Below are 71599 nucleotides of genomic sequence, written 5' to 3' on the forward strand. Positions count from 1 at the left end.
AATAGAAGGCTGAGCTGTCAGTAGGGCTTCAGTTAATGACTGAAAAAAAATCATCCCAGAGTTAAAAAGCTCCGCTCTGGAATGTATCGATTGGTTGGTTGTGAAGGCTTTTTTAAGTGAGTTAATAATCTGTTAAATGCATAGAGAATGCAGCTTATGCAGGCCTAGTGTGATATGAAAATACTCATAATTATCATTTGTTTATAACCTTAAAGTTTGATTAGACACAGTTTATTGTTATGTTTCAGATTTACTTTTATACCGTTCAAAAGTAGTCAGGAAGATTTGGGATTTTTAAAAAAATGTTCTAAAAAAGTCTCTTGTGCCCATCAAGGCTGCATTTATTTGATCAAAAAATACAGTAAAACAGTAATATAGTAAAATATAATTGCAAATTAAAATGAACTTTTCATATTTTAAAACAATGTCATTTATTCCTGTGATGGAAAGCTGTTTTCAGTAGCCGTTTAATTTAGCCTTTAGTGTCACATGATCCTTTTAGAATCATTCTAATATGTTGATTTGGTGCTGCTCAAGCAACATTATTTGCTATGTTGAAAACAGTTTAATATAATATTAATATATTTTTTGTGGAAAAGTTGAAAGGAACAGCATTTATTTAAAACAGAAATAATTTGTAATGTTATAAATGTCTCTGTCACTTTTTGTCAATTTAATGCAACCTTGCTGAATAAAAATATTAATTTCTTTCCAAAAATTTATAAATAACTTGCTGGCTCCATTCTTTTGGCAGTAATTTACCGACATTATTGTCAGTAAATTAAATCATTATATTAAAAACAACAATATCAATTTATAAACAATTCAAGCAAAATGTTGAAACGTTGAAAAACTGAAAAAACAATTAAATATTGCAATATTTTAATTGACCACTAGGTGGAGATATATTGCTATTTTTAAAGGTATAGCTCTTCATCAGCTTCGCCTTGCAACAGGATGTTATTCCTCAAGATACAAATGCTTTACATAATGAAGTTATAGTCCTTACAGTTTCCAGCTCTTAATTTCTTTGTATGTTATGTATTTTTAATTTTTTTTTTTGCAAAGTGCTTTTAATTAATCACAGTAAGAAAAACACCACTATAAAGTGATCATTTGTTTTATTTTAAAAGTCTGTAATTTCTCTTATGCCTACAATAGTGAGTGAGGTCGTGAAAAAAAAAAAATTCATTACAAATAAAATAAGTAGTAAATTGATTAAAATCAGGTTACCGTTAAGTCAGCCAGCAGAAAGTTTAGTCATTATCTTTGAGGAAAGAATTAAATATATTTGGGACTACAGACAATGGGGAGGGGAGTGTGTATAATGCAGGAGTGTGTCTGGAGGGTTTATTATGAGGTCAGGGGAGATTGATATGGGACAGGGGGTTGTGATGCTGCCCCAGATTTCATTAGGTCCGACTGATGCATATGGTCTGTGGATAAAAGTTTGAGATGGCAACGCTGTTTACAATCTTGGATTTGTGAAATTAAAACCTGTATATACTACAAAAAAACACAAAATATGTTTCACATTTCTTTGGTATATTTTAAACAGGATATTGGCTACTAATTGTTTCTGAGATAAATACATGGCAATCACAAGAAAACCTCTAATCTAAACGTTCGCAGTAAAGCACACAATCACTTTTAGGTTTCCATCAGTGTTATTATGTTTTATTGTGGTTACACAAAAGCCCCATAATCCTTTGCCCCCTCCTATTCACACCATTGTGTAAAGTCCAGCTGATCCTCCCACTCCCCCTCAAATCCGGACTGTTTCCCATGTACCCAGTGTGGAGTCCGGCACAATACCATTGTTATCCATCGGATTGTCTGCGGTCATTACTCATTCGGCCATCCACTCTGCCTTTTGTCCACAGCTATCTTTCACTCTGGCCGTGGACATGAGACTCTGCTGCTTTCCCATCATGCTCGGCCTCGGCCCATCTGCCCCCAACTCACACACACACACACACACACACACACACACACACACACTGACACTCTGTCCACGCTCCGTACCAGCTGTCCCGGTGAAGTCCCTGGGGTGGAAACAGGTGCTGGGCTTGTGCGGGCCGAAGCAGACGGCACATGGTAGCACGCGCTGCCTCCTCACCCTTCCCAAAAACACATGAATTTGGTGTTACCAAGATCAGTTTTGTGCATCATGGTTTCCATAAAAATATGTTTTAAACTTTGATGATAATAAGAAATGTTTCTTGAGCACCAAGTCAGCATATTAGAATGATTTCTGAAGGATCATGTGACACATTTAAAATAAATAAAATTAGAAAAGAGTTATTTTAAATTGTAATAATATTTCATCTACCATTAAGATAATCTTAAACCATTAGTTTTGGGTGAACTGTTCAAACATGATTCTGTGTTTGATACTCATTTGACAGCATTTGTGGCGTAATGTTAAATACCACAAAAAATTATTTTGACTTGTCCTGTTTTCTTTAAAAAAGGCAAAAATTTAGGTTACAGTGAGGCACCTACAATGGAAGCAAATGAGGCCAATTTTTGAGAATTATAAGCAGAAATGTTAAGTATACAATTTTATAAAACTTACATTATTAATTAAAACTTGTGTGTTATTTGAGCTATAATGAAGTTCCTTTAATTTTCCATGGTCATTTTAGGATTTTAGGCATTATGTAAAATTGGATATAACATTACACAGTAAGGTCAATAATGATTTATTCACATTAATGTCTTATTAACAATCACAATGTTTATGTTTTGTGGCTACTTGTGAATAATTTGACTTCAGAGTTGCTCTTTAGGCCTGCTTGAAGAGGTATGAAACCGTGCCAGAGCCCAGCATGAAATTATTACATGGTGTTCATTGATGGTAAGATAAAAATAGATAAAAGGAAAAGGGGACTATCAGTATGGGCCTCTGGGTTAGAGTTATTTATATCATAAGCACAAATCTGTTCAGGGGGAGGGGGTGGTATTCAGAACATATGAATAACAGCCCACAAACAGATCAAAATACCCACACCCCAGTCACCTTAACAATTTCCACAGGATGCATTGAAGGTGAAATTAAATCGCTTTTATTGGGGGATCAAAGGGTTAGCCTGACAGGGGTCCTCTATTTTAGGACCTTACAATGTGGGTTGTAAAAAAAGGGAATGTGTAGACACTTCACATGCTAGGGCAGCCAACCAGCCAATTCTCTTTACTATGTCAGGTTGCACGTCACGTTCATAGGACGTGACTTTAGAAATGAGTCAGAACTATTTTTGTTTTACTGGGTGATAAGGCAGTGTTTTCAGGTCTTTGCTTAATATTTGGTTTAATGTTGAAATAATTATGGGACACTCTGTTACAGAGACTTGGTTTATTGGAACAGGTGTTATTTAAGTAGTTACTGTGATAAAAATGTGTAATATATTTGTTATCCGTTTTGGGCAACTGAGTCAACTAAATGTAGGAAGTCTCAATTAATGTATCATAGAGGAGAGTGTCTGACAGAGATGGATTTCTATGGACCCAGAGCCCTTGTACTCCCTGAATGAACATGAACTGATTCGGAACATTCCCAGTATGTGCTTGCAGAGGGCAAGCCTCAACAGGCCTGAATATTTATGCAAGTACACACAGGACTGGTGCTGTCTCAGCCCCTGCCCCTCCCACCCCCGTCTGGAGTCTAGAACCATTGTACACTATTTCAGCCAGGGCTTCAGGTCCAAATAATGCTGTGTATCTCAAAACACTCTGCTATCTTTTCAGCATCCCCTCAGTTTGATTTGTGCTACAACTTAAAAAAGCGGGTTTATGCATCAAATCTGAGGCATGCTTAAATAAAAGTAAATGCATGATTTTAACAAAACAAAATAAACAAACTGAAATTAAATAAAATCAACATGCAATGAAGAGTATCAAAATCCACGCTAGAAAATCATTATTTGGTGTTAGGCATGTTTAAAGAATAATTTTTCATAACACACTAAACTTTTTTTCTTTACAAGATAATTATATAATATGCAATAATTATATGTATTATTATGTTAAAACTGACAGTACTACTATGATAAAATATATATTAAAAATCAACTCACACTTAAATGTATCATATTTTCCAAATAAACAAACAAACAAATGAATAAAATAAATAAATAAGTTAAGCACATATAGCATATCGGTTTTCTGTACAAATGTTTTTATTGCCAAAATCTCTAAATCTTTAAAAGATTAAGTTATACAATGCGCAAATAATCATAATATTATGTTAAAACTGACAGTAGTAATATATAATAGTATAATACTATTATAACTGACACAAAAATGTATATTGTCTTATTTCTCTAAATAAATAAATGTGTTAAGCACATATAGGATGTGTTGTAATATATATTTTTTTAATTAGTTTTGAAACTTACACTAAACAGTAGGCTATCTTATTTTGCCGAAAGAATGAATGAATGAATGAATGAATGAATGAATGAATGAACTCATCGGATGTGAATGTTTTTATTTCCAAAATCTCTAAATCTTTAAAACATTAAATTATACAATGTGCAAATATAATATTATGTTAAAACTGACAGTAGTAATATAATATATAACAATATAAAACTATTTTAAAACAGACACAAAAATGTATCATCTAATTTTTCTAAATAAGTAAGCATGTTAAATACATATGTGTGTTGATAATTATTTTTTAAACTGACACTAAAACGTATTATGCCTATATCTTATTTTTGCCTAATGAATGAATGAATGAATGAATGGATATGAAGTCTAAACTAAAGAGTAGGAGTAGGGAGTATGAGGAGGAGAAGGAGGAGGAGGTGGGGCGGGTCCAGACAGCGCTGCGTCTCGCTGGAGTTCATCTGTTTGCGGTTCACTTTCCATAGACCTGAGGGGCCGAACAGCATCCGCCAGTCTGACTCTATGGGCATAAACTTTCTATTGGTTTTGATCTGGCCATTTCACAGGTCCATCGACGCTACGTCTTCAAAAGCATAGGACTTTGTAGTTCACTGATAAGGAATATATTTGGAGCTGTTGCTGATTTACTAAAGATGTCTATATTACCTTTCACGCCTCCGATTGTGAAGAGACTGTTGGGTTGGAAGAAGGGCGAGCAGAACGGACAGGAGGAGAAATGGTGTGAAAAGGCAGTGAAGAGTCTGGTGAAGAAGTTGAAGAAGACAGGACAGCTAGAGGAGTTGGAGAAGGCCATCACCACCCAGAATATCAACACAAAATGCATCACTATACCGAGGTACATATACTGTAGGCTGTGTCTCAAAACATAATGAGCTGCCTAACTTTATACCTAGATGGCATTTTGGGGATTATATGCGCGTTCTGAAAGCAAATTCGGTTCACAAACAAGGTGTCTGGGTAGACAGCTCATTAGTTTTTTGAAACGCATCCATATACAACCAAGAACTGTGAAGCTAACGCTGCTAACGTTAACTAGCGAAAGCCAGCAGATATTCTCATTTTAACCAGCTTTTCTAGCGCTGGTTAAATTGTTAATGTGTTGTCGAGTACTCTGTCAGCTGTTTAAGGTGTTTCATTAGTCAGTAAGCCATCTAAATGTTTTTGACAGTTACACTTAAGTGCGCGCGTAAGTTGACTAGCTTGCTAAAGTCATTATTGCTTTGCATTGTTGCTTTCAGTGTCAGGTCTAGATTAGTATCTAGAGAATAAAAAAAAAATGTTTTGTTATTGTTATAATGTCAAGTTTTCATGTTAAACAGTCTCGGTTTGCTAGCATTCATACAAGCAGTTGTCAGCTAAGTTAGCTGGACTACGTCTACTGCTGGTATGGTGTAAAATACTCGTTACTTTTAACTGTTGAGTTGGTTTTGAAAGCTTATATAGATGACCATAAATGTCACCCATCTATATTCATAACAGACAGACAGTTTAAACGGCTGCGATAAAGTGAAATGTTCAGGCTCGTATACGTGAATAAAATGCCAAACACCACTGTGTGCCAAGCTAAGCTGTTATATAACAGTCTGTGATATCTGGGGCAGACTGGGGCTGTTTTGACAAATATTAGTTTTGATAGCTGGATTGCGCATTCATTTACAGTTTACGGATCAGACCTTATTAGTATGTCATGAATTATCGGGAATGTTAGAGTAACACCATTTAGTGAATGGTCAGTAGTTAGGTTAAAGACTATAGCCTATCTAAACAAATCATTGCAATTAGTGAATGTGATAGCTTTGTAAAATGTAATTTTACAGATATTGGATAAATTACATGTTGTTTTGTGTATTTTAGTAGTGTTATTAAATTTGTCTGTGAATGGGAGCACTTGTGCCCTAGATGGTGGTGATGGAGGAGGGTAAAGCTTGTTATATCATAACCACTGTGGTAGTTATATCCAATTGTACTCAGGACATTTTGTCATGGGTAAAAGGATTTGGAGAATTAGTAGCCCTACAGATGAAAACGCAAAGCCTTTGTAGCTTTGTATACAGAGATATATGCATATTTTTACTTTATAACGTCAAGTATTATATGCAGAGTACATGTAATTTTTTAGTTAATTGTATAGATTTATTAATGGCAAAATAAAATCAAGGAATTATATTGAGTTTCCTAAACATGGAATGCAGCACAATAATAGTTGAAAGCCAAAATAATAATAGAAAATAATTTTTGATTACTTGCCCAGCATTACTAATGATGTCAAAAAGTCATGTTAAGAATGCTTCCTGTCCGTGCAGGTCTGTTCAAATAGATAAATGGGCGAGAATCAGGTCACTCTCAGTGGGAATCCCCTGGTGACTAACATAGTGTTAATAAATAGCTGTGATATCAGCAAGCGGCATTTGAGCATGGGGTTACATACTTGAGCACGTAAGTGCATACCTTACCATCTGTGTAGTTATGAGTGGAGAATTTAGTCTGCGAAAAATCTGTATCAGTTTGTATCTTATCTCGTCTTCCAGCTGTTTTCCATATTTATAGATCAGAGATTATGGCAGGTCAGCTGAAATTGCATAATCGTTTCACTGTGCTTGTTTTCCACTAGTATTCCATTGGGATCCCTTCTTGTTTGCTTGTTCTCCATTTGGCTTTTTTAGCCTAAAGTTAAAGGAATAGGTCACCCAAAAATGAAAATTTGCTAAAGATGTACTCACCCTCAGGCCATCAAAGATGTAGATGAGTTTGTTTCTTCATCAGATTTGGAGATGTTTCGAGATGGTCCTCACTGCAGAACACAAGATCCAGGGGGCATGATTGGATCCAGATCCAACTCCTCCCACCCTACATATAACTAAACCTACCCGTCTCCACACCCTGATCCTAAACCCAACCATCCCTACCCCTAAAGCTACCCATCTCCACCCTCTAGATGTGGATCCAACCCCGCCCGCTGGATCTTTGTTCTGCAGTGAGGAGCTACTGGACATTTCGGCATCACATCACTTGCTTATCAATGGATCCTCTGCAGTGAGAATGAGAGTTCAAACAGTTGATAAAAACATCACAATAATCCTCAAGTGATCCACATGATTCCAGTCCATCAGTTAACATCTTGTGAAGTGACCAGCTCTGTGTTTGTAAGAAAAAATTGCATCATTAAGGCTTTTAAACTTTAAACCATCGCCGCTACTGGCTAAAATGCTAGTCCATAATCCATAATGATGTTTCCTCGCTGTTTTGGACTGTTTCACTTGTAAACATTTCTCTCCTGATTCAGATGAGATGACTTCATCACTGGATAGAGCAATATTATGAATAGAGGACTCTAATTTAGCTGGAAGCAACAGTTTGAGGTCTTAATGATGGATTTATTTATTGCAAACATGCAGCTCAGTTGATTGACTTTCATGTTTTTATCAGCTGGTTAGGCTCCCATTCTGACGGCACCCATTCACTGCAATCACAAAGTGATTGTAGTGCTAAATTTCTCCAATTCTGTAACCCATCTACATCTTTGATGGCCTGAGGATGAGTACATTTTCAGGCAAATTTAAATTTTTTTTTGATGAATCATTTCTTTAAAAAATATTAGCCAAAATATTTGAAATTAGACAATGGCAAAATAAAGATGTTTTCGAATTGAGAGAGACCTCTTGAGAATGGTTGAGACGGCTAACAAGGTGAAAACCTGAAAATGAGTAGGTCTTGAATCTCTGCTAATTGTTATTTGTGCAGTATGTGCATTACACAACTGACAAGTCAGTATCCTGAGCTAGTTTAATAAAAAGTGTGACAGGATCATACTGTGCCAAACATATTGTGTTGTTGAATTGTGGCGTTCTACAGTTTGACCACATACATCCTGCCCCTTTTAAAGAAGCTTTCACACAGGAAATTAATGTTTATGCTGCTTTGCTGCATCTCTCGTCTTCACTGTTCTGTCAAGCAACCCTTTTTATGACTAAATCTGTATATAGTAAGCCAATCCCCACAAAACGTTGTTCACACACTTGCACTCAGAAAGACTTTCTCAGTACTTTAAACACAGCTGAGAGTGTGTTTATTCAACACACTATGTGGCATGGTTATTCAAAGATCAAGAATGCAGTGCAAGGTCTGGAGGAGGGTGTGGGTTGTTCCCTGGATTGTGGTTGAGAGTAAAAGGTTGGCGTTAGGCTGGTTTGAATATACTACTCAACTGTGTCATACACTCTGTGAGGTCCTGATGCAACCTACAGTACACTGATTTGTTCTCTGTTCTTCTGGATGAAATCATCTCTGCATTAGTGGCTATCTGGGTGGCCAGGGGACGACTGCACATGTGTGCAACAGAACAAGAGCAGGAAATCATCACCTGCTCACAGGCTCGGAGTTTCTGAGGTTATGCTACTTCCTGCTCCACTCACTTATTCAAACAGAGCACAGATATTCTGAAAGCCTCTAACCAAAGTGAGACATGCTTACTGCTGAAAATATCTTTTAATAAAGGGCTATCATCTGAGTGTGAAATTATTAGTGTAATTTCTGATCTTTCTTATAATAATAATTTAGCACAGTGACAATTATGGAACAATTTCCCTAAATGGATTAGTCAATGGCATAAAAGATTCAGTGGCAAAACTGATTAGAATTGAGGTCGGGGGCCTTTTAGGGGCCATGATGATGACTAATGGATTTAGTGTGACTCCACAGATGCGGATTGTGTGGGAGAGTAGACAACAAACACTGCTGCTTAAAGAGGAAAGTTGAGGTTATTGGTGAGCCACACGCACACGTCTTCCCTCCTCAGCTCTCTCCGGCACCCTTTTTATTTGATTTTTTTTTAGTCTATTTGTTTTGTTGATTTTAGAGAAGCAGTGTTTGTATAGGAGGGGTGGGATAGAAAGACGGCTCTTGGCTTTGACAGAAGGGAGAATGAGTTCTGCTGTGTGTGACTTTCAGGTCAGTCTGGGGGTCAGTTTGACTTGAACAGAAGGAATTGAAATCGTGTGCCTGTTTTCAGCTGAGCTCTGACTGTGGGAGACTCCAGGATTTTGCTTTGTCTCCGTGGACTGAGTCAGACAATGGGATAGTCTGTCTTGACTTTGTCAGGTTGCAAACTCACAGAAGGTCTGGTCAACAGCTTTTTGTGTCTTGTCTGATGGTGGATTGAACGCATGTGCAGTTTGCTAACTTAATTATTAAAATGTGATTATGGTGTAGATGTTGAAAGAGCGAATTTAAGAAATGGTTCACCCAAAACTTTATTTTATTTTATTTTGAGAATTTTTATAGAATCATCAAACAGCTTATAGACTTCATAGTGACTGCCAGGGTCCAAATGTCCTGAGATTTTACTTTTAATTATTTAAAATCTGTAGTACTCAAATCTAGTAATTTAATGATGTCATTGACATCCAGGTTGATTCAGTGCAATGAAAGAAGCTGTATTTTAGGCTGCAGTGGAGGGCAAGATTTGCAGTGATTTGAATTTCACATGAAACTAATGTATGGCTTTGGAAGGCTTGAAATGTAGCGCGTAAGTCATATGGAGCACTTTTGTGATGCTTTTTTTTGTTAGTGTTTGTTGTAATTCCTAAAGTTTGACAGATGTGTTCACTATGAACTATTATTGTATGGAAAAGTGCTGCATGAAGATTCTTCAAGTTCTTCTTTTGTGTTCCATGGGAAAAATACATCATTTATTTTTTGGAACGACATAAGAGTAAATAAAGACATAATTTTCAATTTTGAGCCAAATATCCCTTTAAAGGCTTCTTTTAGCATTAAAATTGGAAATATTTTGAGTGACAGACCAATTAGTCACACAATATTTCTGCAATTTTATAGATTTTCGGCTAAATAAATGTTCAGAATTAATTTTATGGTGTTTGAATATTATTGAGTCTTATGAGATATACAGAAGAAATAATATATGTCATTACATTTCATTATGATAAATTGACATCACCTAAATTCACTCAACTTGTTCTTTAGAAATAGGCATCCACTATTATAAAACCCATTTCAGCTGATTTTCCAAACATATTACATAAAAGATGATATAGGCAGCACATGATTTTTTATTTATTTTTTTGTTCTGTCTGGTGAATACAGATGTCATCTGTTCCTAGTGGATATTTCTAGTGCAGAATGCTGGCATTCATACTGCTGGTGCATAGCTGAATGAATAGGTAAACATTAGACTGGAAAAGTGTGCAGGCGCTCGTCTCAGTCTGCTGTCTGCTCTGCCTCGCCGTCTTTCCCCTCCTGAACTCAAGCCTGGTATTTCCTCTAAATTCACTCACTTACTTTCTCTGTTCATCTTGTGTCAGTCCCCTGAGTCTGAGCATTTTTAAAGAATTAGGATAATCCCAATGTAGGGTGAAAATGCATTAATGCGTTGAAATTCATTAGCAATGGCTGTCATGATGCATAGACGACAATACCATGAGGATGATTCATGTTTTTTTCCGTGGCTTTCTCTGCTCACTGCCAGTGACCTCTCCCCATATGAAAATAAGGCCTTATTCACTTTCCACTAAATGAGGATCTTGCACCATTTCAATATCCCAATTTCTGCGAAAAATGAATGGTTGACCCAGTGCAAGCCTATTAAAAGACTGGCAGGGCAAGATTTATTGGGCTTTCACTTTAATAACATTGTACATTAGTGCAATAGGGTACATAATTTTTTTAGAAACAGCAGTTAAACTTATTCTGCAGCAGTTTAATATACTATTATAACTTTTGTTGATAGAAAACCAATGAATTGTTTCAGATTTTGTTTTACTAAAAAATACTATTAATGATTCATTTACTACTTTAGTAACACTTAGGAAACACATATATTCAATATAAGTATCTCTAGAATATGTTCTTTTAAATACACTTTATAGTATGTAAAATCAATAATTACACTGATTTAGATCTCAGGAGCCCTAAGTAAAAAGTAATGCTTACTAGCTTTTGTTCTGAATTGGACGTTTCTAAATTATGACTTTGGGTTCACTGAAGAACTGCTTGCAAATGACTCATTAAACTGATTCAAACCAATAATATGAGTCTTTTTGACTAATAGTAATAATGAGAAGGTACTTATTATTAATAATTAGGACCAGCTCATAATAGTCATTAATTTTTTAATTGGACTTTAATAGTCATGACTTGTTCTTTCAGCATCAGCAGAAGTAGAACAGACTGAACTGATTATCATGAAAATCATTCATTTTCCGTTTTTTTTTTTTTTTTTTAATCAATAGCTTTATTATAAAGAAGGTAGAATAGTTCTTGCGTTAATTGGTAACTTTTATGGGACCGGTTGTTTCATTGTCTCCTTGAACGGTTTGTGCAGGTCTCTGGATGGCCGTCTGCAAGTATCTCACAGAAAAGGCCTTCCCCATGTGATCTACTGCCGGCTGTGGCGCTGGCCTGATCTGCAGTCCCACCACGAGCTGCGTGCTGTAGACTTGTGCGAGTTTGCCTTCCATATGAAGAAGGACGAGGTGTGTGTGAACCCTTACCACTACCAGCGTGTAGAGACACCAGGTAAGCCCGACAGGTGTTTTACCTCTAGTTATTCAAAGACTTGCTATTCAGTTATTCAGTGGATTTGCTTCCATAATCAGTTTTGTATATGAAACTAATTTGATAGATTTTTGGGGGGGATAAAATAAGTTTTTTTTTCCCTGTGTGTGTGTGTTCAGTTTTGCCTCCAGTCCTGGTTCCTCGGCATGCTGACATCCCCACAGACTTCCCTCCACTGGATGATTTCATCCCTGAGAACACCATATTCCCAGCGGGCATTGAGCCTCCGAGCAACTATATACCGGGTGAAAACATGTTTTCTGTTTTCTCTCTGAAAATCACACATTAACTTTCACCCAGACATGCCCTCAGGACTACACAACAGGCATTACTCATTCTAACACACACTCACACGCTAGTTCACAGACACACATCTGCTTGAGTTTATTTTGTCGTGTCTCAGTTCGTTTAAGCTGTTTTGTCAAAATCAGAGTGTTTAGTCTGGCATCTTAACAAAGTTGATAAAGCGTATAAGACAAGAAGAGATCAAAGTGCTGATCTCATGACCGGTAACATCATATTGAGGCTTAAGACTGTTGGTGTTAAAAGTGTTTCACATGACTTGAGTAAAAGAATTCTTCTTTTCATGTTGACCTTTTCACTATACAACACATTTACAGTGTGGCATTTGAGTAAATTGCTTCAGAAATCCAAGAACATAATATAAAGAAAGTTTTCTAAATTCTGTGACTAGTAGGGTTGGATCTAGGTTATGACGATATAAAGTGTCAATCGTTAGAGATCTTGCTATACTGTTTATTTTGTGGTATGTAAATACATCAGCATAGCACAGCACTACTTAGTTATTGACACATTAGCGTGATAAGTAAATATGCATGAATGAAAAAATAAAAAGCAATACATATTTGAAGTAAAATATAGTTATTAAGTGCAGTAAGCTGTGAAAAATTGACACACATCTAAAGTATGTGCACAGAAATCCACCTCAGAGCAGCATGAGCTCACGAATATATCTCGCTTTCACTTCTTATTGTGCTTGAATGGTCAGATACACACAATTATGTCAAAATGCAAAATGTGTCGAATATTTACAGTCGGTTATGTCATAAGTGAATGTATACAGTTGAGTGAAAACTGGATGTGTATCAGTATATTGGATCCATTCATTTGGTCTTAAAGTGACAGCAGCATAATAAACCTGCTGCTGTCGGTGTCGTTTATGTTAATCAAAAAAACAAAAGACAAAGAGAAAGTCACTCCCTGCTCTTGACTGAATCACTTCTATATCTATATTCTATATCAGTGTAGACTGTGCGGTGTTTTAATTTTACAGTTGATCATTCAGTTTCTGTAGTATTTCTTACTACTTTAAATATAACTACTCTAACTGAACAACTTTATCTTTTTTAATTTATCCTTGTTCTATTGTATTTGTCTTGTTATTTGTAATTTGCTTCTTTCTTATTTTTTTAAATTCTCATACCTCAAAATAAGATTTTGGTCATATCGCCCACCCCTAGTTTGTTCTACACGTGTCACTCTCTTGTGTCAGTTGTGTCAGTCTCTGGTACCTCTGTATCAGCTGACACTTCAGGCTACTATATAAATAAATGCCAAATAACACCAAATAACTCTAAAAATCTTTAAATATGTGTTTTACAGGGAGAAAATATTCTATCTTGTGTGGTTCTTCATAATAAATGACTGGTTTATGTTTCAGAGACCCCTCCTCCAGGCTACCTGAGTGAGGATGGGGAAACCAGCGACCACCAAATGAACCACAGTATGGACACAGGTAAGAGCCCTGAGATTACAAACAAGTTGTTGTTATTAGATACCTAATTAAATTTGTTTATACTTATCTAATTCTACTTTTTAGGCTCCCCAAACCTTTCACCCAACCCCGTCTCTCCTGCCAACAGCAACCTAGGTAAGAACAGACACTTATTCATAATGGTACACAGCCAAATATTATGTATTGATAAAGATCCCAGATTGTCTAAGACAGGGGTCAGCACACTCAGTCCTGGAGGGCCAGTGTCCTGCAGAGTTTAGCTCCAACTTGCCTCAACACACCTGCCTTGAAGTTTCAAGTATACCAAGCAAGACCTTGATTAGCTGGTTCAGGTGTGTTTGATTAGGGTTGGAGCTAAACTCTGCTGGACACCGGCCCTCCAGGAACAAGTTTGCTGACCCCTGGTCTAAAGGGTTTATATTACCAAACGTTTTTATGCATCGACTCATTCTTTACTATTATTCTAACAAGTGTAAAATAGTTTAACAAAAAATCTTATAAAAAATCTTGTAGAAGTTATCCGATATTTAAAATGTTTCGAAGTTGCCACCTTTTGCAAAAACTTAAGCTTTCCTGTCTGCACCTCTCGGCTTTCATGTGTGGCTGTAGCTTCTTTCATGAAAATAGTCATCACTAAAAGTGTTTGTTGTGATGTGAACCATGCAGAGTCAGTCTGATTTCTGTTAGTACTCCACCCCACTGTGATTTTAATCTGGCTGGATTATCTCTGACATATTATCTCCATAACGTTGGTCTGCCTGCCTGGTCCTGTGTGAAGTGATTTAATGAGAACGGAATTCTGCTTCACTGAGCCCACGAGAAAACACTAGGACGAGTCACTGCCAGTCAAACACATGAGTAATGCCACCAGCATCCTGTACTATCCTCATTAAATGGGACAAATTTTTTTTTTTTTTTTTTTTTTACATTATCATTATTACTACCCATTAAGCCTTCTACACACTGCATGATTTTAGCAATCCTATAAGATTATTGCAGATCACACTGTGCGACATGGATCTAATAAACTTGGGTATGACAATTAAGCAGTCTGTACGATGATGACGCCTATTGACTCGTAAACTAAGATGCACTTTTCTATAGAAGAATAAGACATTATCAGCATGCTCTAGTGGTAAACAAAAGGAGCATGATGAATCACACTTCAGCAGTTGTAGTTTTTATGTGTGCTGAAAAAAAGCGGTAAGAGCTTGAGGTAAGCAGTTTTATATTTTAGCACCATGTTGCGTTAATTTCATGTCGCATTTTTATTGGCTGGTCAGTAAACATGGCTCGTAGCAGCAAACACACTGTGCGATGATCATGCTGAATTTCTGACACTGTCAGAAAACTATCGTAGGCTATCTTTGGTCGCAAGACCGTGACAACAGCCATCTTTAAACCTTTCTCACTGTACGACATGGGACCACCGATTAGAATCAGAATCAGAATGAGCTTTTATTGCCAGGTATGTTTACACATACGAGGAATTTGTTTTCGTGACAGAAGCTTCCACAGTGCAACAGAATGACAGTGACGGAACAAAAAACACGGATAATAAAAAGAAGAATTAAAAAATAGAACAAGTAAATAAGGAATAACAATATACAAATAGACAGTTGTATGTACAGGTATATTATGTGCAAATTGAAATGTAGACTAAGTATGTGTGTTAGATAAATAAGTGTATAAGTGTATAAATAGTGTGTGTTCCACAATTATTGTCAGGTGTTCATGAGATGGATTGCCTGAGGGAAGAAACTGTTCCTGTGCCTGGTCGTTCTGGTGCTCAGAGCTCTGTAGCGTCGACCAGACGGCAACAGTTCAAAGAGGGAGTGTGCTGGATGTGAGGGGTCCAGAGTGATTTTGCCAGCCCTTTTGCTCACTCTGGATAAGTACAGTTCTTGGAGAGTGGGGAGGGGTGTACCAATGCTTCGCTCAGCAGTCCGGACTACCCTCTGTAGTCTTCTGAGGTCAGATTTGGTAGTTGAGCTGAACCAGACAGTTATTGACGTGTAGAGGACAGATTAGGAGCCACGATCACTGAAATCACCGTGATTGTTTCATGATGCCAATCTTTCATCTGGGAAAATCAGCCGAAAATTATGCAGTGTGTCTCGGGCTTTAGTTGTTTCAATCATTTAGCCATATACGCACAGAGATATAATTGTTATCATTTAAAAATCAGCTAGTTGTTACCATTTGGGGTTGGTAAGATTTTTAGTTTTTATGCTCACAAATATTTTGGAATATTATTACAATTTCAAAGAACTGTTTTAATGTATTTTAAAATTTAATTTATACCTGTGTTAGAAAAGCTGTATTTTCATCACTCCAGGCTTCAGTGTCACATGATTCTGCTTAATAGTTTGTGGAAGCAGTGATACATTTTCAGGATTATTTGATGGATAGAAAAAAACAGCATTTATGTGAAATAATCATTTTAGAAATATTTTGCTATATTGTAAATGTGTTTACTGACACGTTGTATTAATGTAATGCAACCTTGCTGAATAAAAAAAAATATATAATTTTTTTTTTTTTTTTATATTACTGACCCCAATTTTTTTGAGCATTAGTATAAAAATATATATGTATACTATAAATGCAAATATGTAAATTCTATATAAATAAGATTAATATCTAATTATTTAATTGACTAAATAGGCTAAATAACACTCATTTTGAAAAATGATTATTTAACAATAAATATTCAATCTAAAAAATAATATAGATATATTTAGTAAGCCATTAGTCAACCCATCGCTGAATCGGGGTTTGAGTTTGTTCTCTCTCGTGTCACAATAAACCATGTGTGTGGTTAGTGAGCCCCAGTCCCAGGCTTTGCCTCTTAGCTGAATAAGAGGAAACCTTATATAAAAGGGTCCTTTGTTTCTGTCCTCTCAGTCAGCCCAGGGTAATGTAATAATAATAATATCCTGTCGCTGGGCTGTTCTATCTCTGCAGAGACACCAGGAGGCCCTGCAGTAAAAATAACAAATAACCAATTTCACATGGACAGCCTGCTGTTTTCAAAGGGCCACATTCTGTCACAATGTGACACTGATTTTACACCAGAATCCAAAGTCCAGAGCTTTTCCTGTTCTTTCACACGTTATCTTTGTTCTGCACTTGTTTTGTAACTCTGATCCTTTCTCATGCTCATTTATGTGTGTGTGTGTTAGATCTGCAGCCGGTAACATATTGTGAATCCGCATTTTGGTGCTCGATTTCCTACTACGAGCTGAATCAGCGTGTGGGCGAGACTTTCCACGCCTCGCAACCGTCTCTGACCGTAGATGGCTTTACGGACCCCTCTAATGCAGAGCGCTTCTGCCTGGGCCTGCTGTCCAACGTCAACCGCAATGCAGCCGTGGAGCTGACGCGCAGACACATTGGTACATTCAGCTCACATTTATAAAAAATGTACTGGAATATATTGGAATCAGAGGTTCTGAAATAAACTTTATCTGTTTAACCTCATAACCTTTCCTCAGGCCGAGGTGTGCGTTTGTATTACATCGGCGGTGAGGTGTTTGCTGAGTGTCTGAGCGACAGTGCTATTTTCGTCCAGAGTCCGAACTGTAACCAGCGGTATGGCTGGCACCCCGCCACAGTATGCAAGATTCCTCCAGGTGAGTCAGCCCGTCTGTGTACTGATTGGATGAATGTGCAGCTGTGTATGTACATCCTTTGAGTCACTCAAGCATGTTATAGTGTCCGACTTCCTCATTCTGTTTCATAGAAGCACTCAAGCATACATATATATATTTGTGTTTGCCTCAGGCTGTAATCTGAAGATCTTCAATAATCAGGAGTTTGCAGCTTTGTTGGCCCAATCAGTGAATCAGGGATTTGAGGCTGTTTACCAGCTGACCCGTATGTGCACCATTCGCATGAGTTTTGTCAAAGGCTGGGGGGCGGAATACAGGTAAGCCAAGACACTCGTCAGAGAAAGCACATACATTACCATTCAAAAGGATCAGTTTTTTTCTTTTTGAAAGAAATTAATACTTTTATTCTGCAAGAAATTATGTATATATTCATATTATGGTATTTGTATTCTATCCTATAATAATTCACTCATCACAGGTAGCACATACACTACTGTTCATAAGTTATAAGATTTTTTTTTCTTTTTGAAAGAAATTAATACTTTTATTCTGCAAGAAATTATGTATATATTCATATTATGGTATTTGTATTCTATCCTATAATAATTCACTCATCACAGGTAGCACATACACTACTGTTCATAAGTTATAAGATTTTTTTTTTTCTTTTTGAAAGAAATGAATACTTTTATTCTGCAAGAAATTACATGTGTATCCCTGGACCACAAAACCAGTCTTAAGTCGCTGGGGTATATTTGTAGCAATAGCCAAAAATACATTGTATGGGTCAAAATTATAGATTTTTCTTTTATGCCAAAAATCATTAGGATATTAAGTACAGGTCATGTTCCATGAAGATATTTTGTAAATTTCCTACTGTAAATATATCAAAACTTAATTTTTGATTAGTAATATGCATTGCTAAGAACTTCATTTGGACAACTTTAAAGGCGATTTTCTCAATATTTAGATTTTTTTTGCACCCTCAGATTCCAGATTTTCAAATAGTTGTATCTCGGCCAAATATTGTCCGATCCTAACAAACCATACATCAATGGAAAGCTTATTTATTCATAATAATTCACTCATCACAGGCAGCATATACACTACTGTTCAAAAATTTGGGATCAGTAAGATTTTTTTCTTTTTTCTTTTAGAAATAAATAAATACTTTTATTCTGCAAGAAATTGCATATATTCCTATTATTATAGGATATATTATATCCTATAATAATTCACTCATCACAGGTACTGTAGCACATACACTACTGTTCAAAAGTTTGGGATCAGTAAGATTTTTTTTCTTTCTTCTTAATACTTTTATTCTGTTGTATAATAATTATATATACTCTACACGCGTCCTGGAAAACCTGGAAAATAGATGACTAATTTTCCAGAGCTGGAAAGCACATGGAAAATGAGAGAAAATGTAAAATGTCCTGGAAAATCGTTGTTGTTGTCCTGGAAAGTTATTATTTAATAAAAAGTCATTGTGTTTTCCTTTAGCCAAGAATGAACAGTTTACCACTGGCCCGAAACAATTAGCCATAAAAAAGTCAAATCAGCATATTAGAATGATTTCTGAAGGATCATGTGACACTTAGGAATGGAATAAAAACGAGAATATTCAACTTTTCCTTCACAGGAATGAATTACATTTTCAAATATATTACAATAGAAAACAGTTATTTTAAATTGTAATAATATTTGACTTAATTGTACCATTAATATTTCAACTTATTGCTTATGCAAAGGTACAACCTGCTTTCTAAATCTGTGCTTCATAACTGCATCGCTTTCAAAAGTGCTCTGTACTCATAAATGCTGAGTATTAAAAACAAAGGCACAAATGGCATTTAATCACTTTATTTCTGTGACATTAGCACACAAAAAGCTTGGTTGCCCTTGATTATGTAAAACGGATATTCCTGGCTGGTCTGTAGTTTGTTAAAAATGCTCGGCAGGCATGGAAGCACATTAGTGACCCAGATTCTCCTTCTTGCAGGCGGCAGACAGTGACCAGCACCCCCTGCTGGATAGAGCTGCATCTCAACGGCCCCTTGCAGTGGCTGGACAAGGTGCTCACTCAGATGGGCTCTCCAAACCTCCGCTGCTCCAGTGTGTCATAAGACAAACCCTCAGCCCGTTTCATGTAACCATACCCTTCTAATGACATCCTCTATTCTTGCTGCTGAATGCCACGCAAACAAACAGAGCGAAACCAAGGACGGGGGAGACAAACACCTGCTGGACTCCTCAGAGTGTCACTTTATCATTTACAGATCCTAATATTTTGCTGTGGGCAAAAATAGACACGTACAGTTGAAGCACTTTGAACAGTGACACTCAAGGAGCGTGGATGATGTTTCCTCAGATGATCTTACTGAGTTTAAAATGAGGCATTTTCCTCATTGTGAATTTAAATGTGATAATGAAATCATGATTTTGTCCGTTCTTGTTTTGATCAAGAAGTGTATCGCGCATTTAATTTGATCTGAAGGTATTAGTATCATGGGCTCGGAATATGATTGCTTAAAATCATAAACATCCTCATAGGGGGCCTCAAAGAGTGCATTGTTTCCACCACCTTCAGTGAAGGGGTCTTGTGTGAACTTTTACAGTATGTTAGCCTGAAGCTAATGCTTTGGGAAGCTGTATGTGTGTAAGTAAATTGCACTGCGCTGGACAGGTCAATATACAATGTGATTGCCTTTGGTCTCATATGCACGGTTGACCAGGTTTGTATACAGGAACTGAGTGTTAGAAGAGTTAGAACAGAGGTACTTAGCCTTGATTATGAAAAGCACTTGTTTTGAAAAGCACCCAGTGATGACAAGAAAACAGCATTGGAAATTTGTCAGTGACAAATGCTAGTAGCTAATAGTGCCATTTTATTTCTTGAACTTGATGGTTACTGTTTGAATTATGCTCAGCAAATACATTTTGTATGAAGTATTTTTGCATTATAAACTGAATGGAGATTGCGAAAGTATATTTTTCTTGCTGCCATAGGGTATTGTAATTAAGATCCTTGTTATGTTACAGATATAAAACAAAAAATGGTCACATTAGCAAAATTTCAGATTTTTACAGTCTGTTGTCAACAATGTTGTGATATATTTAGCATCAGTCTTTCGCGTGATTGCACAGACTCCTATCGAAATGACTGGATTTTGCCGGTGAAAATTCACAGAACCATTAATGTGACCTCACCATTAGTCATCACTTTTTTTCTTTTCAGCAATCACTTGATTTCATTGTTCTTGCGTTGATTCTGTTCTGTGTATGATTGGTGCATCAAAGGGATGTCTGAAACTCAGGACTGTCAATCCATTCAACTGATTTTTGAGCTCAAAACTTGTGTAACAACTAACAGCATTTCATATCTACATACTACGCTACTTTACTGTCGGTGATTTCTGAGTGGGTCAAAAAATTGCCACTATTTTGAGTTTTTATTTTTCACAGAAAAATGGAGGGCAAGTACTGCTGGCAGCTCTTGGAATGCTTGTATTTTCATGAAAAATTTATTTCACAAGAGAATAATGTAAATGGCTAGATATTTACGTGGACCCTTTGCTCATCGGGTTATTCAAATCCCTTGATTTGTTAGTACTGACGTTCAACAATGCATGGTCTGGCTTCTAACAGCATACATCAGCAGTCCAACAGCATGTTTCTCATTTTATTGGAAGATGTCTGGTCTCAAGGAATAAGCTCTGAATCACTGCTCATGAAAATCCTGACAATCTCTGTTTGATTTTTAAAATTGAATTGATGTTTCATTGAACAACTGATGCTTGTGTTTGATTCCCCCAAGCTATGTTTTTTTGCTATTAATCTTGCCGGCTCTTCATCTGTGACTCAACAGGGCCAAAGCACAACACTGGACTGTTGACATTTAGATTTGTCCTTTTTGCTAGAATATTGCTTATATCCTGTTTATTTTCTTGCACTCTTGATTTGGAAGCAAATACAACATTCTTTGTCTTTATAGTATCAGTAATTTCTTTCATATTCTGAAACTGGTGCTTAGTTCTTGTTTGCCCTGAATTTCCTTTTTGCTTTTCTGTAATGTACACTCATGTTTACTTCTCTTGCATTCACTGTCATATTGACTTTTGTTATGTAAGTTTTAATAATAAAATGTTTTAAGAGCATCGCTTCAGACTTTTTCTTACAGTATGTAAAGAATGATTTCATCATGTCAAATGTATTTGATAAATGTATTTCCAAACAAAACAAAAGAACATCAAAACTGATTCGACAGATCATTACTTTAATTGATGAAGAGCTAATGACATGCACAAGCATAGTCCGTAATTGTGACTTGCATCGGAAAAATAAAAGTTTAAAAACAATCCACTTTTGTCAGCTCATTCGTCATTTGATTTACAACTCTTTTGACAGAACCATAGGCTTCATCCTTGTATGTGGCTGCAGACTTGCACTGACACCACCAAAGAACAGGCAAGAAACAATCTTGCTCCCTGCAACCCGTCCCATGGCTCTGCGATTACAATGTTTGAAGCCAAAAGCCCATAATCACTCAGTACTGCCTGATTGAGGTGCTGGACACTGACATTATAGTAACAGCGGTATCATGACAATCTCCATTGCTGTTTTTTGCCTACATTCTTCCATGTTTCTCGGGCGGGACAGGACTGGGCTGGGCATATTTGGGATGACTGGGGGTTCAAAGGGTGGGCTGAGTATCAACAGTGGAAGCTGGGGCCTTAACTCTCCTCTCCTGATGACAAGCCGTCAATCTCATCTTGGTCTCCACCAATAGCCATCCAGAATGCTTTAGCAACCTGATTGAGGGCAATTCAATTGTTAACGCAACATTTAGATTTGAAAAATATTAGCAACAGTATTGAGATAATATTAAAGGTATATTACCTTTTCTGCATGTACTTTCCTCTGTTCATGTGGCAACGAAGAGGCCTTGTCTACAAATAAAGTGTTTTAAGAATATAATGAATCTTATTTGTAAAAACAGGTCTTCACTTTTGAGTTTCAGTAAATTATTTAAAAAATATATTTTATATTTTATATTTCATTCAATTATCACAATAAAGATCCTGAAAATAAAAAATATCAGTTTACACACAAGTTAGCACAACTTTTAACAGTGATAATAACAAATGTTTCTTGAGCACCAAATTCAGCTTTGTCATCACAGGAATGAATTACATTCTAAAATATATTAAAATATAGAACAGTTAAAGGCTATGAGGTTATACTGTAAAAATATTTCATAATATTCCTGTTTTTACTGTATTCTTGGTGAACACAATAAACCTCTTACTAAGACATTATAAAACTACTGACCCCAAACATGTGTATATAGATATATATATTTATGTGTGTGTGTGTGTGTACCTTTCATCTCTTTTAATTTTGTAAAGAGTCGCTCAAAATTCTCCACATCTGCATCTCCAGCAGTAAGATTGGCCAACTCTTGTATGTCAATGTCAATCATGGGATCTGTGACAGATTAGCAAATATTTCATTAAACACTGCACACAAGTACTTTCAAGTAAGTATTCAAACAATGGCTTACTCCATTTGTACTTCAAATGCTAATATCCGATTTTATCATTTCATTAATTTACCTCCAAAATGAATATAAATATATTGGCCTTAACAAAAGCACTTACCGACTGCTGTATCTACTGCATTATTCTGGTTATTCTCTGCTCTCTGGCTCTCAGTGCCTTCATCTGTACTGTTGGATGGGGAATGAGAGGACTAATAACGAGAAAAAAATAGTCTGTTACAACGAGATGACCTTAAGACTCTAAAATACTGTAAATAATGTTACAATTAGAAAGGCTAACCAGTGTCTCTTGACTGGGTCGTGGGTTGTTGTGATGAGAGGCCACCAGGCTGCTCATTAGCCCAAATCCCTGACTGTGTTCTGAGAACAATAAATGGTAATTAAAGGGAAAGCTAATTGAATATAAATATGATTTGTTGTAGATGCCATTGTGTATTTCGCATTAGAGCAGTACAATCTCACCATCTTTCATCTCGACGCTGGACCACACATTGGCATTGAGGGCCTGAACGATTCTTTTTACTCCAGTGGACTCTGGGAAGTCATCTATGGGGTACACACAGACTGTAAACAAAATGATTCACGTGCATAATTGTGACTAAACTTTGTTTTGTCTCTCACCATCTTCATCAGGTAGATCTTGAGGGTTGAGCTCTACTAATTCAAATGCGTGAGCCAGACACCACTGCTGGGCCTCCTGTTTGCTAACACCTGCAACGGCATATTTACACCAAACTTAGCAGAAAACTGCATATGTTGCACCCAAACCACTGAATAAGTATGTAGTACCAAACACACACTCACCACTGTCACACGCATGGTCACACACTAGGATCAGCACTTCTGGAGCCAAATCCTCCACTACTGATAACCAGGAGTTGACACTGTTAAGACCGTCTTTCTGAAATACAAAAAGAGTTGAAGCAAGGCACATGCACTGAATGGTGAATTTGTAAAATGATAATAATGCTGATAACTCACAGTTTTGCTGTCAAAGTAAACAATGAATGCTTGCATAGACCGGGCAACCTCTGTATTCATGTCGAATGGACTAGAAACAACACATAAGCTGACATTTGCTGTGTAGTACTTGTTGTTGATTGTCCATGGATACCAAGAAACTCTTTCCTCTATCTTGGTAGCTTGAGGTAGTGATTCTGAGCCCAAGATCTCTGAAATAAAATATTTAAAACTGTTATTGGCCAAGTGTGTGTTTGATATCATTAAAAAAAAACACTAGCAGTGAAAATAATCTCTAAAGTAAGACATAATGTGTAAATTAAATGAAGCTAAACACTGCCGCCTGCTGGACACAAAGAATCACTAGATGTAAAGAATTACAAAAACAATTCCTATAATGTTCTAAAGTAAAGCACTAACTTAGGCATAAAGATTAAAAATTGATGTACCAAATGTATCAAGCTATATATATATATATATAGCCTTATTACACTTATTATATACTGTATCCCTGCATCAATAACAGCGTCAGTAGTGTGATTCACATTTTTTGTAAAGTTGGATTATTGTTTTATCAATAATCTAAGATCGTTGTGATTAGAAAACCTATATAAGAGACAGACGTGTAAACTGTAATGTTTACGAAACACTCCATGTTATATGAAATCAGCAAAAAGCCAGACGAAGAATTATAAGATGACAGTTGGGCAATCTCTAGAAAAAAAAATTGCTTTTATGCTATCGTTACACAATACATTAACGCACAGTATTCTTTATGCAATTAACAATGAAACCGTTATCGCGATCGACACATTTTGATCTGTAATTAGGAGACAGCGCAATGTTTTTTTGTTGTTGTTGACAGCTAACGTTAGCATAGCATCAAGGCTAACGAGTGTAGAACAGATTTCCCCATTTTACTCACGTCTAATGAGCTCCTCTTCTTTAAAGCTGGAATCACAACTTGTGACTAAGATACAAGGCAGGGTAGGTACTTCATCTCCTTGATCATCTGCCATTTTAAGCTTTTGGACGCTTAAAAACAGCTCCTAATGAAAGTTAGCACGTTAGCAACAGCTGTCAACCACCTCCAGGAAACCTTTCACCTCTAACCTCAACTTACTTCCGTGTCTGCGCGCGCGTGTGTGTTAGAAAATCTAAAGTTTAATTAGAGTTAAAGCAAAGCAGCTTTCCAGTGAATAGCGATAGAAGGCTATAGTCAGTCAGTGATACACCCTAATTAATAACAAAATGGCAATAATAACAAATAATACTGGCCTAACTGTGGAGACTATACTGACATACGCGTCGTGTTGCCATAGTTACAGCCAGACCTTTGTTTGGAAAACTTGAAGGAAGCGTGAAGGCACAATTAGAAAAAAAGCTTAAATGTGACCTGAATTATTTAGTAGAAAAATGGCCGACGTCCTTAAAAATAAGGACGAAGTTGGGCATATTTTAGTACAGGTAATGTGCTCAGCAACTGTTGAAGTTTTAATTACTTTGAAACTATGCTAGTTGCATTATATAATTGAATATGATATAATTACGTTTGTAAAACTATTTTCTTGTTATCTTTATTGTGTCTTAGGTGCAGGATGATTTAAGACAACTAAAAAAGAATCTTGTTCGATTGACTGTGCAAGAGAATGGGGAAGTTTTGGACATTCAAGCTTTGGATGCAGCCATCAGCAGGACAGAACATGGAATAAGGGTATATAATATAGTTAATATAACTAATTATCTTGTGTATATATATAACTAATTATCTTACTACGTCTTAATCATCTAAATAAGTCGTCTCGTCTTGCAGTCCCTGACTTGTAAGATTCATGCAGTGGAAATATATGAAATGTGGAGCATGTAAGAATGATGCTTGTAAATATTTGTTGAATTACAGAGGCATGCAGAAGATCATCTGAAAACCATTAATAATCAGTTTTTGACTCTACCCTGTATTGAAGAGCCTGAAAAGAAGCCTGTCCCCGCCAAACTTGTTAAATGGTATTTAAAAAAAAAAAAAAAAAAAACTCTGTCAATTGGATTATGTAAAATTACATTACCTTTAACATATATTTATAACATTTTTATAGGCAGCCACCATATGAGACAATACCAAATGCACGTCCTCTGAGATGCCAGATTCCCGGTCCATCACCAGGGGAAAAGGTTTCCATCTTTACACTTATAACTTTTGTTAAGACAAGAAAGGTCTTTATTCTGTAATCTATGGCTCTATCTCCCCAACAGCACAAGTCAGCATTTATCATGCGTCTGCAAAATAACCCTTTTCACCCAAAGAACAAGGAGATTGTGCAACAAAATTATGGGATTCAACTTCCTCATCTGCACAAGAGAACTGGGGCCAGTGTGAGTTGCTGAAAGATATTATTTTATTTCTTTCTGTTATTATTTTGTCATCATATACTCACCCTCATGTTGTTTCATCCAAACTTGTATGACTTTATTTCCTCTGCAGAACACAAAGAAAATATTTTGAAGAATGTTGGTTACCAAACGATTCTATGAGACATTTCTCAAAATATCTTCTGTTAGGTTCCACAGAAGAAATAAAGTCACACAGGTTTGGAACGACATGAGTGTGAGTAAATAATTACGGAATTGTATTTTTTGTGTGCGTGAATTGTCCCTCTAATACTATAGTGTACTTGTTTTTTTTTATTTTACACGTGTGGCTGCATTAGAATCCAGCAGTATTTATGATTAAGGCTTATTGATAGTGTTGATTATATGGTGGCCAGCTCTGACTGTTGCCTTAACGCCAGCGTCTGTCACATGAACCTCATGAAAAGAAATGACGTGACTGGCGTGTAATAATAGATGAGTCCAGTCACTTTGCTTTCAAACAGGAGATGCGGATTTGAAGGTCACCTGGTTTGGCAGTGACAGCTAAATCTGTCTGTTGGTAAACAAATTAATCTTTCTAAAGGTCACCATTTGTTTTGGTGCTCTGTTTCCCCCCCTTCTGCTTTCCGCTGCGGTTCTTCTTCTGTCTCCTGCATCCTCTGCCTGTCAGTCGTGAGGAGGCTGTCATGTTGTTGAGAAGAAGGTATGAGACTTGGCTGCCGAAAGCAGACAGACGCAGATTGCGGCACATCAGCATTCTTCGGAGGACGGCCACCGCCTGATTGCAGTTGTATGGGCTGCTGCTTTACAGCTGTCTCAGGACAGGCACTGGTACCTGTTCCCGCATGCCAATAAGACAGCCGTGGCTTACCCAACTGGCACTCGCTGGCGCTCTGCCTGCTGCGTCAATACCTCTGTGCTGTCGGCTAGTTCTCCGCTGAGTCTCTGAAGGAGCTCCCACTGTTTTTTTTCTTTTAAATGTCCCCTCGTACCACTTAAACAGCTGCGAGCCTCCAAACCTTTCCAAACACCTGGCCGGTGCTTGTGGTTTGTCAGGGAGCTCAGTAGTGTGACAACAGACAGGCCAGAGAACAGCAGGATGAGGAGAGTACAGAAGGGCTCTGTCTGGCATGTGCCCACAACTTGACAAACTTGCAGTGTGCTCTCCATTATGTTTATATGCACTGAGGAAATGACCGACCTCGTTCTTTGATGCTATTTTGTTTGCTATGATTAATGCACATCCTGCTCGTTGCGTTTTTTTTGCACCAAAAAAGTTTAGCTTGTGATTTAGCCATCTTGCTTTTAATCGGCTATAAATTTTCTGTAGATAACATGTTTTTATTGGGCTTTTTGTCTTTGGGAGTGAGTTTTGGGGCTTGTCTTTATCAAAATGATTGTAAAAATTAATGGTGAATTATATTAGTCGCTATATGACTTCCATGAAAGTCCTAATTATTGCAGTACATCCTTTTTTTGTGGAATGTGGAGCACGACTTTCATTCGATTTATGAACTATTATATGATAATGAGGTGGTACGAGCATTTTAGGCATTGCTCTGATGGAATTTAATTCTAGAAGATTTCAAGCAGCTGTTCGCTTGAGAGAAGGTGCGAGACAAATAAACCGAGCCGTGCTCAAAGTATCCAGAAAGCATTGCCAGCATGTGATTGATTGCTTCAGGGAAGGGGGCTTATTGGCCAGTTTACAATGTCATTAACTGCCTGTATTTTAGCTCCAGCTTTGTTTTAATGAATGCGGAAAATCTGTTGGTTGTAATCACACAACATCACCGCGCTCTCTCTCACAAATGTGCATGCACTTGTGGTTCGCTATAGCCAACGGAACCGAGAGAAAGAGAAACCATATTTCTTGACATCTACAAGCTGCCACCAGCCTGATTAATGGATAGTCGTCTCCCAGCCTTTTACAACAAAGTTTTGTTTGGAGGGAAAAATCTGATCAGTGACCCGAAGCTAATAGCATTCTCCGTGAGCAAGTTATTGAGCGAAGTATATTCCCTCTCTCTCTTCTTCTAGTATAGGGTAAATGGTGGCTTTAGAGCCTGCAGGCAGGTCTTTTTGGCCCAGTAAGACGGGGCAGTAGGTTAATACCCTTTGTTCTGTCACTTTCAATACCTCTGACCTTTGACCACAGAGCTATCATTCGGGGCTCAGTAATTCCTGTTTGGACAATGTTTTATTGCCTTTTTAGAAAGGCCCATTACTTAGTTCAAGCTTAAAGGGATAGTTCTCCCAAAAACGAAAATAACATTTTCCTTGTTGATGAAAGCAGATGGTGACCATGTTTCTCTTTCACATCAAACTTGAATATGCACATATTTAAATCACTCAACTGAGATTTCAATGCTACAGTCAATGTGAATCTAAAATTATGAATTAAACGTATGAAGTACAATAAAATAAATGACACCATTTTAATTATGGGTGAAGCAGCTCTTTAAAATAACTATATTCTGGCTTAGTTGAACCATAGTGGTTAGAAAGAATATAGTGTGGATTTATGTAATGAAAACATAACATTTGTTTGCCTTGGTTTTTCTAGGTTGGGACTCAAAGATTTGTCACTGGTCCCACTTTGAGTTTCGCTGCAGCACGTGAAGGTCTGCCTAAACACCTACACCCCAAACCACCACCCGAATGTAGAGACACGAATGCAGGTATAAGCCTCTTTTTTTTTACAACTGATACAGTATTTCTTTATGCATTATATACACTACTGTTCAAGAGTTTTGAGTCTATAAGATTGTTGAATGTTTTTGACAGCCTCTTATGTACACCAAGGCTGAATTTATTTGATCAAAAATGCAGTAAAAACAGTAGCATTGTGAAATATTATTAAAATGTAAAATAACTTCTATTTTAATATATTTTCATTATCAGCAGTCATTAATCCAGTCTTCAGCGTCACATGATCCTTCAGAAATCATTTGTCCATTGGCTGAGATAATTAGGAGCAACCCAGACATTCAGGAAATAAGAGTAGGAAGAGAGATACATAAAGTGTCATTATACGCAGATGACATAATTGTATACATTTCTGATCCATTACACTCTGTCCCCACACTAATGGAATGTATTAACCAATTTGGTAAACATTCAGGTTATAAAATCAATGTTGGGAAGCTCTAGCTTATTACAACACAGATAAAGTCCTCCTCCTCTTTCAGATGGCCTAAAGAGGGGATTAATTATCTGGGTGTGGTTATACCTTCTGATCTGAATAAATTCTATGACGGTAATTTCACAAAGTTATTAGAAAAAAATTTATTCAGATTTAAGGAGATGGAATATACTACCTTTTTCTTTAACTGGGAGAATAGAAGCTGTTAGAATGAATGTATTACCACGGCTCTTATTCCTTTTCCAGACCCTTCCATTGTCCCCTCCGTTATCCATGTTCTCTTGTCTAGATAAGCTGATTTCTAGATTCATCTGGCAAGGGAGGCGTCCCAGAGTCAGGTACAAAACATTGCAGTTATGTAAATCTCATGGAGGCTGGGCGTTGCCGAACTTTAAGAACTACTGAATAGCATCACAGTTGCGAGCCATGGTAGTTTGGTTGTCCGACTCTGTGGGGACTAGGTGGTTGGAAATTGAAAAATGTAATTCCAACCCTTACTCACTAGCAGCTTTCCCATTTAATGAAGAAAAGAAGATAAGTATGTATAAACTGGGAAAATGGTCAGAGGTTACTTGTTTGGTATGGAGAGAGGTCCAAAAGATTTACAGTCTTCCTAGGGGGCTTTCTTTGTTAACAAATATAACACAGATAAAGAACTTTACTCCCTTGAAAATGGATTCAGGCTTCAAAGTTTGGGCACTAAAGCAATTGCAGTATGTCCACCAATTATTTGAAGGGGATTCACTTAAAATGTTTGAACAATTTTTATAGGTATCTCCAGATTCAAAGTTTCCTTTTTAAACACCCAAATTGGAAAATGTTAAAAACTTCCCCATCAGCAATTGAGACTTTGTTGATTAATGTTCAGAATGGTAACAAGATCCTTAGGCCAGTTAGTTGTATTTACAGGGCTCTGGAGGACATGAAGAAAGACCACACACATTATATAAAGTTAAAATGGGAGAAGGAGCTCAAGCTAGTGATATCTGACAAGAATTGGGCTGAAATACATGCAGATACACATAGAATAACATGTAGTAGAATCTGGAGAGAATACCATTGGAAGGTGACTAATCGTTTTTTTCGAACGCCTCAAATTGTAGCCAAATTTAATTCAAGTCAATCCAGTACTTCTTGGAGGGAGTGTGGAGAACAAGTAGCAACGCATACACACATCTTTTGGGAATGCCCTATTCTATTTCCTTTCTGGACAAATGTATTTGGTTTCATTAATAACATTTTTCAAGTTAATTTACCCAGAGACCCTTTAATAGCTATCTTGGGTGATTTAATAAAAAGTGAGAAGAGAAGATACCTCCTACGAATACTCCTAGCTGCAGCAAAGAAAAATATTACAATTAAATGGCTTCAGAAACGGCCACCGACTTTTGAGGAATGCTTACAGACAGTGAGAGAAATCTATGAGATGGAAAAAATAACGCACAGTTTAAGACTCAGAATGAGTCTGTTTGTTGAGCAATGGAAACCCTTAATGAAAGAGCTGAGTGAGATATGAGAATTTTAACTATTTTTTTTTTTTTTTAATGTTTTTTTTGTTGTTGTTGTTGGAATAGCTGGTGATTTGGCTGGTTAACTCTTTGTCGTTCTTTAAGATTTTAATTCCATCCAAGGCTGACGTTCTGTGTTCATTGGTTTTGTGGGTGTCATTATAGTGGTGTATTTTATTATTATTAATAATATTATTATTTTTTTTAACCTTTCTTGTTTCTTCTCTTTATTTTTCTGATCATGCTGTAAAATGTAGATATGCTACAAATTTTTTTTTATGTACGAATCAAGACACTGTATCTGTGCATGTTTTGCAAGACGAAAATGGTTAATAAAAATAAGTATAAAAAAAAGAAAAAAAAGAAATCATTTGTATATTCTGATTTGGTGCTCAAGAGATATTTCTTATTATTTTCAGTGTTAAAACAGTTGCTTAATATTGCTGTATAATATTGCTTAATAATGCTGCTTAATATTTTTGTGGCAATTGTGACACATTTTCTTTGCATGATTCTTTGATGAAAGGAACCACATTTGAAATAGAAATATTTTGTAACCTTATGAATGTTTACTTTCATTTAATGTTATTTTGCTGAATAAAATTACCCCCCCCCCAAAAAAAATTTTGCTGAAGCCAAACTTTTTAAACAGTAGTGTACTGTAAATGCATATGTTTGCATAAATGCATTTGTTTGTTTGTGCCCTCTTTTTGTGTTAATGAATATGCTGTAATTTTGTGTACAGATCCTCCCCACAGATTGTAATAAGATTATTTATTTATAATTTTTTTTTTTCTTTTTTGCATTTTAGGGCTGCTACCCTCAGCAGCTGACCTCTCTTCAGTGCAAACCCCAGTACAGCCCAAAGCTGTCCATGTGCTCCAGAGAGAGGACAGTGGCCAAAGTAAGACAGGTCAGTCTATTTCCACAATGTCATTACACATTTGCGGCCTACATTTAAAGTTAGAAAGTCAATTTGTATGTATCCAAAAATTCTGCTTTTTGCTGTGTATTGAATCCCAACAGTCTACATACATAGAGGGAGTAAACGGAATTACTATGGAAAAAAGCCTCAAGTATTGCTTTTTTGTTCAATTAACACTTCATTTTCAGCAGATAATTTTATGCTGTCTGTGATATTTTAAGTGTCAGGAATATACTGTATTTAATACCTTTTTAAAATATATATCAGTATCATAAATAATCATTAATACAGTCTAAAATGGTGGTGCACTTCGGATACAAAATGTCAATCAAATAACTGGACAAATATTACATATATTACATATATTGTTTTCTTCGGTTATGTATATTGTACAGTCTTTGACTGTAGTATACTTCTTATATGATTATAGATGAGACAGAAAGGGCTTCAAAACTCGAGATGGATGTGAGCAGAGATGAAATGGCTCTTGGAAGATCAGGAACCGAGAGTCCATCATCCAGGACCATTCACACACCCCCTCCTTCAGCTGCTTCTGCAAGCTCTGACAATGGAGTACTGAATCGTGGGATAGCCCGACTCACTCCTCTTAACCTGCAGGTATTATTTATTTATACTGACATACATAAAGTTATATATGACAAGGATATATAGTGTGTTCTGCTTGCTGAGGTAACATTTTGGATGATTTGGACAGTCTGTGTTTTCCGTTTGTAATAATCTGGTCACGAGAGCTCTAGAACTGACTGATAATCAATTTTATTTTTCTGTGTAAAGTGAACTTTTACCCCTGATGTAATGTAAAATGTGTCAGGAATAGCTTTAGAGCAGATATAGGTAATGATTTTGACATTGCAAAAAATAAAAGCTTTTATACTTACTTTCTATTCGCTTTAAGTAAACTTTATTGTTTGTTTATTTATATTACTAAAACAGTTTTCAAGGAAAAAATGGAGGGGGTATCAGCCATTAAACTTTTTTAAAGGGATAGTTCACCCGAAAATGAAAATTCCATCATCATTTACTCATGTCATTCCATACCTGTATGGTCTCAAAATAGAAATTTTGAAGAATGTTGGTGATTAAACAGCTTTGGTCCCATTATGGGACACTAAACCAGAATTACAATTTTTGAATGGACTATCCCGTTAAATGATTGCAACAGCCTTTTGCCTTTATTATAATATGTATTTCTCTCTTCTTAGAGCATTCCAGTGCCAGCTGCTGTCAGCAAATATCCTTTCTCCATAGCTGAGGGTCAGATTGACCCAGAAGATCCTGACTACTGTAGGTTTAAAAAGCAATACTGTCTCTACTGGGGTGCAATGGTAGAGGCTTTGGACCAGCTGCAGCGGATGCTATTGGACTTTGCAGTGCCACTGGCGCGGGTGTGTGGGGAGCGTCTGGCAGCGTGCGTGCAGAGCGGTGAGCTCGACTGGAGAGACGGCAGGGGCCGGCGCACCCATGTGGAGAAGCTGCTCTCGGTGCTGGAGAACAGAGATGAGGTATGGGACCTGATGTGTCAGCCTGGCCAGCGCTACAAAGGCATCGAGAGGCATCAGGCAGCGGCTGTGTGCATCCAGACCTGCTGGAGGCGTTACTCTGCCCGTACCGCCTACCTGCTCCAACTCAGGCCCAAATGGGCGGCACAAGTTATTGCCATGTCTCTGCTGAAACGTGCCAAACTGGGCCATTTGAAGAAGAGTCTACAGGCCTCACGTATCCGCCAACTGGAAAACTATCGCATCAGGGCAGAGGTGAATAAAATACACATTTATATAACAGTTAGTTCTGGTCCTTGAATCTGATTTGTTGAGCAGTGTTCCAAGAGCATTGACTTAACAGTTTAACTTTTCATTGTTTGCATTCCAGACTGTCAGTCTATACATTAGATACTACAATTGATGAGGAACAAACTTCACGACATGTGAAATATGTTCTATGTAGTAAGAATGTGTGCATTATAAACTAATAATACAGCTGTCTTGTTGTGTCACTTCCATGGCCTTGCGGATAGTAAAGTGTTCACTGGATTCACACTTCAGACAAAGTAACTGGCAATATAGTGTCTAAATGGTTACAGTATATTAATTTGAAATGTTATATAAAACCACACAACCATGCTGTCTCCTTGTTATTTAGATTGATTTTTTTAAAACTTTATAATTATTATTTTTCTTGGAATGACCAGGTCTTTAATACAGTAACTTCGGTCACAGCTTTTGAATGGCTGATCATGAATCCGTGGCATCATAAGATGTTGTATAAAATCAGTCTGTTTAACAAAAAACTGTGAAACCACACCTGTATAGGACATATATTTATCAATATAGCCCAGGAAAGAATTGAACTTTCAATGCAGAGGTGCTTATACAAAGAGTGATTGTGATAGCACAGGCTCACGTTTAGATTAAGTTTCTATTTGTCAGAACAGATGTTTCATCTGTGCTGTCATTCCTGTAACATCTTTATGAAACTAGCATGTCTCTTAATTAGTGCCCACATGTTCATTTATCCTCACCGTCACTCACTGTGAGAGCAGACACAAGCTTGTGTATGTTTCCACCCTTTAAACACTCACATCCTTTTAATTAAGCCTTAATCTTCCCCTGGCAGAAAGCTTCATGTAGCCTGCTAATTGAATTAATAGAGGGAAGATGTTTCTAAGTATGCACTTAGCTGATTTAATTAATGTGATTTATGCTTGGTTTGTCTCCATGAGACCCAGGGAGAAAGACAAGCATAATTTCCTCCCTTTGCTGCCATCGGTGGGCCGACAACATGATAAATCCATGTGCTGCTGGGTGCTGTCTGTCACCGATCACTTTTACTCTGTTTTATTCTCTGCTGTCTGTGATTCTCAGAGTCTGGCAGCCAACTGGAAACACATCACCTCCTCCAAAAGGACGATCATCCATGTGCCATCATTGGGTAATTCCTTTCCATCTGTTATGATGGCTTCTGGTCACATAATATTTTAAAGGGAAAAAATACATGTATTTGGGTGCACCTACAGAAAACACAGAAAATTGATTTACCGAAAACTTGTCATTGAGACCTGCGCTGGCTATCGGGGACGATGATGAGTGTGAATTGTAATCACCAGCAGATGGAGTGTGATTTTTGCACTGGGGGTGGCTGAGGAGAGGCCTGTGTGAGCTCAGATAATTAAGAAGTTGAACCCTATTGTTTTTATTGCCTCGCTCTGTTAGTTTGCATGCATTTAATCATTTCATTATAGAGATTAGTTTATAGCAGTCTTTTTGAGGTTTCCTCATTTAGAATAAAGTCTTGAATTTATTGTTAAAATATTTCAATCTCATTTCAAATCATTTTGATTTGTTCAATAGGATATTCCCAACATCAGAGGCTCAGTCTCAGAGGATTTGATGTTCTCCAGAATACCCAGATGGGCAGACTGTGTGATATCAGAGGTGAGGGTGTGAACCATGACATGATCAAATTGGATTGACAGCAGACACATGAAAGCAAACACAGTACTGTTTGTGTTACATATAGATGAGAACGTCGAGGTCATCTATGTGTCTCCGGTGCGCCTGGGTGAGGATGTTCTCCAGTACTACACTCATCTGCTGGGCCTGCAGACAGCCATTGAGCTGGGTGACGCTTCTGCGCCTGAGTCCCACTGTGCCAAACGCTTCACTATTCTCATGCCAGAAGCACTGGAGTATTTTTCAGTATGGTGCACCACATACACACACGCCTACAGTAGATGTCTTCCCTCAAAGTGATTTCTGAAATATAGTGGTGCACATGAATTAGTTAACAATTTTCATAGAATAATTTCACTTATTTCTCACCTGTAGAGGGCGACAGAGGTGACCTATATTTACCACTCTGTGCAGACCTACCATAATTGATTAGCTTTCAGTGCAAGGATCTGTACTTTTACATTTACTCATTTAGCAGAAATCCAAAAATCCAAAACCACTTACAAAAGAGGAACAAAAGCAAATGTCACAGAGCAACAATATTCGTAATTTACAATGCTAAGTTTATTAGACAGTTAGATTAGGAAGCAAGCTAGGAAAGAAGAGAAATGCAAAGAAGATAAAGAAGACTTTTTATATTATCATTTATTAGCATTTTTAAAAAGAAATATTTGATAGTGTTCAAAACTAAATATAAACATTGTCAGTATATGTGACCCTGGACCACAAAACCAGTCATAAGTAGCATGGGTATATTTGTAGCAATATGATAGATTTTTCTTTTATGCCAAAAATCATTAGGATATTAAGTAAAGATCCTGTACCATGAAGATATTTTGTAAATTTCCTATTGTATATATATATCATAACTTAATTTTTGATTAGTACTATGCATTGCTTCATTTTTGCACTCTCAGATTCCAGATTTTCAAATAGTTGTATCTCGACCAAATATTTTCCTATTCTAACAAACCATACAGCTTTATTTATTCAGCTTTCAGATGATGTATAAATCTCAATTTAAAAAAAAATTGACCCTTGTGTGGTTTTGTGGTCCAGGGTCACATATACACTTTTTGATATCAGGGACCAAACTGTAACGATTCTAATATTGCTACAGTAAATATTTATTATAATAATACTATATATTTTTTATGTATAAAACCTTATAATTTGTCAGACAAATATTACTCATGATATTAAATCAGCACTCTCTAATTGCTGATTTAATACAGAAATCGAATTCCTCTTCAAGCCGGCTAGACCCTGCCCCTACTTTTCTCCTGAAACACTGTACCCCTGTTATTTCTACCCCAATCTCACACCTCATCAACATGTCTTTCATTTATTCCACTGTTCCTATCTCACTCAAGACTGCTGCTGTTACCCCTATTCTCAAAAAAACTAATCTGGATCCTGTAAATCTATCTAACTTCCGTCCAATGTCTAACCTGCCATTTGTATCAAAAATTAGGGAAAAGACTGTTGCCTTTTAGCTGCAGTCATTTCTAGCCCACAACAATCTCTTTGATATTTTTCAGTCTGGTTTTCGCTCATGAATATCAATATCACTGCAGCTGAGAGGCAACAGTCTTTTCCCTAATTTTTTATACAAATGAGCGAAAACCAGACTGAAAAATATCAAAGAGATTGTTGTGGGCTAGAAATGACTGCAGCTGAGAGGCAACAAAATGGCAGGTTAAATACTGGACGGAAGTTAGATAGATTTACAGGATCCAGATTAGTTTTTTTGAGAATAGGGGTAACAGCAGCAGTCTTTAGTGAGATAGGAACAGTGGAAGAAATGAAAGACATGTTGATGAGGTGTGAGATTGGGGTAGAAATAACAGGGGTACAGTGTTTCAGGAGAAAAGTAGGGGCAGGGTCTAGCCGGCTTGAAGAGGAATTCGATTTCTGTATTAAATCAGCAATTAGAGAGTGCTGATTTAATATCATGAGTATCACAGTACGGCACAGTACGGAAACTGCTCTAGTAAAGGTTGTCAGTGATCTCTTACTTTCCGGTGATTCAGGTGGTTTATCAATTCTTTTATTACTTGACCTCAGCTCAGCTTTTGATACTGTTTGTCATAAGATATTACTCTCTCGCCATGTAGAGTTTGGCATCTCAGGTTCTGCATTATCCTGGTTCTCCTCATATCTCACAGATAGGCAATACTACATCTCACTGCACAATTCCAAATCTCCCACTGTCTCGCTCAAACAGGGTGTTACCCAGGGCTCAGTTCTCGGACTATTACTATTCATCGTCTACATTCAGCCTCTTGGTCAAATAATTAGTCGCCATGGTTTTAAGTACCACTGCTGATGACATCCAGATATATACTGCTTGTCAACCAGATTCTACCCATTCGATGGCCTCCTTATCTTCATGTGTCAGTGAATTGAAGGACTGGCTACACTCTAATTTTCTTAGTTTGAACTTGAGTAAAACGGAAATTTTAATAATTGGTCCCCCATCTCTAATAAATAATAAAACTGATGTTTCTAGCTTTGACCTTGATGCTATTTCTATATTTCCATCGGCTATTGTTACAAATTTAAGTATCATTCTAGACCCATCACTGACCTTGGATGACTACATCAGCAAACTCTCCAAAGCTGCTTTTTTTTCAGCTACGTCGAATTGCACCACTTAATCCATTCCTCAGTAGAAAAGATGCAGAATCATTAGTGCATGCGTTTATTACCACTCGCCTTGACTATTGTAACGCTCTTTTCTCTGGCTTACCAGCTCACTCCATCTTTCGTCTGCAGTACATTTAAAATTCTGCTTCCAGATTATTAACTTCCACAAAAAAATCTGCTCACATCACTCCTATTCTATTTAATCTTCACTGGTTGCCTGTATCTATTCATGTGCAATACAAAATTCTTCTGCTCACCTTTAAGGCACTCAAAGGTCTTCCTCCTTCCTATCTTTCTGACCTACTCTCTTCTTATATTCCTTCTCGCTCACTCCGGTCTTCTAGTTCAGAACTTCTTTGTGTGCCTATGTTCCACCTATCTTCAATGGGAGGCAGATCCTTTTCTGTCACAGCACCCAAACTTTGGAATTCGCTTCCCCTGGCACTCAGAACAGTCACCTCTTTCAGTGAATTTAAATCAAAGCTTAAAACATATTTGTTTAATCAACACTATCACTAATTTGCATTGTGTATTTGTCCCATTTGTTTTCTATTTCTATGTCCTTACTACATATTCTGTGTTAAATGCAACTGCATTGTTTTGTTACAGAAAGGGGAAATGTCCAATGTCCACTGTAATTTGTTTCTTTGTAATGAGTAATTGTTGTATTGGTGTACCTTGTAGAGCGTCCTTGAGACTGGGAAAGGTGCTATATAAATTAAACATATTATTATTATTATTATTATTATTACTACTATTATTATAAATGCAAAATGTTTACAGATTTAAATAATTGGATTTAATATAAATAAATGATACAAGTCTAAATAATTTATTAAAAAAATACTATTAGAACATTTTCTATTTGTAATATTTACTTATTATTTATAACATGTATTTATAATATTTACTAGTGTATCTTTTTCTACTCATTGGATGTATAAACCTGAAACAGATGTTCAGTTCAATTCAAACTTATTTTAATGGATTTTTCTCATAATTTATCAGAAAAAATATTACTCACAATATTATAAATGCAAAATGTTTGCAGAATTAAATAATTGACTTTTATAAACAAATGATAAAAATCTAAATCATTTATTTAAATATTTACTTTTTAAAACATTTGTAATATTTACTTATTATTTATGACATTTATTTATAATATTTACTAGTGTATCTTTTCCTACTCATTGTTAGATGTATAAACCTGAAACAGATTCATCCATTCATTTACTTATTTTAATAGATAAAAAAAACAGTTACCTTAAAACCCCAATTCAAGTGGTTAATAGAAAAATACAACACAAATGTAAACTATTCTTGAAAATATATATTTTGCAAGGAAGGAGAGTTTTTTTTACACTATATGCACATTTGTTTCTTCTATTATTGTAGGCCTAACTGACTGCACATGCAAGCAACGCGCCTCTGTTATTTATTGCCGCATAGCGTACGAGCAGCACGCGCTGCCTCTTCCCTGTCGATTCCTCTCCGTGTGTAAACTCTGCCAGACGTGTCAGCAGGATAAATCTCTGTTAGCCGTTGCTGCCAGCGTGGCGTGCCAATGACAGACGGGACAATTCTGCTTGGATCAAACATACAGATGTGGAGTAATTAGTGCTTTCCCCACGGAGCCCATCACTAAGCACATAGTAAAGACAAGAGGCTACAGAGGTGTACGGCCCTCCCCTGACTCTCCTTTATCAATTTAACGTGTTGGAGTACAGGAGAGGTCATGACCCCTCCGGCTGCACGTAATGGGCCCAATGTGTTTGCGCACGTTCATAAATTACACCCATAGACAAAGGGAGGGGTAAGACCTTAGAGCTGGAATGGAAAGGACAGTTATTTATGTACACAAAGACCGCTGAGATTTCACCTTTGGGAGGGAAATATACATAATAAAAATGTATTTCTGTTATGTATTCTCTTTATTACAGCTTATTATGTTATGAAACATAACAACAGCATTAATTCTGCAGCTTTTGTGCTCTTCAAATTGACCATTAACTCAGTGTATTATATTCCTCTTTCAGACCCGGAATATGTGTCTAGCTTCGCTCCTGAAGTACAGTCCTCGAACGCTACAGCGCATCAAGAATTTGATCCAGGGGAAGCAGGCCTACATGATCAGCAGTATCACCTATATTGATGACCTGGCTGTGGCAGATGAGCTCGAAGTTCCACTTTTGGGCACAGAGCCTGCGGTGACCCAGCTATACAGCACTAAATCTGGGGGAAGAAGGATCTTCAGTAGCGCAGGGGTCGACATGCCTCCAGGAAAGTGGGATATATACACCCTGGAGCAGGTCTGTGTGCCAGACATCTGTTTAAACACCTCATGCGAAACTTACATTTGATGATGTAGAAAAAGATGGAATATGATTCATATGTCTATCTTCCAGCTTTATGAAGGACTGGCCCGGCTGATGACAGAACACATGGAAGTCCAGCGATGGCTCTTCAAGATAGATAGTGAAGTGGGTGGACGGGGAACGGCCTATTGTGACGCATGCCATCTAAAATGCCGCCCATGTGCACAGCAGGAGTTTAGCCGCTACGGGCCTGAACAGTGGAGAACATCACAGTCTCAAGTAAAGGTAGGACTGTTTTAGTTTTAAATAAATTATCTTTAAATAACCTTCAGTTATTTTCATTTATGTATGTGTGTAAGCAAGTATGTATTATTTTATTTTATTTTATTTTATTGGAGAAAAGACACATTTGAATTATTTTTATTTGTATTGTTATTTTTATTGTAGTTATGTTTTTATTATATTTTTGTAACATTTTAACTATGTTTTTATTTTAATTTTGTTTAACTATTTAGTTATATTAACTTTAATAAGAATCAGGATGATTTATATGCATCATATATATATATATATATATATATATATATATATATATATATATAAAACATTTTTTTTTTTTTTTTTTTACATGAAATTGAATTTAAGTGGAACTATTTAAGTTCTAAAATACCATAATGTTTAATAAAACATTACAATGGTGATATTACTAAACATTTTGCAAAAACCAAAGCTTTTGGTAAGGTAGAGGACATGACACAGATTTTGCTTTTAAAACAAATAAAATAAATCTGTTGACACAATTTGTTCTGATTTGTTCCTAGTGCAGTTACACCATTCAAATGCACAGTCTGCATTAGTGAGTGCCTGTTGTGCAACAGTAGCAATTCTGAAGTATCAAGTGGCTTGTTTTTAAATGCGAAATGAAATGTGCCATTTCTTTTATTTTGCAAATGCAGCTACACTTCAGTCACAAGCCCTGTTCATTAGAATTTCCGCTTTGCCTGGTTTTTATATTCACATTCTTTACAAAATGCACCCTTGTTTCAATGACAAGCCTGTCATTAATGACCAAGGCCAAACTTTGATGCCATCATCGTGATTTGTCTAGACTCTAGAGAGTGCTTATGACTCAAATTCATGAGAAATTAATAATGAGTCATTTGAATTGTAGCATATTTATGTATTCTAATTCAAATGTGATGTATTCAACACTCTGTCGTGTGCTTTAAAAACACATCAGTTGTACCCGCCTGTAATCGTGTTCATAACCCTCTCCTGCATCATATGCTTACAATTTGGCCCTTGATTTAAATACTGTGTTTTGCCATTACACCGTGAGCTTTGTGTAAGCTAATTACAGGGTTATCCTCATACGCGGCTGTGTGCAAAATCAGACCTCGCTTTTTTTATTCCAGCCTCTTATTGTAGCCTTCTATCCCAGGGGCAAGAGGAGGCCGCGTGTCCTACCTCCAAGCTATTAGCTCAGTCCCTAATTCACACTGAGGCCGAGAGAGGAATCTGGGGCTGTAATTGTGGTGGCATTGGTGCTGTTAATTACAGAGGTAAGCGGTTGAGGCCCAGCCAAGCTCCATTATGGTGATGGCGGTGAAGGAGCTTTAAATGGGGGGCTCTTCACCAGCTGGGGTCCCAGTGAGAGGAAAGGGAGTTGGGGCCTGATGAGCTGGCCTGCACCCTTAGGGCTTCTGGGCCATATGGAAGCCAGTACGGGCCTTTATTCTACCTCTTCAACCTTTTTAATCAATGGAAAGCTCTGCTAACAGAATGGAGAGCAAAGAGGTTATTTCAGCATGTCATTCATTTTCTACAGATCTGTATCCACTCTTTTAGTGGTAATTTTGCCGTTCTGCAACGCCCCTCATTACGGTTCCGTTTGCGGTTGCATATTTGCATGTCATTCATTTTATTTATCTGCTTGATGTTATGTTCATTGCGTTTTATCTTTATTACTCTAAGCTAATAAATTCAACAACAAATGCGGAAATATTCTAGAACTCATATATCAGCCTAATGTTTTAATTGCAGTGGGTAATAAATGGTAAATATTGCCTTTTGTTCTTTAAGTACAAAACATTAGTATGTATGACGCCTATTTGCAATTAAATTTTTAAAACGTGCATTTGTAGGCCACTATCCTTTGAGAAAAAATATTATAATGATTTTGTAATTATCAGACTGCAATTATCAGTGCTCAGAGGCTTCACTTAAGTTTTACGTTTGGCTTTAGTTATAAGTCATAGAAGTTTAAATGCTGTTTTGCCTCTCTAGGGAGCTGTCTTTCGCTGTAATGCATCCTTTAATTTCCCCATGTCAAGCTCAGGCCTATGCTGAGCTCCCCCTCTATTTACCCTATTTACTATGTGCACATTGTTTAATTATTGATTGTATAAAGAGCCTTTTCTAATGCAGGAAGAAGAATACCAGAACCCATGTGGTCCTACAGAGGAACAGCTACAGAGATAAGTGTGAAAACAGACCTAGAGGCAGTGTAAAAAAAGACTGTGTGATTCTTTGCAATGTGTTTGGGAGGCCCACACCCCGAGGGGTGTTTCAGCCTGGGGCGGGCCTCACAGCTATTCAAAGAAGATGGGTTAAAGACATGCGGATCTCACTCTATTCAACGGCTGGGTGGACTCGTACACGCTACACTTTACACATTACAAACATGCACGTTCTGCCAGCACACGGGTCATTAGACACGAGGGAGCATTATACTAATAGCATCAACAGATAGACAGATTGTCTGCTACTTATTTTATTCAATGCATGTGGGATTACGTGTTGTACCACGTTTATTTTATTAGATTTTGAATGTAACGACACTTTCTGTATTCCTCTTTGGTTAATGTTGCATTTGGGAAGTAATCCGCAAATATGTCCATATTATAACCAGGCTTTATTCTCAAACCCATTCAAAATGTCGATTTACCTGATATCACTACTTTATATTTGTGCAGGATTTGTTGGTATGCCTAACATCTGGTGTATTAGAAAGGTATATCATAAAGGTATATGGCTTACACACACACACAAATGAATAAATAATTTTTTTTTTGAAGACTTTCTGTCCATATAATAAAAGATAATGGTGTCCAAAACAACACTGGACCTGACTTTTATTTTATAGACAAACATTAATAACAACACTGAGACTAAATATTTTTCTAAATATCTACTTTTGCTTTTACTTTTGAACAAAAAGATGAGGATGGCAGACTATTTGCTTTCAGGTGAACTATACGTTTAAGGACAGCTCCATATTCATTCAAAATTACAATATCTATTCAAAACATCATTTCATATTTGTTTAGGATTTTTGGTATATATAATATCTGATGTATAGGAATAGTATATCAGAGGGCTTACAAAAAAACAACAACAACACCACACAAAACAATATATTTCAATATATTTCAAAGAAGGTTTATACCTGTTATTGTCCATAAAAAAAAAAGAAATGTAATGGGGTCTTTTGTTGCATGAAAAAAAACCCCACTAAGACATTTTCCAAAATATCTACTTTTGTGTTCCAAATGCATGAAGATGGCAGAATATTTGTTTTAGGGTGAACTATCCCTTTAAGGAAAGCCCCATATCCCTCTTAGGAGGTATGCTGTTGGCTATGCTCGTGACTGCAGTGTCGCTCTTCCTAATATAGAGATCAAACAGCAATCAAAGCACAGAGGAGACGTCTATTTTATTTATCTATTTTCAAATAGCTCATCTTTATGTGGAAGCCAAGCAAGGCCCGAATCCTCTCTCACAGTACAGCTCGCAGTTTAAGTCCAAATAAAGAATGGCAAAAATTATTCCCTCTCGCTTTCCTTCCTTCCCCGCTGTTCGTGTGAAGTGCATTGGCAAATTCTCAGAGCGCGCCTGCTCTTTCGCGGGGAACGAAGGCCGTTTCCTTACACTTTTTGCCGCACCATTGTGTGCTTTATGGCTTGTGTCGAGGGTGAAATCACTGCGCAGCGATTGACCCTGGCTCTTCTGGTACTTGAATATGATGATGACTGTTTCATGACTTGAATATCAACAGCATCTCCCTGTTTTGAGACAACTTCCTCAGTGATGTCAGTTTTGTTTGAACATTATAAATGTACTTGAAAAGGATAAAGACTTTATGGAGATCAAAAATGGATTCATCCTTACATCTTCTCAAGGTTGTAAAACAGGACCTATTGACTTGTTAAATGCGCTTAAATAAAAAAGGGCCTTTTATTAAATAGTTTCCCACCAAAAAGATTCTTTCCCCTATTATGCTCTGCCTGGTTAGAAACTGTTTTCTATACATTGCAGTTGTAAGTACTAACTATGCACTTACGTGCAATCCCTAAGTGCTCTGTCCATTCTTCTCTGCTTTGAGAGGTTCTTAAGCTGAAATTCTTTCTCTTACTAACCAACAGGTTTTAAGAGGCACTCACAGGAAGTCAAACATTGCAATTAACAACATAATTAAGTGTCAAAGCCATTATGGTGTTTTCTAGTTACAGAAACAAGGCCTGTATTGATCAGAAACAGACCCTGATTGATCTGCTGATCGATTGGCTTGCATGGGTATTTATCTGCCAGCATGTGTCAGTTGTTATTGGGGACAGGTGCAGTTACTATTGCCTTCAGTTAAAGCTATTGGACTACTGTGATGCCGTGGCAATGGGCTGTCAATCAACACCAACCACCACCCCCATACACAAATACCTTCTGAGCTTTTGTAAGGCATGTCAAATTAAGACACACTTCAGTAGTTACTGCTTCATCAAGGGTATCGACACTATGTAGTGCTTTATATATTTTTTTACATCAGGCCCAGACACTTTAGAAATTGCTTTATAGCGTAAAAGTCAAGATATTAGTTTTATTTAGGTCGCTCTATGGAGCTTAGAGGATTTTCATTATGCCTGACTTTGCTTTCATCTGTCATTTTGATGCAGGAGTCGGTGATGATCAAGTTCTTAGAGGAAGTTCCTCATCTTCTGGCTTCTTATGCTCATCCGGTCAGCACATCCTGCTATGCCACATGGACCTGTTTCCAAGAACACTTCCTCAGGGAAGGTAGCTTCAACCAATTTTGCAAAGTACCTCTAACCAATTACTTGTCAGATCTTCCTTGGTACTCTTTTAATTTGTATCCATCTCCTTCCAAAGGTGGAGTGATAGAAGCCTTCCCGCCTTCGGATAGTGTGACGTGTCTGACGGTGGATCTTCTGGTGGAGCCGGGAGGAGATGTTTGCATGCTGTCCTGTGGAGATCAGCTGCGTGGGCCCAGTGGGTTGGAAGTGGTGGGCTGCACTGTACCTCAGACCTCCATCTGCCCTGACATCCTGCACTCCATTTGCACTCGTGTGGGTCAGGCCTGTCAGCAGCGCTCCATCATGGGCCACATCTCCCTGGATCTAGTCACCTTTCTGGATCCCAGCAACCTGGAGCAGCAGGTTAGGAAAAATAATAGCCAGTTCAGTACTCAGTCTTTAAAACACTTACATAAAAACACTTTATTTTTACACTACCATTCAAAAGTTTGGGGTCAGTAAGATTTACAGTAAGAATACTTGAAGTCAGCAAGGATGCATTAAATTGATCAGTGCCAGTGAGCGCCTATTACATTATTACAAAAAATGTTATTTCAACTAATGTTCTTTTGAATTTGTATTCATCGAAGAATTCAGAAAAAAAGTTATCATGGTTTCTACAAACATTTTAATCAGCACAACTGTCATCAACATTGATAATAATAAGAAATGTTTTTTGAGCACCAAATCATGTTTAAGGATCATGTGACGCTGAGTAATTGCTGCTGAAAATTCAGATTTGTTACCACAGGAACAAATAACACTTTAAAATATATTAAAAACAATTATGTTAAATTGTAATAATATTTCACAATACTGTTTTACTGTGTTTCAGATAAGATAAATGCAATGTTATATATTATAAATTTTATATGTATTTTATTTTCATATATTTTATTTATTTTTAATAATGTTTTGCTTTAAAGATATGAAGCAGCATATAGTAGTCACTTATTAATGTACATTTGAATATGAATATAAATAACATATAAGCTAAATTTATGGGTATGACATTATGCAATACATTCCAGTACATTTATAGGTATGATATTAGGCAGTACGTTGGGCTAGAATAGATAAGGCTTTTAAAAGAAGAATATAATGCGTAACATTTACGCATTTGTCAGACACTTTTTTTCCTTAGCAACTTATACTGCAAGGTATACATTTTTATCAGCAGTGTTTTCTGGAAATTGAACCCACAACCTTTGTATTGCTAGCACCATGCTCTATCATTTGAGCTCCAGAAACAATGGAGGCACTCAGCTCTATCTATCTTTTATCAAACAAGCTCTTTCAGAAACAAATTGACCCTTAAATGTCAGTGGTGTGTTTTACAGCTCTATGAAAACAGAACCTGCCATGTTAAGAAGCTGTTGAGAGTGAGATGGGATCTGACATGTGGCACTGTTCTGTCAGAACCCGTAACACTGTTCTCACCTTAGAATATCGATAGAGTGAGGGTTCAATCTACTGGTTCGGCGCTCTTATTGAGATGATATAGGACACTCTTATAGGTTCCCCTTAAGAGCTGTACAGATGAGAGAATGACCAGGAGCTGGTAATCTAATAAACTGTCAGGTCTTATTGTGTCAATAAACTAATTCCCCTTTTAAGGCCTTGCCCCCTGACCTTACAACACCCCTGCTATGTAGTGGTGTCAGACAGGAGGTCAGGCTGGAGTGTCTTTTCCTCAGACGTTGGGGTTCTTGGTCACTGTCAAGACAGATTGAACACTGTAATGCTTTTGCTCGCACATTACTGTTGATGCTCTTTTTGGCTTGGTTATTTGTGAGATTTTTTACAATTTCTGTAAAAACTGCATTAAGTACTACAATAAGTTCATTTTAGAGACTATGTACTTGTGCAGTTATCTAAAGAGAATTTTATTTCTAATCTTTTTGACAGCATAAGATAATATAGTAACAGTTAATCTAGATGTTAATTTAGACCTCATGGAGCTCATTTTAAGGTTACCTAAATAAACATTTTTTACAGTGCAGAGCCATCCCTAACAGTTGGAGGTTAACTAGCATTCCTTGCATTTCAGACCATTCACTTTGCATCTCTGCCAAAGGATATGACAACTGAAAAATCTCTGCAGGGGAAAAAGGAGGGGATGAATTAAAATAAATTTGAGTCTAATGTAGGAAAAATGGTATGGATTTGACCTCACTGACCTCGCTGTGTTAGATATTGATTTAGTCATTTTTCATGTGTTTCTAAATTTAGGTCTGTTTATTAAGTCATGGAATGTGAATATCCCCTGTGGAAATGTTGTACATAGTGCAAATGATAAGTGAGCAAAGAAGTGATTATATAACTAGGCAACATAATGCATAATTAATTAGAGTACTGTGATTTTTATCAATGATCCCTGCTGGCAGGCCTAAGATGGAAATGTGTCTTGTCACATTGTTCTTTTAGCGATTCCCACTGCCACTAGAGGGTGGCAGAACACATTCGCATTGTATTCACTACATCTGTCACTATTGCATACAGAAGACCTCCCCTCAGTTGTTCTTAATGTTTCAGGGCCCTTTGCGGGGATGGACTGACCTTTTGGTGTAAGCTAAAGCTTTTGTTTGTGTTGTAATCATGTGTGTATGTTCTTGAAATGTATGAGATGCTACAGCTCTGAAAAATAGCTTATGACATTTACTTAACACAGTGAAAGTCTTAAGCCCCCATTGAGTCAGTGGTTGATTTTTACAGCTCCATATACACATTATGCTATTTATCATTCTGAAATGGTGAAACACTATAGAACAGATATATTTTCAAATGAATGTCACATGCTGCTGTTTTAATCATTGACTCAGTTGGCATGCTGTGATTTTAAAATAGATGATTGACTTTGGAAGTCAGAGAACGGCAGCTTTTTTAGATAAATTACGCATTGAGGTGGAATGTACTCGTCCACAGAAACAGAAAATTTCACACTTGAATCTCATATAGTCTCCTGATAGAATAGCTTTTACTCCTGCAAATGAAAGTAATTCATACATTATTCTGATTGAATAGCACCAGGATTCTCTATATTGTGGATTCACAGAGGCACGGGATGAGTTTTATTCAGCGTGTCTTACGGAGAATAAACTGCACACACAATTAAAAGCGACAAAAGGAATTCAGACAGATAAATCCAAACATTACTGTCCCATCTCTCCTGGCACAGAGGCAGACAGATCTGCCAGACTAGTGCTAACCTGTCTCTATTTAAACATCAATTTACATTCAAACCTGTTGCTAAAAGCAGTCTGTATTTTTTGTATGTGTGGGGGAGAGGTGGGTCGCATGTGTTTGCCCTTGCAGGCTTGCTTCACATTGTGTGCGAAGGGAGGCTCAGCTGCAAGATTGCAGTTTTTAATGAAAGTGAAGGGGCTATAAAAGACAGGTACAATCTGGGCGTATATATCAAGCGCCTTTGTTAAGGTTGACAATGAAGCAGGCTTGGCTGATTCTACAGACTGGCTAAATGGTCCCACCTATCCCACAAGCACAGGTATTAACTATGAACGGGAGGCACTGCTGGGTGAATGCAGCTCTCTATATCGAGGTCTTCCTGTAAGCCTGGAGTACTGTTTTCAAAGGTCATTGCTTTACTTTATCCCTTTACAAGAGCTTATTTCCAAAAGGAATTTCTTTTTTGGTTGCTTAGTTTTTAAAAGCGCTTTAAAATTTTATTATTATTTTTTTTTTTGGAAAGTCAAATTTTGAATGAAAGGAATAGTTCACCCAATAATGGAAATTTGCTGAAAATGTTCTTGCCTTCAGGCCATCCAAAATGTAGATGGGTTTGTTTCACTTGCTCACCAATGGATCATTCACAGGTAATGGTTGCCATCAGAACGAGAGACCAAACAGCTGATAAAAACAAAACAATAATCCACAAGTGATCCACATGATTCCAGTCCATCAATTAACATATTGTAAAGTGAAAGTTGTGTGTTTATAATAAAACAATCAAGACATTTTTTACTTTAAACTGTTGCTTCCAGCTAAAATATGAGTCCTCAATCCATAATATTGCTTCCTTCAGTAAAAAAGTTGTTTTGTCTGAATCAGGAGAAAAATATGCATAGTCCAAAACAGTTTTAAACAAATATGTTGATGTGAGAGGACAACAGGGGATGGACTATTATGGAAGCATTATTATGGATTATGGACACCTTACTGCATGGATTGCAGTTTTTTACTTCACAAGATGTTAATTAATGGACTGGAGTCATGTGGATTATTAAGACATTTGAACTATAATTCTGATTCTCTCATTCCGCCACCCATTCACTGCTAAATTCATTCAAATCTTTTCTGATGAAGAAACAAACACATCTACATTTAGGATGGTCTGAGAGTGAGTACATTTTCAGCAAATTTTCATTTTTGGGTGAACTATTCCTTAAACTAAGCAATTTTGGAAAAATGTATCTAGAGGACATAACATCATCTTTTATATTAGTTACAACAGAGGAATATGTTTTCTGGATAAAAGGACAAAATAAAACATGCAAATTACATAAACAATCCTTTATTATCTTTCTTTTTAATAGTTTTTATATGCTGAAATTAATTAGTGTTTGCAGCTGAAATTAAGCCAGTGTAAATAAATGATTCGGTTCAATGTATTTCAGCATGAGAACGTTGAGCATGATACTGTGATCATGAAGTGATTTCAGCAGCCGGGCCACCATTTGCATTCGCTGGCAGCAGCGTTTAGCTTGACAAATAGGGACGACAGGAGAGTCAGCCAACTGCCACTTAGTTATTAACAACTCCTTCACTGGTGATTTATTTGCCACTTTTGAAGAGAGGGCATAGCTATTAGATTATTATCAGGGAAAATTAGCCCTGTTTAAGCATAAGGCCACGACTGGGCCTGACCCCTTAATATCCTTATAATGATGCCATTAACCATACAGATGTGAAGAGAGTCTCCAGTTGGGCTTTAGACACAGTATGCTACTCTCTCTCTCTTTCTCTCTCTCATACACACACAATGTCTGTTGAGCTCAGTTTTTTCTGCAAATACAGTTTTGAAATGTCCATCTGACTGTCTAAAGATTTCTGCCATTGTCTACTTGTTGGCTAAAAATGGAATGGTTGTGAATGGTTATTTTGATTTGCTGACTTATGTCTGTGTGCACTGGTTTGTATTTAGGTATGGGCTATTGATCTTGACCTGGGCTACAGTAACCAGTTGGCCATGACGCAGCTGATGCTCATGATGACGAGGGGGACGCTGGACTGTCGCATCAGTAAATTGGAGGTTCCTCCTCCAGTCAGAGATGTGAAGTCTTCCAGAGTAAAGACCAAAGCTGTAAGAATCTGTACAGTCAATTAAAATATAACTCTGTCTTTCAGCATTAAGAAGAGATGGTTGTTATATACTGGATTTGAAATATGGTATGACAACATATTCAAGACTTTAATTTAGAACAGATCAGTAACTGCCTTAAAGAGATAGTTAAATCAAAAATCTAAATTCGTCATTTCCTCACCCTCATGACATTCTAAACTTACCTAGGTTTGAGATTTAAAAAAAATATTTTTGAAAGAAGATATATTTTTGTTCACCAAGGCTGCATTTATTTGATCAAAAATACAGTAAAACGATAATATTTTGAAATATTACAATTTAAAATGACAGTTTTCTATTACAATACATATTATATTTATATTATTATTATTATTATATTATTTATTTCTGTTAAGGATCAGTGTCATGATCCTTCAAAAATTATTCTAATATGCTGACATTTTTTTCAGGATTCTTTGATGAAAAGTTCAAAAGGACTGCATTTATTTGAAACGCAATTTTATTTTAACAATAAAAGTCTTTCTTTATTGTCACTTTTGATCAGTTTAATGCATTCCTGCTTAAAAAAAAGTATTAATAAAACCAATGCAATAAAGTGTCAAAAAGTATCATGAAATCATTATAAAAGTAGTCTATGCAACTGGTGTGTTAAATTCTTGAGGTATATGTGAGGAACTAACTGAAGTTGATTTCATTATTCACCATTCGTGGCCACCGTTCACTTTTTAATGCATGAAAAAGAGCAGCATGGACATCTTGCTATACTTATCTTCTTTGTGTTCCACAGTAGAATAAAGTCATACAGGTCCTGAGGGTGAGCAAATGATGACAGAACTTTAAATTTTGGGTGAAAAGCGTCACTTTAAAGGTTATGTTCTAAACTGTTTGGGATTCTTTTAGCTCTTTAAGCACAAGAATGCCATTATCCTGATTGTGTTCCCTGAGACCGGACCAGAGAGCAATAAAAGTCCACTGCTGAATATTATCCCGATAAATCACGGCATCCATAAAGATTGATCTAGCTAAGCTTTGTTGTTTTATTTTGGTTAAATACAACTAAACGCTGTAATTACGCTTCCGACCTGATTGGTGTTTAGAAGAAGCTGAATTCATTATCATTTTGATAGATGAGCCTAAATAATCAGCCCATAAATAATGCATACCATATTCATTATGCATGTGTATGCATGCCTGAGCACCTCATCAACCTGATGCCAGCCCCTAAACAATAGACTTCCTTTATTAGTGGCAAACCGGAGTTTACGCTTGTTAATCTGCGACTTGTATTATTTTATCAAACATTCATTTAGTTTGTATGTGCTTGTATTGCCCGGCTCCCGCCTGCCTGTCTTAATGGCTCCGGCTTTGGCCATCATTCAGGCCCAGAATATTACAAACACAATTAAAACCCTGCAGGAAAAGCTTTTTATTGTTGTTTGAGGATAGTGTGTCTGACAGCTGAAAACAGAGTTCCATAGAAGAGAATTACTCATGCCCCACACACCGTGCAAGGGCTTTACCCTCCGCTTCATATCTGTCACTGAGAATATGCCTCATGCCCGCTACGAGTCCTGCGAGTCCTGCCACTCTTAACTAATCCGCTCCTGTGGCGTTCTTTTAGACACATCTTTTATCTGCCGTGTCTATGTGCATCGTTGGGTTTTAGAGTAAACCTTTTTGTTTTCTGCAGCGGTATAACCTAATAACACAGGACTCTTTCTCCCCAGTGCCCTATATGACTATGAGACTAATGCCTAATATTTCTCAGTGTGGGCTTTTGAAACCCTTCTATTTGTTTCTAGCGTGGCTGTTATTGCTGTTCCTGGGAGGTCAATTTATCATTTAGATGTACTGGTCAAATTTTTAGCAACAGAATCACATGCAGTTTGTTGCTTAACTCTCTGTGTGTGTGTTCTCTCCTCAGAAAACCTCAGTGACTAATCGCTTTGCAGTGATGTGCACCCGACTTCTTCACACCAATCTTTCTTTGGTGTATTATAGCACATTTTTTCTGATGTGCAAAGCACAGGGCATAGGTTATGATGTCAAGGTAAAACCTTTGCTTGTTTTCCAATAATACAACTGGAGTTCTTTGATTGCAGAGCAAGTGTTTCAATATATTTTGTGTTTTAGGCAAGGCAAGGCACGGTGTTCGCCCTCCATGACAGCAGAGATCGAAGAAGCCTTGGAATGCTGTGAGTTCCCACAAGAAGCAGGCAGATGCATTACCCTTATCTTTCTCCGGCTCTGTTTTCCCTTCCTCTGTCCCCATTACCATTAGAGATATATCTAGACCTTGAGCACACTCCCAAGAGCAGATTAAACATTATGTAGTGAATACCTCAACCCGAAATGTGGCAGCGCACAAAATACTGCCAAATCGAATTAAAGGCATTCATCACATAAATCCTATACCTATCCCATTGAAGCCCTGCTTTCCTTCCTCATTTCTCCCTGAAGAATAGCACACTCTTTAAGGCTGAGAGTTCTCATTAAGCTCCTTACAGCCCCACAGCCAAACAAGGTGATTGTTTTTTTGTTTTTCTCTGATGATGGTTCTGGGGGATCATTAGTAAGCTCGTTTGTTTCTGTGTGCCGTTAACAGAACAATCTCGGAGGATCTCCAGGGAGCTCTGCTGACCTTTGCTCGCAACCTGTCAATCATTCATCAGGAAATATCAGCTCCAAATATGCAAGGAACAAACAATTTTAAGGTATGCGGAAGGGGTTTTTTCTTAACCTACTCTTAAAAGACCTGCTAATGGTATGTTCTTCACAGAAAAAAATACCGTTCAGATCATATATCTACAGTATAAATTATAAAAAAGGTACAAAGCTGTCACTGGGGTGATACCATAAGGTACAAAAGCACCTCAAAAGTGCATACTTAATAATACTTAATATGTGCATATTAATACCCCAGTGACAGTTTCTGTCTGAGAGTATAGGACATTAATCATAATAATTTTTGATGGTTTCACCATATTACATAATATAATATTCCTTTCAAACACTGAGGGTCACTTTACAAAGACAAAAAATGAACTATGACCATCAAATAATTAACAAAAATATATCCACAACGCAGCAGTAAGAATCAGTCACTTGGTAGAGAAGTTGTGTCAAGTCCACTACTCCAACACTTGCTCCAAAAGGCTCTGCAAAATTTTGTGTAATGCTAGTAATAATAAACTTCATCCTTCACAGTGTTCAAGGTTGTTTAATTTAATAATCTCATATTTTTCAAGTCAAATTGAAAATTGGGACAACAATTGGCAACATATTACCTTTGGTAAATGATGAATAGACTGGGCCATACAGGTTCAGTGAAAAAAAAAAAGATGTAACTTTCAGTTTGCATAGAACTGTTTGTTGCAATCTTTTATAAATATTCTAAATAAATTATTGTTAGTTTTACAACTAAAGTTTATTATTACCAACATTATACCAATGTTTTGCTGGGACTTTGAACAGTGAATTTGAACTTTGGGTCAAAATCAGGTGAGAACAAATGTTTTGAGAAAATGTCAACTGTGTGCCATAATAACATTTTATATAATACACAAGGTATTCATTTATTAAAGTCAAGGCTTTATCTCTGTCTGTATTATCTGCAGCTGAAGTCATTCAGATGTAGAACTCTGTAGACAATGACAATACTGTAAGTGAACTGTAGATTCATTGACACTTCCTGAATAGCTGCATTCAACACAATGTTACTTAATTTTATAGAGGAATTCTCTTTCACTGTTCAGTGGCTAGAGGTTAGGATCTGTAGTCTGACATATATTGACTGAATGTTTGCTATTGTTTGCTTTTATAAGGACCTTATCAAGGACATTGAGGAAGTCTTGGGCATGACCGTACAAAACCAAACCACATCTCAAGAAGAAAAGGAGATTACTGCAGCCGAAAGCGAACAGTTATCATCTCATAAACCTCACAGATCAACCCTAAATTAATCAACGTGGTTATATAGTATCATACAATAGCATTTACACATTCAGTTATAATTGCTGTTACCAAACAATTCTATAGAACTTAGTTATAGCTGTAAAGTGGCTAACATACAGTAACATTAAAAGGAGATACACACATGTATAAATCTGCTTGAGTGGATTTCTCCGTGACTTTTTTAGATCACATTGTTATAGTGATCTAAAATATTGTACAATATTTATATCTAGAAAGATTAACAATATGAACAGGATAATTACATGTGCCATTCGTGACATTTAGCTCTTAATAGCTAGAGATACAGGAGAGGAATGTTGCTTAATCAGTAAACTATATAATGCGTACATAAATTATAATCACTCAAAAAAAAAAAACATTTTGATAGTTTTTAACTGTAGTAACGTCCAGATAATAATTGGTTCTGTTGTAAGTTATTTCAAGAAAACCTTCAATAAATTGTAAAGTTTTTGTGGATTCAGGAGTTTTTTTTTTGTTTTGTTTTTTATTAAATCAAAAAACCTTATAAAAGACTAATATCTGAAATTTAGTTATTGAATTTAACTGTAACCAGTTATATTTGGCTGTGACCAACTGATAAATAAACAAACTTAAGTGAGGTTGGTATGTAATTGGCTCCAGATAAGGGTTTAATTGATATAGACTGACCAACATATAAAATAATCAATTATTAAACATTTAGCCTAATATATCCAATATTGTGTGTGTGTGTATAGGACATATAATCCAATATAATATAATCACATTTTTGTTCTATTCTGTATTTTATGTGTAATTCCATTTATGAATGGAAGTCTATGTGTGCATGAGAATGAAGATACATACAACTACATAAGGCGCATAGGAACAAAAAAGAGCTCGGTTGTTTCTTCCCGGAAAAGATATTATCCGTACCAGTGAAGGTTGAACGCCTCTTATATTTCTGCAGAAAACTAGCTCGTTAATCGTACTTTCGTAAAAGCAGCGGAGTAGTAATATAAATGTTTGTCAAACTAGTATGAAAGCCGCACCGGTAAGCTGTATAACCTTCACTGACAACCGAGCCGTTCTTTCTCTCGAGTGCGGGACTGATTCTGATTCTGCGTCACACAAAGTTTCGGCAGTATTTTTGAGCTGATTAAAGGTTGCAAAACTGCAGTTTGGTTTGGTTTGGTTTGATGTGCTTTATTAATGATTTACGTTGCTTAACTTATTTATTTATTACTCGTAACGAAATAATGATGTGGCGCGCCAACAGTTGCTCTTGAAACGTCGTTTTGATATTAGACCACTTTATGGTTTACTCGGCTATGACAGAGATTCTACGCAGAATCCACGGTGGCTTTCTAAAAGTGGCCCTGTTCCCCAGCAGCTTTGGGAATAAAGCGCCTCGTCCTGCCGCCTCTGAAGTACTAACGTGTCACCTCACTCAGCGCGCGCTGCCGCCCTGGACTTCATTCTGCGTGAGCTACCGGGATGTCGTCAACGACCAGTTCGGTCTGTCCAACTTCAACTGGCAGGTGCAGGGAGCGAACTACCACATCCTTAGGACCGGTGCTTTCCCGTTTATCAAATACCACTGCACCAAAGCACCTCCACAGAACCTGGAGTTTGAAAATAAGTTTTTTGGTGCATTGAAAGTCATCAATCTAGGTCAGTTAAAGTATTAGTTACACATGTTTTATTTTATGTTTTTGACAGCACACTTGTACATTTTTAATGTTTTCTCTCTCTCTCTCTTTAAGGTATCCCATGCTTGGCGTATGGCTTGGGTTCATGGATGGTAGTTGGAGTGACAGAGACAGTTCAGACCTCTGCAGGACCTGTTACTGTTTACTTTGCATACAAGGAGGTGGAGGGTGCTCAGTTTTAATATCAGAGACACAATGAGTATTTGAAAAGAAGGACTTGAGTTTCTCAAGAAAATGTTTGTCACAGACTGTCTGAAAGCTTGTACAAATGGCCAAGTGCGACCTGAAATACACACATGCACTTTTGCACAAAAAAAATAAATAAATTATTAATTTTATACTTTGGGGTTTTCTTTTAAATATTACACATTTGTATTTATTAATTAGTATTATTAGTATTAATATCAAATTGATAACTACAAGTTAATTAAAAAATAATAATAAAAAACCTAAATATAATATTTATTTAACAATAGTATTTGACAAAAAAATTGGGAAATTAGTGAAGCTGTATACATAACCAACTAGATAAATGATAAAAGAGATTAAAACTGATCAGAATGTTCAAGGAAATTTAATATTTTCAAGATAAAGGTATAGACTTTATTATGTCTTTTATTTTTTGTCGAATTGGCTATTGTGTCGCTCAAGTTTATTTTGAAATTTGACAATTCCACTTTTTTTTTTTTTTGATTAAATGTATTTGTCACACATGGTATGCAGATTATTATGCCATTATCGTGATAATTAGGCATTATTGTGATGCATCTGATGTGTTCTTTGAAGTTTACAAGCTCTGCAACTCCTTGTTTTCCCACTTGTTTTCTTCCCTAAAGCTAATGCAGAATTTTAAATACCTTCAGCTCATTTATTTAAAGTCAAATTAGAGCTCACGCCCTGCCTGGCATATTGTCAATGGGAAGCAAGAGGGATTGTTTGGAGGACAGGTCTGATAAAATGGTTTTTAATTACAACAGAGGAAGTGTGGCCTTCGTTCAGGGCCCACCCTAACCCCCTCCCCCTGTCATTCTCGGATGCTTTGATTTCTGATAATGTACTTTGCTGACTCTGGCTCTCTTCTGCAGGATGCTTCGTCACATTACCTCTGAGATCGGCTTTGACAAACTACCATATTGATTCTCTAGACTTCTCAAAGCTTTCTGCTGAGCACATTTATCAGAGGCCTCGATTTTCTGGCCTTGCCGTCTTCTCTCTTAGGTAGCAGTACCAAAGTAATAATTTCATGTATTACATGCAAATCAATAGACCTCTTGGCCTTTGTCTTGCAAGCCATAATTCCAAGGGATTTTGATTTGACTGAGCCATTGTGTAATGACTAAATCTAGTATGAATTATGGCCATTTCAGTGTTATAACAGGGTTTCAGTGGGTCTTGAAAAAGTCTTAATTCACCCTTCCACAAATGAAGTCTTAAATCAGAGCAGAGAGTCTTAAATTCATAGTCACGGCATTAAATGGTGAATGCACTGCATGAAAATTAATATCTTTCTCTGTATTTTTTTGTCATTTTCCAGTGAAAATACCTAAATATTCTTAAATCATACTTGAGATACAAAATGAAGATATGAAATTTAACAAAATTGAGTTCATACTTAATTCAAGGAAATATTTGTTATTGTTTTAGGTGTGTTTTTCTGACCCCTTTGGTGGATAATTGTTCTTGTTTTAATCATAAACTCACATTATTTTGACCGTTTTCTCAGAAAATGAGAGTTATGTCATTTTACATTTATGCATTTAGCAGACGCTTTTATCCAAAGCGACTTACATTGCATTCAAGTTACAGTTTTTACATTTTATCAGCTCTTGCTTTCCCTGGGAATCGAACCCATGATCTTAGCGTTGCTAGCGCCATGCTCTACTATTTGAGCTACAGGAAAGCACCTGTACACTGATTTTGCTTCTCAGTGTATCATGATTTAGAAATCTTTAAACATTTGCAATGGAAAACGAGACAAAAATACTGAGGAAGAACATTACTTTTTCCAATTTGATCAGAAGGTACAGTAAAAGTTATTTCCATATACTAGTTAAATAAAGTAAAAAGTATTGGAAATTTGTTGAATGTTTGAAGTCTTGCTAATACCACTTAGACATTTACAATTACAGAATATTTTGATGTTCACTTTAATTTGTTCCTCATGTTTTTTACTTGGTCTTAAAAATTAAGTTAACCTTCAAAACCCTGAAGAAACCCTCTAGCCTATAATGAATTACCAATAATCGTCATGAGGAAATTATATCAAATTTGAAAACAAATCTACCATTACCTGCCTCCTTATTCTCAATATATATATTCAGGCAGGCAGCCCCTATGTTACATAATCAGTGAGGTGGCTAATTGGCCTTAATGGAAATCATTTAGACAGCCAGCGAAATCTGATCAGCACTATTAGCCTGAACGGCCAGCTTTTCCTTTTTATGTGAGTTAGCATGAGTGCTGAAATGCTGCGTGGGGAATGCTCAGGGAAGCATGTCTTAATTCCTCATTGACTCTTTGACCTTTTCCTCATCGCTGATAATGTAGCAGACCTGGAGGAAGAGTAGAGTATCACAGTGCGGTGACAGGCCAGGCCTTTGTGGCTTTGACAGGCTGACGTGAGCTCTGAGAAACTCAAACCCATGTCGCAGTGTTCCTGTTTTTGGTCAGGTCCACAAGTGTGGTGCCAAGCCACAGGAGACGACATTAGTCTGAGCGGGTGCTTATCACTTACACCTCACCTCGGTCAACGGTCTAGGATAACGGAGCAGCAAATTGGCTACTGTAAAGTAACGGAAAATTTAACGGTGCCACGTTAAGAGATCAGTGCCTTGTTTTAAGGGCCGTGCAATCAAGACTCGTGTTTGTAATTGGAGGTCTAAATTACCCTCTCTTGAATATAAGGTACTAATCAACAAAGGAATTAAGCACTTGTATTAACAAGTTCAATTACATTCAAATAAAGGAGACCAAGTTGAAATCTTTAAATACAAACACTATTTACATCTTAGGTAACTAATGAAAATGTGAAAGCTGGATTTGATTGTGATATGCGAGGGGAATTCAGAGCTACATGGTGCATTATCTATTATTTAGCAAGAAAAATCACATTAATTTTTGGTTGACATGGAGATGTATGGGTTTGGCAGAAACAATTATTGTATGAATAACCCCTGCAGCTAATTCTGTGAAGGTTATCATTGAGTTCTCAGACCAACTACGGGCTCCTCTGCCTCGCAGGGTGCTCTATCAGCAGGGGGATGTCAGCTGCATTACAGTTTGTGTCATCTGTTCCAGGTACGCCATGATCTTCATGTCAACAGAGGTGCTGAGACAAATAGGTTTGGAATTGAACTTCTTTTGTCAGAAGTCATTAAATGATGGTGACAAACCAAGGTAAGCAATTATAGCTCACTGAATCACATTCATGAGGACATCTTCAAGAATGTCACAAATCTGCCAGTGTATTAATTGCATTTGTGTCTCGTGATATTACAGTGTTGGCTGCAGTCCTAAATTCTGATTAAATTCATTTTAGTGTGGAAAGAGATTTTCTTGTATAGAATAGGATCACTATTACAGTTTTTCTGGATTGCTACAACACAATTCATGAAACAATTCACCATTTTCACCATCTCAAAACTACACACCAACTTGTGCAAACTTCAAACTTCCAAACATTTTAGTCAAAAACATATTCTCTTTTGTCAGAATCTAATCTTTGGCCTCAGATGACACACAAAGCTGTCAAATACACAGACTATTTTCCTGACTAGAGAACACTAGTGAGATCAACCCAAAACACTGTTACAAAATACTCCCAACCTCCTTTTGGGAAACGGGAAACGTCTTGCAGGTCAATGTCTGTTACAGTATGCAGCATAAATAGAGTTGTGCAGATAGAGTAAAATTCACCAATAAACTTTAAGAAAAGTTTACTTTCATTACACTGTAAAGTTATCTTACAGTACATGAAAAGCACTAGAAGAGAAAAGTACAAAAACCAAACAACTGAATATATAGCAAACACACATTGGAATATCCTGTCAGTTTCTGTACAGCAATAAATAAATAAATGCAGCATCCTCTGCCAAATTGCATTACAGTATTGGTAATATCCTTATTTGTTATACTATAACAGTTTCTTAGTCTTCTGAGAAAAGACTTTCTCTGCCTCCCCTAGACAGTCGACTCTCAGTTCTGCACAAATACATGTGAAAATTACTCGGCTACAAATCAATTCAACAGTTACGAGTTTGAGGGTGTGTGCTACAGTATTTACAGTACAAAGAATAGTGAAAGTTCTCTCATCTGAAGTACTGCTACTATGTACTGTAATTGTAATGTGTAAGTAGATGAGCCTGCAGGCAGCTTTCCTTATGCACATTCCATGCACAAGGACATGCTCAACTATAGTGCTTTCTATTTCATCAGGAACAAATGACCTTTGACCTCATCCCCTTCATTTTTCTTTTCTCATCCTATTCCTCTTTGTCTCCCACTACCAGGATTCATTTTCCAAAACCCATAACCACCTGTGCTCTTGTTCATATTATCCTGAGATTCTGACTGCCGTGTCATCAGTTTTGCTACTGATTGTTCAAACACGGATAAATGTGTGCTATTTGTGTTCATTTTGTGATTCTTGAGGTAGTTATATTGTGTATTTGCAAAATGATGCTGTTATTGTGTAGAGTTTTGCAGAAAACATTGAGCAAATTGGAGCATGTGTGAAAGCAGGTGGAATGTGTTAAAAGTTTTGAGAAACGTTTGGAAAATTGGGCCAAATGAATCAGTTATAATGTGTTAGCAATCGAGAAAAACTGTAAGAGTGTAATTTACTTTCTAATGAAACTATCATGTGACTGTCTTGTAGGTAAATATACAAAATATAATTAGTTTACTTACAATTTTGTCAGTTGTTTGGTTTGGATTATTTTAACCCACCACTTCAGTTTCACAAATACCATTGTCTTGTTGGGTCCAGTCTACAAGTATTAGCAGGTGAAGTTGAGTGGTTATATAACACTTTTTTTTTTTTTTTTAAATGACTGTAACTCAGTAGGCCTATTTGGTTACACCATTTATTTCAAACTTCAAGAGTTTTCCACATTTATCTGCCATGAATTAAAGTTTTGAAGTATTAAACCTATCCCTAAACTATGTAAATTAATGTCAAGTACAAAGAGTGCTTTTGTTACAACCTGAGTTAACTTGGGCAGTTAAAATTTCTACATTACAGTGCTTATTTTATTACATGCATGAAGTCTTCCCTCCCCCCACCCTATTCCATTTTAAGCATTCCATTTCAAAAAGTATTAAGGGAAAATATAATAAGAGTAAGAGCAACTACAACTGTATACTTTGATACTACAGGCCGGGGTGGGTCTGGGAAGGCAGAATTTAGTCTTTGAGCAGGCACAGAGCAGCCTTAACTCTTGTGTAAAGACAGCTTTAGTCACTTTCACAATTGTCAGATTTTGGCTTATACACTGTCCAATATTTAAGTTTTTGTGACATAATTTGAAGTAAATTGCAATTAGTGTTACAGACCTCTCTGTTTCCTCTGCCATACTTGTGTGTGCTTGTTTTTAACGTTTAGGTGATAGTTTTGAGTAACTGTTGCGTATTAAATTAAATTAAAATCTGATTCATATGATGCCATTATGTTATTTTGCCTGCATTAACCTGATCAAGTCACAAATGTTATACCTCTAAATTGTTAATCCTTTTTGTTTTATATTCGACTGCCAGTTTAGGAGGAAGGAAGTCATGTATGATGGTGATCACTGTACTTTCCAAGTGTTGTTGTTACAACTGACCCCATGATACAACCATTCCTGCCCTGTGATAGTAAGTATGTTTTAATAGAGACTTCCCTTATTGCATCATGTTAGCATAGCATTATCAGACAGAAAAATGAAAATGGATTTAGTGCAATTGTTAAAGCCTTAGTGATTTCTGTGTATTATAATTGCTGACCTCACACCACTGAGGCTGGAATTACTTGATGTTTTTTTCCACATGCTATTGGGTGCTGAGAGTGGTTCTTATAGAGAGGGGAAAAGCCATTAAAAATCTATTAAAGCAGATCTTTTTACCCAGAGGGGAAAGCCTTCTCATTACTAAGCAGATTGGAAGGGATGACAAGTGGCTCTATATTTCTATTTTATTTTCCTTTCTCCTTTTTTTTTTTTTTTCCTCTCTGCATTTTTTATTTTGAAAAGGCCAGCTGAAAGGCAGCATGCCCACTGTGCCAATCAGTATTTCTACAGCTACAGGCTGCAGGTGGTTCCAGTGGCTGTCAGTCATGCGAGGCACTGACCCTTTCAAGTCTGGATTCAGGCAAGCGATTTACGATTCACACAGAACAATTCCTCAAGGCCGTCTCTGAAGCGCTCTTTAGTTGGTGTTTAAATAAATGCAACATTAATTAATGCAGAAGTTCATTAAAAAAGTTGTTCATTTGAAGTGCACAGTGCAGATTATGTTATTTATGAATGCGTGCTAATACGTGCTTTATGTTAATGGCTCATCATCTGACTGACACATCCGTGCAAATGTATCTCGTCTGAATTCATGTTTTCTGTTTTGATATTTTCGAACATTTAGCTTAATGCATTGTTTTTGGTTCTCCTTCGAGCTGATTACAGCTTCGCTTGTGCTTCTCCCTTGGAGCTTGGAAGATGCCTCGCTCATATTTACTGTTTACAGTGTTGACATTAAGAATAATGGATACTAATGGTGTCTCCATGAATTATTGTGAGAGTTAAATGAACTCTCCATTTTATTATATATTATGCAGTATTTAAAGTTTTGGGTCATTAAAAACCAGACGGGCCCCTCCCCCCACCCCAAGTTTGTCTTTTACCCCCTGCTAGTGTGCAGCGATGCCCTTGTTGCCACAGGCTACATTATATCTGTTCTTGAGAAAAGCATTATTACAATATTTTGAACTAATGCTTTGTTTTTGCTTCTGCATTCAGATTCTGTTCTGTTTTTTATTGAAGGAGTTTACGCTAGTCTAAGGAACCTGAGGTGGTACGGCTTGTTTATATTTATATTTAAAATAAGTATGAATGATGTAAAGATTCTTTCTATGGTTTAATCCAGCTTTCACTTTCTTTTCTTGTTTTTTTGATGTAGGTTATACTCATTTAACCCTTATGTTGTGCTGAAATTCCTTGGTGTTTTTTAACCGGCCTTTTAAATAATTTCTTGTAAATCTCTGATTATGCTATATTATCCACAAATCTTGGGGTTCAGTCTTTTTGTCAGTTTGTTTTCTTTCAATTAGAACAGGTTTTGGAACTCATTGGTCATAGGGCTCATTTATCTGAACTTATGTACTTCAGTTTTTGAGTGGGAAAAAAAAAACATTATTTGTGGATAATTTTCACTCAAAATCATTGTTCACTTAAAAACTGAGCTGCATAATCTCAGATCAGTGAGGCCTACGATCAAATACAAAACCTTTGCTAATTGAAAGAAAACAAGTTGATAAAAAGATTGAATCCAGTATTTGGTAATAAGTGTACAAGTGTAACAAGGTGGGGAAAAAATACTCCAAAAATTATCAAAACATTTTTGTTAAGTTGTTATACCCTGTGTGAGCAAAGTCATTAACTAGCATGTTCGGAAAAGAACAAATCCTCTCCAGGTCAAAATGGCTGGAACACAACATGAGGGTTAACACCTATTCACCTCTTGAATGTGTATCGACCATCTCTAAGGGTCGCCAAAGTTCATACATCTGCTGTTCCAAGGGCACGCTCTTTCCAGCTGGAGGTTAACGGCATTTACTGAAGGTCAAGATTTTTATTCCTCTTAGAAATGTGTATATGTGTGTTTCTGTGTTTTATACATCTATATATATGCATTCTAATAGTTACAGCAGAAATCGTGTCTAGTCATCACAGATCTTATAGTTGCATTCAATGAAATAGCCATCCACTTTAAATACACTTTTTCAGAGAGCAAGCAGCAAAGCGCAATCCTTTACAAAGGGGAAAAAAAATGGAGGAAAGAAAGTGAAATAAATCATTCCTGTTATCCACTTTGATACTCATTCTCTTTTTTTCTCAGATGTGATGTTAGATCTCCAATCTTTCTGCAAATGAGCCCTGGCTCTCTGTAATGGCTTTCTGCTTCTCATGGGAAGTGCGAGTTGTACGCTCGACCCAAAAGCTGCTGATTGAAGAGGAAAATGTAATACAGGTGTAAAGCAGATTTGATGGGGGTCTTATGCAAGGGTTATGAATTTTAACCATTTTCATCTACACACTTGTATGTACATACATATCGAATTGCATGTGAATGTGCTGGCTGGACTGTTTGCTGCTCCACAGAGACTGGAGGGTTTCTGCTGGGCTGTCGCTAATTCCAGATGAGAGGATTGCTATTATGCTAAATTAATAGGAATTAAGGAGGATTGAGTTGGTTAAGCAAGCACTTGATTAAGCTTTACACAGTCCAGCAGCTTCATGAATTTAGGCGATGCAGACTGTGACTATACAGGACCATAGAACTTGGACGGAGACCTTAAGATGCTTTTTTTTTTTTTCTTCTTCATTTTGTGCATTGCAATTAAACATTGTGCAATAATGTTATTATAGTATTTTATAATAGATTATAATAGTTTAAATTGTGATTTTTGTTTTTATTTATGCTGTTATATTTTTGGAAAATGCATTTCTTGCGAATAATTGGCTGTAAAAAGTTAATATCAGTAATTAACAGTACATTAAGCAGGTTTCTACATCTGTGCACTGAGTTTTTTTTGTTTTGAATGCTCAGGCATGTAATGACATTTATGGGCATTATTTTTCAGAAATCCACCAAATGGAACTATTTATTGATAATCCCCATCATAAAGACCTGAAAAATGACTGTTACAGTTTTCAGTTAAGATGCAGATGCCCTTATGTTGCATGGAAATGGCAGTGTTTTGTTTTTTTTAATATATCAAAATCATATGTAGTATGTGCACCCTCAGTCTCGATGAATATGAGGCCTCTGATTTCACATTTCTCTAAAAAAATAAATAAAATAATTTTTTTTTTAAAAATGCAACCACCCTGTAATTTTAAATCAATGTTGTGGCTTACTAAGGTCTGTGAGGACTTAAACCAGGGTAAATGCTTGACCTGGAAAGCCAAGTGTGTGTCTATCATGGTCCCTCTTCTGGGATAAAGTAATTGATGGGTGGAGTCTTGCGGTTGCTAATTTATTACCTATATGTAAATTTAATGATGTGATTGGAAGCGTGCAGACCTGAACCCTCAGGCAACAAGGTTTATACAACAGCCCTGTTTAGTTATTGTCCAACAAAGGGGGAATTCACTTAACACAACCTGCAGAGATTAGTGGGTAATTGTTGCTATAATCGATAAGTCACCGGAGCGTAAAATAAAAGGTGCTGTTGTGTGAGGGAGGGGGTCTGAAATGGGTTTGCAGGGTCTTTTCAGTGAGTTTAGTTAGTTTATGCTATAGATTGCATATGTTCATTTCATATCAACGCACTAGCCATGTGTCCTTTCATGCAAGCCTGCATTTTGAGTTGAAGCCTGATTTTGGCATGTGAATGTATAGGAAAGAGAGTCTATGTATATGTTTGTGTGTGTGGGTGAGTGGGTGCAAACAGTGGGGCTGGGTCTGCTTGGATGAGCCTCATTGTTCCTGTGCGGCCTAGTGACAACGCTGGCGGGCAGATAGGGATGAAACCTGAGCAGGGTGACAGTGATAAATAGCCCTTTTAATAACAGCTGCCCCACTTGGCCAGCCACTCACAGCCTGTGTCCTCTGTGTATTTATTTCTATGTTTATTTATGCATCTATAGCAAGAAGGAAATCACAACCGTAGGGCTCCAATATGTCTTTTTTTTTTGAGGGGGTGGGTCTGGTGATTTCACAGATTTGGATTTTTAGAGGGTGTTGTTCTCAACCCAACCAAATCATTCATCTCTTCTCAGGTCTCCAATGACTTTGTGTTTCTGCATCAAGGCCCTTTGCAGATCCATGTTCTGGCATATTCAGCATGAGTATTGCCTGTTCTTTTCTTTGTGTTTCTACAGGATGACCTTTAGAATAGTGATGTTTTCTTTATTTCACATCCAGTGGGTTGTCTTTTTTAATAATCTATATATCTACTTATCATTCTCTCTTTATTATTCTTTCTTTATTGTTATCTATCTATCTATCTATCTATCTATCTATCTATCTATCTGTCTATCTGTCTATCTATCTGTCTGTCTGTCTGTCTGTCTGTCTGTCTGTCTGTCTGTCTGTCTGTTTCTCATCTATCTGTATCTCTCTATTGGTCTGTCTGTCTGTGTCTGTTTCTCATCTATCTGTATCTATCTCTCTATTGGTCTGTCTGTCTGTTTCTCATCTATCTATCTATCTATCTATCTATCTATCTATCTATCTATCTATCTATCTATCTATCTATCTATCTATCTATCTATCTATCTATCTATCTATCTATCTATCTATCTCTCTATTGGTCTGTCTGTCTGTCTGTTTCTCATCTATCTATCTCTCTATTGGTCTGTCTATCTGTCCATCTTTCTATCTATCATCTGTCTGTCCATTGGTCTGTCTATCTGTCTGTCCGTCTTTCTATCTATCATCTGTCTGTCTTTCTGTCCGTCATCTATTTGTCTATCTATCTGTCCGTCTGTCCGTCCGTCTTTCTATCATCTATTTTTCTGTCTTCTGTTTATCTGTCTGTCCATAGCTCTGTCTGTCTATCTGTCTGTCCGTCTGTCTATCATCTATCTGTCCATAGGTCTGTCTATCTGTCCACAGGTCTATCTATCTGTCTGTCTGTCCTTCTGTCTGTTATCTATCTGTCTGTCCATCTGTCCATCATTCTATCCATCGTTCTATCGTTTCACATACATTTCACAATATACCCCATTAGTGCTGTAGAAAACTTTTCAGTGAAATTGACTCTCTGCTTTTACACTATTTATATATCTTCCACCCTTAGAGCATGCGTGTGGCCTGAAGAAGTTCTCTGTTGTATTTAAAGACATGCTGCTTGCTTTTATGTTGATTTTAACCAAGCCATTAGACTGAGGGCAAGTTCTTTTGTCTGCCGAAATATGACCCGGGGCTTGAATGACTGAATAGTGAAAGTCACAGCAGTATATCAGAGGTGTCAGAGCGGGTTCCTTCAGGGCACTGTTTCCCCTGCTCTCATTCAAACCAATTCTCCCACCTTAATTGGCTCAATTAGTTAAGTATCCATGTACATTATCATCTATGCATTTTTCATGATCCGTTTTAACACCGTGGCAGCATAGAACAGGGCAACTTTCGGCTATGATTTAGCATTTGGTGAAATGTTAATGTCAGAGCTAGTAACTGATTGGGATAATTAAGTAATTATAGGCAGATGTTGGAACAAATGCCAAAACAGGCTTTGCCCTGCAGAAACTTTTCTTTGCGCTGATTTTGACACCCCTGTTGTGTGGGGATATCCCAGAGGTACCTGTAAAATAGTTACAGTTTCACCCTTGTGATTATTCGGTTGGAGTCTTTGATATTGAACAAAAATGGTCTTTTATGTTATTGTGTGGAGAGGAAATGGGCTGTAAAGAGAGCGCGATCGGAATAGCAAATCACAGAACCTAATAGCCACGGCCAGCGAACCACAGCTCTGGCCTGGAGTTAACGCAGAAACATAGAAAACACACTTTTGTTTCTTCACAAATTTTTACTCCAGATGGATTTTTGGTAAAGTCAATATGTACTAGTATAGTAGTATCACATCAAAATAAACTGATCAGACTATCGGTAGTAAGTCAACAGTGTGCCGTGACTTCACATCAGGTGTATGGAGAGCATGTGAATGCTTTTGACAGCTGTCATAATTGGAGTGTGGCTGGCAGGCATTGCAAAGTGTAGATCGATAAGCAGCAAATTTTCCATTAAAGAAAGATTACGTGAACATTGCTGTAAATAGCCAGGAGCGGCTCCATCACTGATAGACTTAAATTGGTCAACATTTTGAACGCTGTGGAGTGACACGTTAGGTACTAGTGTTGAGGAGTAAGCAATAAAAGTAGCAATGATTTTCAAAGTACATATCTGTTTTTAATGTCAGAGCTGAAGGAATAATCAAATGTCCCTAAATGGTCCTTTTTCTCTCTCTGTGTATTGATGGAAAATATAATTCATTTTACTGAATCAATTAATTTAGATGCTTCAATAAATTAACTTATTTAAAAAAATATTTACTGCGTCAAGTCCATGTACTTACTACTATGTTTTCAACTCAGTTATGTAAACTAGAATGTTTTGTTGTGTTTAGCATAAATGTATCTGTTCAAGCTGTATACTGATATGCACACTGAGAAAATGCATATCTAAATTATAAAATTTGGATAAAAATTTTTATTATGTCATTGGATTGTTGAATAGGCTTCTATATAAACCAATTTGTTTGAATGGTCCTCTCTTGTTTGTAACAATGAAAATTCTGGTTTGTTTAGACCAGTGGTTCTCAACCTTTTTTGACCTGAAGGTGTCCCCCATTGTCCAACACAATATTCAAAAGCCTCTTATATTGGCTAAAAATGTCTTCTAGTCATAGACGGAGGGTGAACCAACTCCAGGGTAAGGCTAAAAGCAGCCAAATTTGTTAAACATCATAAACCTGTTTAGGCAAGAACCAGACATGGGTGTCATGTAGGCTATTAACAGAGCCGATCCTCCCTATAAGCAGAATACACAAGCTGCGTAGGGCCCCCGAAACACCAGGGGGCCCCCTTGCTCTCAAAGTGAAAACGTGAATGCTCATTTATTTTAATGCGGTGCGCTGTCACGCTCTCTACGTAAAAATCAGTCAAATCATGTAATGTGATTTTCGTAAAGTCTCTTGCTCTTTCCAAAAAAAAAAAAAGGTTGAAATCGTACCAAGCCGCGGAAGAGATACTGTTTCTCGAGTGCTTTTCGTGAGCGCGATTCAAACAGCAAATAAATTATAGGTATATAGAAAGTGACATTATCACTAACTTTGATCTATCGCGAGTTTAAGCACTCTCAAAAAACAAAACAAAACTATAGTTATAATCACTGAAGCTGTATACACTGTGAACTGAATCTCTTACTTACATTGTACATACATCTGCGCTTTGTTGTTTATGATGAGAGAATTCGCAAGAGTCCGGAATTCAATCAGAGAATGCACGCACACTCAAAACTGATGAGTTTCAGTGATGACTCATCTGAACGCCTCTGATTGGCCATTGCATTCCTAAGCTCAACAGAATTGTGTGTGATTGGTTAAAATGTGCAACACTTTAAAAACGCCTAAAATGAAATAACATGAGCCGATCTTAATTTAATGCCGCAGTCGACACTATTTATTTTCGCTTTGTTCACAACAAACGTCATGTCCCCAGCCTTACACACGCTCCGCCTATGCTTCTAGTATTTCTGCTGTAATTATGACAATGCTGCATGTTCCCTTTCAGTCAGTCACATTTGACGTAACGTCAAGTGACTGACGTAAATGGGATCTCGCCTGAGAGCCCAATCACCTTCGAGTGTTAACAAAACAAGCCAATGACAGTTGGCGTGCGTGTTTAGCCATGTGCACCCGCTCCGCAGCTCGAGTATAAAAGGAGAGTGCATGCAAACGCACATCAGCTTTTTGCTTCGGAGCCGAGCCTTTTCAGAGAATCTCCGAGAGTGTTTCCACAGCAAGTCTCGGCATTGGTGTTACGGTGTGTCAGCGGGGGTTGCCGATCCATTGCTGCTGCTTCTCCTCTCACGGCTTGCTGCAGCCTATCAAACTGCGGTCTCGCCGCGACCTCCCCTGGGCGCTTTAGCGCTTTCTCTAAAAGAGTGTTTTTTCTAAAAGAGCTCTACGAGCGACGGGTGTCTTTTTAAAGATGGCTTCCCGCTCGTGTGTTTCTGGATGTGGTTGTTTCCTGGCTTCATCTGATGGTTACGATCACTGTGTCTCATGCTTGGGCTTTCAGCACGCTGAAGTAGCGCTCGTGGATGAGTCATGTTCTCATTGCGGGAACAACTATTCGGCTGCGCTGCCTCCGTCAGGAAGAGTGGCGTTGCCCGAGTCAGATCCAGAACTGACTGTTATGCTTTCCCGGGCCTCTGAGAGCGTCGGGCTCCACTGGAGGCCTCCTTCTCCCAAACGCTCGAGGCTGGACGATTGGTTCCTGGGAGCGCAGGCCGTCTGCTGCTTTCACCACGCAGCCGCTGGCTGCAGCCCCTCCATCTGCTCGTTGCTGAGGGCGCCCTCCGTCCCTGAGATGGGCGACCCGGAGTCTTCGGATCCTGCTCTTCAGGAGATGGTGACCGCACCACTCCTTCCCCCGGAGGAGGGCCGGGTGGAGAATCTTTTGTTCCCTTTTTGTTTTGTTCCGCTCCCCAGCCAGTGGTACCCAAAACTTTAAAAAAAGAGCAGTTTCCTTTTTCTCTGGATCCCAAGAGGGCGAGGATGGCGGTGCATGAGACAAAGTCTCTACACTCCCATCCCCCTCTCCTTTTGCCAGTGGGCAGTAGGGTCCGGTCCAAGGATGCGATGCCTTCTCCCGCAACCCCTGCCCAGCCGTGGAGCCAGGTAAGTGTCGCACCGCCATTCAGACCCCACTTCGGGACGCACTGCCTTCCGAGTCAGGTCCCTGTGCTCCACTTCGTTGCCCCACCGCGGGTACGTTGGTGGTTCCCCGGTCCCGCTTGTACGGTCTCTTGGGGCCTGGCTAGCGCTCCCCAGGCCGTCTCGCTGGCTCCTGAAAACCATCAGACTCGGCTACGCGATTCAATTCGCCCGGTGTCCTCCCAAGTTCAGCGGCGTTCGGTTCACCTCTGTGTTGAACAAAGATGCTCCTGTCTTGCGTGCAGAAGTCTGCTGGCGAAGGATGCGATAGAGCCGGTCCCTCCAGCTGAGATGAAGTCAGGGTTCTACAGCCCCTACTTCATCGTACCCAAGAAAGGCGGTGGGTTTCAACCAATCTTGGACCTGTGCGTTCTGAACCGGGCCCTTCACAAGTTCCCGTTCAGGATGTTGATGCAGAAACGCATCTTTCAATGCATCCGTCCCTTCGATTGGTTTGCAGCGATCGACTTGAAGGATGCGTACTTTCATGTCTCAATCCTCCCTCGACACAGACCGTTTCTTCGCTTTGCATTCGAAGGGCTGTAGCCTCGTGTCTTCACCAAGGTCGTGGAGGCAGCCTTTGTTCCATTAAGGGAGGCAGGCATTCGCGTTCTCAACTACCTCGACGACTGGCACATACTGCCCCAATCTCTAG

General features: G+C 37.4%; 4 protein-coding genes and 1 long non-coding RNA gene across 9 annotated transcripts in view; 4 read left to right on the forward strand and 1 right to left on the reverse strand.

Annotated features, from left to right (window-relative positions):
* Positions 1-4806: 4806 nt before the first annotated feature.
* On the forward strand, positions 4807-21716 carry smad3b (SMAD family member 3b). Its single transcript, XM_058750707.1, has 9 exons — positions 4807-5248; positions 11753-11946; positions 12105-12230; positions 13667-13741; positions 13826-13876; positions 16927-17139; positions 17239-17376; positions 17528-17672; positions 19361-21716. Exons 1-9 carry the CDS (start codon positions 5046-5048, stop codon positions 19482-19484), a joined length of 1269 nt encoding a protein of 422 aa, XP_058606690.1. The 5' UTR covers positions 4807-5045; the 3' UTR covers positions 19485-21716.
* Positions 21618-25011, reverse strand: aagab (alpha and gamma adaptin binding protein). Its single transcript, XM_058750708.1, has 10 exons — positions 24804-25011; positions 23900-24090; positions 23723-23819; positions 23540-23629; positions 23381-23464; positions 23199-23278; positions 23019-23109; positions 22741-22845; positions 22258-22307; positions 21618-22169 (listed from the first exon to the last, which is right to left on the reverse strand). The coding sequence occupies exons 1-10, from the start codon at positions 24895-24897 to the stop codon at positions 22092-22094; spliced, it is 960 nt and encodes a 319-aa protein (XP_058606691.1). The 5' UTR covers positions 24898-25011; the 3' UTR covers positions 21618-22091.
* A 92-nt stretch (positions 25012-25103) lies between these two features.
* iqch (IQ motif containing H) lies at positions 25104-55098 on the forward strand. 5 transcript variants are annotated; one of them, XM_058750704.1, is made up of 23 exons: positions 25104-25345; positions 25470-25592; positions 25779-25882; positions 25972-26047; positions 26129-26248; positions 28812-28926; positions 31710-31811; positions 32254-32441; positions 33047-33598; positions 34706-34772; positions 35192-35275; positions 35361-35539; positions 39982-40254; positions 40351-40545; positions 45210-45330; positions 45424-45710; positions 50509-50667; positions 52592-52717; positions 52801-52862; positions 53128-53191; positions 53273-53381; positions 54285-54328; positions 54492-54554. In XM_058750704.1, exons 1-21 carry the CDS (start codon positions 25295-25297, stop codon positions 53378-53380), a joined length of 3156 nt encoding a protein of 1051 aa, XP_058606687.1. In that variant the 5' UTR covers positions 25104-25294; the 3' UTR covers position 53381; positions 54285-54328; positions 54492-54554. The 5 variants fall into 5 exon arrangements, with proteins under 5 accessions (XP_058606687.1, XP_058606686.1, XP_058606688.1 ...); XM_058750703.1 differs by lacking the exon at positions 54285-54328 and having other exon boundaries at positions 54492-54626; XM_058750705.1 differs by lacking the exon at positions 53128-53191 and having other exon boundaries at positions 54492-54624.
* A 404-nt stretch (positions 55099-55502) lies between these two features.
* On the forward strand, positions 55503-56650 carry c18h15orf61 (chromosome 18 C15orf61 homolog). The gene is made up of 2 exons (XM_058750710.1): positions 55503-56274; positions 56367-56650. The coding sequence occupies exons 1-2, from the start codon at positions 55917-55919 to the stop codon at positions 56492-56494; spliced, it is 486 nt and encodes a 161-aa protein (XP_058606693.1). The 5' UTR covers positions 55503-55916; the 3' UTR covers positions 56495-56650.
* Positions 56651-63821: 7171 nt separating this feature from the next.
* Positions 63822-71599, forward strand: part of LOC131524212 (uncharacterized) — a 13497-nt gene continuing 5719 nt past the window's right edge. The window contains exon 1 of the long non-coding RNA XR_009266952.1: positions 63822-64120. This is a non-coding gene — a long non-coding RNA (uncharacterized LOC131524212). The remainder of the gene's footprint in view (positions 64121-71599) is intronic.

The sequence above is a fragment of the Onychostoma macrolepis genome, chromosome 18 (genome assembly GCF_012432095.1).
Source record: "Onychostoma macrolepis isolate SWU-2019 chromosome 18, ASM1243209v1, whole genome shotgun sequence".
Lineage (NCBI taxonomy): Eukaryota > Metazoa > Chordata > Actinopteri > Cypriniformes > Cyprinidae > Onychostoma > Onychostoma macrolepis.

What these genes read in the sequence shown, in the direction of transcription:
- smad3b (XM_058750707.1), top strand. Translation starts at nt 5,046, where the DNA reads ATGTCTATATTACCTTTCACGCCTCCGATTGTGAAGAGACTGTTGGGT. An exon ending in AGTATGCAAGATTCCTCCAG is followed by an intron (nt 17,377 to 17,527) that starts GTGAGTCAGCCC and finishes TGTTTGCCTCAG; the next exon opens with GCTGTAATCTGAAGATCTTC. An exon ending in GGCTGGGGGGCGGAATACAG is followed by an intron (nt 17,673 to 19,360) that starts GTAAGCCAAGAC and finishes TCCTTCTTGCAG; the next exon opens with GCGGCAGACAGTGACCAGCA.
- aagab (XM_058750708.1), bottom strand. Translation starts at nt 24,897, where the DNA reads ATGGCAGATGATCAAGGAGATGAAGTACCTACCCTGCCTTGTATCTTA. An exon ending in CAGCGTCGAGATGAAAGATG is followed by an intron (nt 23,279 to 23,380) that starts GTGAGATTGTAC and finishes TATTGTTCTCAG; the next exon opens with AACACAGTCAGGGATTTGGG. An exon ending in AAAATTAAAAGAGATGAAAG is followed by an intron (nt 22,308 to 22,740) that starts GTACACACACAC and finishes CTTTATTTGTAG; the next exon opens with ACAAGGCCTCTTCGTTGCCA.
- iqch (XM_058750702.1), top strand. Translation starts at nt 25,295, where the DNA reads ATGGCCGACGTCCTTAAAAATAAGGACGAAGTTGGGCATATTTTAGTA. An exon ending in CCAGAGTAAAGACCAAAGCT is followed by an intron (nt 50,668 to 52,591) that starts GTAAGAATCTGT and finishes TTCTCTCCTCAG; the next exon opens with AAAACCTCAGTGACTAATCG. An exon ending in GCATAGGTTATGATGTCAAG is followed by an intron (nt 52,718 to 52,800) that starts GTAAAACCTTTG and finishes TTTGTGTTTTAG; the next exon opens with GCAAGGCAAGGCACGGTGTT.
- c18h15orf61 (XM_058750710.1), top strand. Translation starts at nt 55,917, where the DNA reads ATGGTTTACTCGGCTATGACAGAGATTCTACGCAGAATCCACGGTGGC. An exon ending in ATTGAAAGTCATCAATCTAG is followed by an intron (nt 56,275 to 56,366) that starts GTCAGTTAAAGT and finishes TCTCTCTTTAAG; the next exon opens with GTATCCCATGCTTGGCGTAT.